At 37.5% G+C, this 72,089-nt stretch overlaps 4 protein-coding genes across 5 annotated transcripts; 3 read left to right on the top strand and 1 right to left on the bottom strand.

Moving 5' to 3' along the window:
- Positions 1 to 31,285: 31,285 nt before the first annotated feature.
- On the top strand, positions 31,286 to 34,363 carry LOC111884362 (WD repeat-containing protein 26 homolog). Of its 2 annotated transcripts, none has more exons than XM_023880668.3 (6): positions 31,286 to 31,442; positions 31,898 to 32,013; positions 32,121 to 33,017; positions 33,105 to 33,206; positions 33,284 to 33,913; positions 34,005 to 34,363. In XM_023880668.3, exons 3-6 carry the CDS (start codon positions 32,217 to 32,219, stop codon positions 34,245 to 34,247), a joined length of 1,776 nt encoding a protein of 591 aa, XP_023736436.1. In that variant the 5' UTR covers positions 31,286 to 31,442; positions 31,898 to 32,013; positions 32,121 to 32,216; the 3' UTR covers positions 34,248 to 34,363. The 2 variants fall into 2 exon arrangements, with proteins under 2 accessions (XP_023736436.1, XP_023736437.1); XM_023880669.3 differs by lacking the exon at positions 31,286 to 31,442 and adding an exon at positions 31,499 to 31,710.
- A 7,374-nt stretch (positions 34,364 to 41,737) lies between these two features.
- LOC111884454 (uncharacterized) lies at positions 41,738 to 45,398 on the top strand. Its single transcript, XM_023880779.3, has 4 exons — positions 41,738 to 41,935; positions 42,026 to 42,079; positions 42,690 to 42,741; positions 45,056 to 45,398. The coding sequence occupies exons 1-4, from the start codon at positions 41,847 to 41,849 to the stop codon at positions 45,248 to 45,250; spliced, it is 390 nt and encodes a 129-aa protein (XP_023736547.1). The 5' UTR covers positions 41,738 to 41,846; the 3' UTR covers positions 45,251 to 45,398.
- Positions 45,399 to 49,930: 4,532 nt separating this feature from the next.
- On the top strand, positions 49,931 to 52,282 carry LOC111884428 (pentatricopeptide repeat-containing protein At3g09040, mitochondrial). The gene has a single exon (XM_023880755.1). It carries the CDS (start codon positions 49,931 to 49,933, stop codon positions 52,280 to 52,282), a length of 2,352 nt encoding a protein of 783 aa, XP_023736523.1.
- A 319-nt stretch (positions 52,283 to 52,601) lies between these two features.
- Positions 52,602 to 54,579, bottom strand: LOC111884444 (agamous-like MADS-box protein AGL80). The gene has a single exon (XM_023880768.3). The coding sequence runs from the start codon at positions 53,586 to 53,588 to the stop codon at positions 52,857 to 52,859; it is 732 nt and encodes a 243-aa protein (XP_023736536.1). The 5' UTR covers positions 53,589 to 54,579; the 3' UTR covers positions 52,602 to 52,856.
- Between the last annotated feature and the right edge of the window lie 17,510 nt (positions 54,580 to 72,089).

The following is a 72,089-nucleotide window of genomic DNA, read 5'->3' on the forward strand; positions in this document are numbered from 1 at the left end:
AAGGCTTCTTGAACTTATACACCTTTGCCTTAGATAGTTCATATGTGTGTGTAAACAATTGCCAAACCTCACAATTCAAATTATGGAAAGGGATACCGTAACCATAATCAAATTCGAGAATGCAATTTTACAATCACTATCCTCTTAAAATCTTTCTTAGTGAAAGCATTTCCTCACAATCATTTTCATGAAGGAGGAAATCTTATGACACTTAGATTTAAATGGTGTATTTGATCCTATCCATGTGAATTTGTCAAAACCAAAGTTTACGACAAATTCAAACTCATATGGATCGAACTTTCTTAATCTCGATTTCTTGCCTTATGGTAGCACAGCTGCCCACCATGTCTTCCAAGTAGTTAAGCAGCTCACCCTTCCCTATCAATGTACCTTTCATTGATTAAGGTGCCTTGCCTTTTATGCGTTCAAAATGAGAACTCATAGAACTCATATGCATAATTAACTCAAGTGGAACGGCACAGAAACAAAATAATGTCAACACGATAGGTTGTAAACCTCAACTCGTGTGCTAGTGATGATTGATAAGGTTTATTTGATTTGTTCTTGAAACCTTTCAAGACCATTAAGACTCCCACTTACTCCTTGACATATAAGATTCTCTTGTCAAAACATTTCTTGACAAACAAATATTCAAGAGTTAGTGTAGATTTTATCAAAACTCTTCATAAATTGGTCCTAGTTGGTCTTTGTCTTATCCAAGACATCACAACTTTCCACATTTGATGAATGTTATAAACCTTTCTTAATACTTATCACTCAATGTCGCAATCTTAACTCTAAGACTTGTTATTGGAACGAAGTATGATTGACTTCTTGATTTAACCATTTCTCCAATCCTTGATTCCTCTTCTTAAACATACATTTGTACTAAGACTCACTTAGAGGATCAATTGAGATATAGTTCTTAATCATTAAGATCTATCATAAAGCATAAAAGGTACTCTCCCTTCTTCTTAGAATGGAGAAACTTTTATCTTTCTGCCTACTTGATTCTTCTTATTCGTTTTGCTATTGATTTAAACTTTTTTAATCAATTCATAATTACACTTAATCTTGTAAGTATTTACTAAACCTTTAGTAAATCATGACGAATATCATTGTTACTCTTATGGTGGACTTGATCAACACGCAACTTTGTGTGCTCGGTCTCCTAGTCCTTCACTTGACACTTTGTCAATGAATTAGTCTAATTTCCAAAATATGAAATTTCTCATTCATCGTGCAACCAAGTTGCATGATTCCAAGTTTCTGTCCAATTGAAACTTGGGCGATGAGAAACTCTCCCTATTTGGTAAATTTTCGACTTTCCATAAATAACATAATAAGAATCAACTCCATTATTGCTAATAGAAACATTCAAACATCAATTTTTCATATACGCCACTGCAAGGATAAATAAATAATATAAAAATCAAAATTTATTTTATTGCGGAAAAATTTTGTCCTTACAATGCAATTCATTGAAAAAAAAACTATGCTAATACATCTTTCTTAGCAATCTAATTCTAACTCTAAGTAGTAGCTCAAGAACCTAATCTTCGAGAAATGCGATCGAAATCCATTCTTTCACGGTTAGATTTTGCTCATTTCTTCCCTTAAGCTTCCTTTCTTTTCTTCGATCCTACAAAACATCAATTGTAATCTTATCACATTATGTATTAAGAATCTAGAATAGAAGCTTAAAAGAGTTAGTCAATGGATATTACCTAAAGCAAAGCCATACGTTTTGACTCTCCCATCTCTTAGATCTCTTAGGTAAATAGGGCAGCTTCGTCTCCAATGCCCTTTCTCTTGGCAATAAGAGCAAATTGACTCTTTTGGAACGTGACATGGAACTACTTCAGACATAGCCTTTCTCTTATGATCAAACTTTTCGATCATAACATGTCTTTCATTGCCATTCTCTATATCCATAGAGGTCTTGAAGGCAGATTCACCAATCAACTTTGTTTTTCTATTGCGCCAAACCATTTCTGATTCAGCAGCAATAAGCATATAGGTGAGATCTATAAGGATCACATCGCGGTTCATCATATAGTACTCTCTTACAAACTCACTATATGAGTTAGGAAGTGGCTGAAGAACCCAATCAACAGCCATCTCCTCACTGACAACGGATCCCAACATTCTTAGCCTATCAATGTGTGACTTCATCCCTAGGACATGTGCACACACCGGCTTTCCTTCTTTATGTTTACTTGCCAAAAGGGCTTGAGTGATCTTGAACTTTTCAAGCCTTTGAACTTGTGGGTTAGGGAGAACAATTGGAGGAGGAGGAGGAAGTGAAGCATGATATCTTGTTCCTCGATCGAATCGTGGAATATCATCTTCATGTGGAATGCTTGTTCCATGGGATTTGGGAAGACCATAGTTGTCAAACTTTGACTGTTGGAATAGTGTCTAAGGCTGCAACTATATTAGGCAAGTATTTGATCCGGTTGTGCATGGTCCTTTTGGGTTGCCTTCACCATAGCAACTTGATAGGATGATTTATTAAGAGAGAGTAAATATTATTAATATATTATGTGAATAATATAATGAATAATATATTGTTATTTGATTAATATAAGTCATAGAATTAATTAGAATTAATTTGGTGACTTAAAGAGATTAATTAAATAAAGGGGTATAAACTGTCAATTGATTGATAGTTAAGCTTTAGACTGTAATTCCATTTGGATATGGTATGGACGAATTCTAAGAGGTTTAGGATAGCTAAAATCGTCCATATGCTTATCTTAGGAATGGATTTGGATAGCCTTAAGAGAAGATTATCCAATTAGGGTTTAGGTTGTAACCCTTAAGGAGTCTACAAGTATAAATAGACCCTATGGCATAGGGAATTCGACACATCTCCAAAAGCAAGGAACCTCTGGTCGAATTCCTTTCCTCTCCTCTCTCCTAAATCATTCTTATTGCTATTGGTGTTTGTAAGCCATTAGAGGAGTGACACTTAAGACTCTAGAAGCTCCAAGACCTCAAGATCAACAAGGAACTCAAAGGTATGATTCTAGATCTGTTTCAATGTTGTTATTTAACCTAATTAGTCATTAGAAGACTTGGATTCAATGCATGTTTATTAGAAAGCCTAGATCCAAGCATTAGGGTTTTGCATGCGAACATAGGAAAGTTCTTATGGCTAAAACCCAACAGTGGTATCAGAGCATAGCTTGGTTTTCTTTAAATTGTTGCTTGATTAACTGAAACAAACCTGCAAAATTTGATTTTTTGGTTTCTGTGTCACTGACTCGGCGAGTCCCAAGGTGGACTCGGCGAGTAGGCCTGACTCGGCGAGTCCCCTTGTGCACTCGGCGAGTCCAGGCGTCAGGAATGACCAGATTCGGGATTTCTTTGTGTTTATCTTATGGAAACTTACCTTAATGATAATAGATCAACCTAAATCCGATTTTATGATATATATGACTATTATCTTGATCTAGAAAAGGATATTTATCAACTAATTAAATATTTAATTTCCTTATATGATAATTAATTAATTATTTAACTATTTTGGTAATTATCTTTCAAAGAAATCTTGAATAAATCAAATATAGATAATTAGGATATTAATTGTTAATTGGAATTATTTGTTATTTGATCCTCCATGTTTTAAATGTTTAAAACCTACCCTCATGTTTTGAAATTTACTTTTGTGATTAAAAGCTTTAATTTAGACAACTTAAATTTCAAACCCTAGATTTTAAAAGTTTTAAAATACAACACTATACAAATATGATATTACTAGAATAATATATATATGTATAACTAAATGCTAGTCTTACCGTTAGTAGGCCTCATTCACGAAGCCGATCTATAAGGTGGGTATAAGGTTGCGGCCTATAAAATGGCGCTTAATGGGTGTACACTCACACCCACCGCTTGCTTGATTGGTGGAGGGTCGTTAGCCGAACGGGTAGGATAGGGCAACCTCATTCTCTCATTAAAAGTATAATAAGAAATATAAAGTAACTACACATATTTTAAAATTTCCCAATCCTAGTTACTTTAGGAAAAGTGAATTGATGCAATCCCATGAAATTACACTTTGCACCTTGCTAAGATGTTAGTGGAGCGTGTGTGGTTTACCGGCACACTAATTGGTTCTAAGCGAAGGTGGCAAAGGGTGATTCATTGTTTATCATAGTTCGATGGAGCGTGTGTGGTTTACCGGCACATCGAATAGGTGATTGTTACAATGAAGGCACCATGTGAATTTGCATGGTAATTCACACCCGCTTTGTGATCCTCGGCATCCCAGTCACAAACGAGAGGGGCATATCGAGATTTAAACATGCCATTGAATAGTTTCAATGAATCTCATCCGAACCTAGGAATTCTCAAAAACACTTAGGACTAATAGTTTAAGTTTTGTGATGGAGAATTAGTGAATCGTCATTCACTTACCTTCAATTTATTTGCATGTTAGATTACGGCATCCCTTTTCTAATATGTAAATGTTATTGTTGGATCCTAGCCCTAATTTTCTTATTGGGTGATAATTAGGGATTCTTATTCTAATCTATCTTTGTCCTTTTCTAATTGTAGATGTCGAACGCAAACAACGCTGCTGCTAGTTCTTTCACGTTGATGAGCCTTTGCCAGAAGGTCACCTTCGATGGAACGAACTTTAGCGAATGGATAAGATACATTCGCACCATTGCTCGCTATGAGGATAAGGAGTATGTCCTCGATGAGAAGCTCGAGAAAATCAACCCCGAAATTGCTACTCCCGCCGAAATCACCGCCTTTGAAACTCATGAGCGAGATGCAACGAAGGTACATTGCATCATGATCGCCACCATGAACTCCGAATTCCAAAAGTCCTACGAGGACATGTACCCATACGAGATGCATCAAGACTTATTGGAGAGGTACCACCAAAACGCGAGACAAGAGAGGTACGAGATTTTCACTAACATGATTTCCGCGAAGATGGGTCATGGAGAATCTCTTACCGTGCACTTGCAAAAGATGCAAAGGTATGTTGACCGCCTCCGCAAGTTAAATGTTGACTTCGGTGAAGACTTGGCGATCGACATGGTGCTTCACTCTTTGCCTCCGATGTACAACCAATTTAGGATGACCTACCACATGAACAAAGAAGAGGTCACCCTAAGCAAGCTCCAAGGTCTCTTGAGGGTTGCTGAGAGCAACTTCAAGGACAAGTCTGTTGCAACCACTCCCAATCCGCCCGCTGCTCCTGTCTCGGCTATTGGACAAGGGAAGGGGAAGAAGAGGAAAGCTTCATCGAAGAACTATCGCAAGGTGAAAGCCCGAGATGGTCCCTCTTCTAGTGGGACCAAAGTTGATCCCGCCAAGCCCTGCTCTAACCCGAAGGAGGCAGAGTGCCACCACTGCCACAAGATAGGACATTGGAAGAGAAGCTGCCCGGATTACCTGCAAGCAATCAAAGAAGGAAAGATCAAGCCATCTTTCGCAGGTATATATACAATCAAATCTAACAATTCTAATCATGCTATTTCTTGGGTTCTTGATACCGGTTGTGGTTACCACATTTGTTCTAATGTGCAGGGACTAAGAAGAAGTAGGGATGTGGAGCAAGGAAGGATCAATCTAATCATGGGGAACAGAAGATCGTCACCTGTGACCAAGATTGGAGTGTATTCCTTAGTGCTTAGGAATAGTTTAGTTTTAGATTTGAACAATTGTTGCTATTCGCCAGAAATGGCAAGAAACATCATTTCATTTCATGGTTTATATAGACAAGGATTTAGATTTTCTTTTAATAATGAGAATGGTTCTATTTTGGCTTATCTAAATGGTGTCTTTTACTTTGAAGCTATACCATGTAATGGAATATATGAAACCGTTATGATTGTTGATAACTTAGGAAATGATGTTTTGAATATTGATTCTTCCACTAGTATGGATAAAGCATCCCTGTGGCATTGTCGTCTTGGACATGTCAACAAGAAACGCATAGCCCAACTCCAAAAGGATGGAGTGTTGAACTCATTCGACCTTAGGGAAGATGACACATGCGAGTCTTGTTTGCTTGGAAAGATGACTAAGTCGCCCTTCACGAATACATGTGAAAGGGGCGAGGGTCTATTGGACCTAATACATACCGATGTGTGTGGACCGTTTAGATCAACCACGAAGGATGGGAACCGCTTCTATGTGACTTTTACCGATGACTATAGTAGATATGGGTATATCTACTTAATCAAGCAAAAGTCAGACACCTTTGAAAAGTTCAAAGAGTTCAAGAATGAAGTGGAGAATCAATTGGGCAGGAAAATCAAGATGCTTCGATCCGATCGAGGAGGAGAGTACCTAAGTCTTGAATTCCACGATTATCTCAAGGAGTGTGGAATAGTTTCACAATTGACGCCTCCTAGGACACCGCAGTTGAATGGTGTGGCAGAAAGGCGTAATCGAACCTTATTGGATATGGTTCGCTCTATGATGAGTCGTGCTTCGCTACCAATCTCTTTTTGGGGGTATGCCTTAGAGACTGCCGCCCATATCCTTAACCGAGTCCCTACTAAGAAGGTTGCCAAAACACCTCACGAGATGTGGACAGGGAAAGCTCCCTCGTTGGCACATATCAAGGTTTGGGGTTGCGAGGCTTTCGTAAGACGAGATACTCACGACAAGCTTGAACCTCGAAGTGAGCGATGTATTTTCATCGGCTACCCGCAGACATCCTTTGGATATCTCTTCTATAGACCGAAGGACAATGTTGTCTTCGTTGCGAGGAGAGGAGTTTTCCGAGAGCGAGAACTCATAAGCCAAGGAGACAGTGGGAGGCAAATCGAGCTTGAAGAGATTCAAGAGTCGATAGATGAAGGAACCTCTACCGCTGGCACTCAACCCGAGGAGGAAACTCCGGTTGAACCGATTGACGAATCCTTACCTCTTAGACGTTCCGATAGAGTTAGAGTTCTACCCCAGTTTTATGGTTTTCATATTACTACCGAAGGGGACACGTATATTAGTGATGGTACACTAGTAAACCTTGATGAACCTAATAGCTATAAGGAAGCCATGGCAGGCCCGGAGTCTGCAAAATGGAAAGAGGCAATGGATAGCGAGATCCAATCCATGTATGATAACCAAGTTTGGAATTTGGTTGATTATGTGCCCGGACGTAAGACCGTTGGGTGCAAATGGATCTTCAAGAAGAAGACCGACGTGGATGGAAACGTACACACATATAAAGCGCGATTGGTTGCGAAGGGCTTTACTCAAACTCCTGGAGTTGACTATGATGAGACCTTCTCACCAGTTGCGAAGATTAAATCTATTAGAGTGATGCTAGCTATTGCCGCATTTCATGATTATGAGATTTGGCAAATGGATGTCAAGACCGCTTTTCTTAATGGGAAGTTGGTTGAGGATGTTTACATGGCTCAGCCCGAGGGGTTTGTGGATCCGAAGCATCCGAATAGAGTGTGTAAGCTTGAGAAGTCCATTTATGGACTTAAGCAAGCGTCTCGCAAATGGAATCTTTGCTTCGATGAGAAAGTCAAAGAGTTTGGATTTGTACGAAGCGAAGACGAGTCTTGTGTATATGTCAAAGCCAGTGGGAGTATAGTAAGCTTTCTCGTCCTATATGTCGATGACATATTGCTCATAGGAAACGACATCCCGACTCTGCAGGAAGTTAAGTCCTGGCTCGGGAAGTGCTTCGCTATGAAGGACCTCGGAGAAGCTTCTTACATTTTGGGAATAAGGATAGTGAGAGAAAGAAGTAAGAGACTAATTGGACTTAGTCAGAACACTTACTTGGAGAAGGTACTGAAACGTTTTAGTATGGAAAACTCAAAGAAGGGAGAATTACCAATACAAAGTAATGCCAAATTGAGTAAGACTCAAAGTCCGAGTACCGAAGCTGAGATAGCAGAAATGAGCCGAGTACCATACGCTTCCGCAGTTGGCTCAATCATGTACGCTATGACTTGTACTCGCCCTGATGTAGCCTTCGCTTTGAGCATGGTTAGCAGATATCAAGGGAATCCTGGCAAAGCACATTGGATTGCGGTGAAGAATATCCTTAAGTACCTTCGGAGGACAAAGGAATGGTTCTTAGTCCTCGGAGGGAGTGATGACTTGAAGGTGCGAGGGTATAGTGACGCCAGTTTTCAGACCGACAGGGACAACTACCGTTCGCAGTCGGGCTGGGTCTTTACCCTAAATGGAGGAGCAGTGACCTGGAAGAGTTCCAAGCAAGAGACCGTAGCTGATTCAACGTGCGAATCAGAGTACATTGCAGCGAGCGAAGCGTCAAAGGAGGCAATATGGCTAAAGAACTTTATCGGTGATCTTGGAGTTGTACCTGCCATAAAGGAGCCAGTAGAGATTTTCTGTGATAACGAAGGCGCGGTTGCCTTAACCAAGGAACCGAGGGATCATGGTAGATCAAGACATATCGACAGAAAGTATCACTTTATTAGACATCGTGTAGAAGAAGGACAACTCGTAGTGAAGAGGATATCATCAGAAGATAACCCAGCAGATCCGCTTACGAAGGGACTGAGTAGGGTTAAGCACTTGCAGCATGCTAGGAGTATTGGGCTGAAGGATGATATTAGCATAGATTAGATAGTATAAGAAACGTGTAATAGATAAATGTAATTGACATTTGATGATTAAATAAAGGAGTTTTATTTATGAGTAATGATACTATCTTATGTTAATTGTTTAGCTATTGTTTCACTTTGCATGTTTTGACTTCCAGAATAATTGAGTTTATTAGGAATAATCGAATTATTCAAATGGTCCACAATCGTTCATATGTTGGGAGTAGATATGAAAGAAGATTGTCATGAATTGGTGTGTAGATTGTCTAAATGGTGTTAGACATAGCAAAGGGTTGTTGCAACGTTCATGAGTGCTTATGAACTAGTTTTGAGCATTGGAATAAACCCGCGCTTGCTGGAATCACCTTATGGAATACGATATAAAAGGTGATCGCAAGACAATAATATCATATAGTCTTAAAACCTAGATATATGGTTTATTATTTGTTAATTGATTGTACATTGATAATACGAAAACGCATCAGTAACTTGGTGTTATAAAACGTATTGTTGTGTATAGTTGGTTAATGAATAAGTAAATGCATATAAGTTGAAGTTTATCTGTAACTTTTATCTAAGAAGGTAAAAGCGATATCTCGGCCGCTCGATGATTTGATTTGACTTATGTGCCGGGCCCGGTCAGAACTGAATTGATGTGTTCGATTAAGTTCTATGTCAAATAAATCAGAGATCGAGAAACCTAAATGCTTGACTAACCATTCCATAGGATTGTCAGCATGATATCTAACAGAGGACTGTACGTTCCCTTATCTAAAGGACAAGATTGATTAGATCAGAGTTGACAGCGTCTTTGAGAGCTATGATTGCAAACCGAATTGTACTTGTATAGTTACTAGACTTATCCAAGTGGGAGACTGTTGGAATAGTGTCTAAGGCTGCAACTATATTAGGCAAGTATTTGATCCAGTTGTGCATGGTCCTTTTGGGTTGCCTTCACCATAGCAACTTGATAGGATGATTTATTAAGAGAGAGTAAATATTATTAATATATTATGTGAATAATATAATGAATAATATATTGTTATTTGATTAATATAAGTCATAGAATTAATTAGAATTAATTTGGTGACTTAAAGAGATTAATTAAATAAAGGGGTATAAACTGTCAATTGATTGATAGTTAAGCTTTAGACTGTAATTCCATTTGGATATGGTATGGACGAATTCTAAGAGGTTTAGGATAGCTAAAATCGTCCATATGCTTATCTTAGGAATGGATTTGGATAGCCTTAAGAGAATATTATCCAATTAGGGTTTAGGTTGTAACCCTTAAGGAGTCTACAAGTATAAATAGACCCTATGGCATAGGGAATTCGACACATCTCCAAAAGCAAGGAACCTCTGGTCGAATTCCTTTCCTCTCCTCTCTCCTAAATCATTCTTATTGCTATTGGTGTTTGTAAGCCATTAGAGGAGTGACACTTGTGACTCTAGAAGCTCCAAGACCTCAAGATCAACAAGGAACTCAAAGGTATGATTCTAGATCTGTTTCAATGTTGTTATTTAACCTAATTAGTCATTAGAAGACTTGGATTCAATGCATGTTTATTAGAAAGCCTAGATCCAAGCATTAGGGTTTTGCATGCGCACATAGGAAAGTTCTTATGGCTAAAACCCAACATTGACATCTACAAAACGGGAGAAAACGAATTCAAGTTAGTTGATTGATTGAGTCCTTAGTAAATCACTCAAATGAGATACTAAGGCTAGGACCCAACACAATATTCTACAACTCGGGAGAGGGATGTTGTAACCTAAATTGCAGAACATTTGAAGGTAAGTGAATGACGATTCACTAATTTCCACCATGAAAAACGAAAAAGAAATTTTAAGTTTTAAATTTATGAAAACTCCTAGATCCTTTGAGATTCATTGAACTTTCAATGGCATGTTTAAATCTCGATATGCCCCTCTTGTTTGTGACTGGGATGCCGCGGATCACAAAGCGTGTGTGAATAACCATGCAAACTTACATGGTGCCCTCATGTTACAGTCACCTATTCGATGTGCCGGTAAACCACACACGCTCCACCGAACTATGACAAACATTGAGTCACCCTTTGCTACCTTTGCTTAGAACCATTTAGTGTGTCGGTAAACCACACACGCTCCACTAACGTCTTCGCAAGGGCACAAAGTGTAATTTCATGGAATTGCATCAATTCACTTTTGCCTAAGTAACTAAGATTGGGAATTTTATAAAAAAAACATTTAGTTACTTTGATAATTCATTATACTTATAATGGAAGGTTTCATCCTATCCTACCCGTTCGACTAACGACCCTCCACTAGTCAAGAGTGCGGTGGGTAAGAGTGGATACCCATTCAATTGCCATTTTATAGGCAATTTCCTTAAACACCCCTTAGAGACCAGCTTCGTGAATGAGGCCTACTAACGGTAAGACTGACTTTTACTCATACATATATATATATATAATGTTAGACTTTTAATGTTATATATAGTATAGGGTGTATTTTACACTTTTTAAAATACTAGGTGGTCTAATTTAACAATTATACTTTTAATTCAATTAAATTGTAAACCTAAAATTTTATGGATTTATTAAACCTCTTTTAATTATACACCTTAATTAATCAATAAAACCATAAGGGTGTGATTTGAACTTTTTCAAAACTATACTAGAGTTTTAGAATTTAACATTCCTAATTAAACTTTTAATCAACTTTTAAATTCCAAAACTTGAGGGCAAGTTTTGAAACATTTCAACACATTAGGGTTTAGAATTTAAATATACATCAAAATTAAACAATTTAATCAAAATTTAAATTCCAAAACTTGAGGGCAAGTTTTGAAACCTTTTTCAAAACATTAGGGTTTTAACTATTTAAATTTCAAAACAACAAAACTTTTGGGTTCAAATTTAAACTATAAAACCTACAGGGCAAAATATGAAACTTTTCATAACAACAAGGATCAAATAACAAATAATTTAAATTAACATTTAATCACATAATTATCCATATTTGATTTGTTTAATGATTTCTTGCAAAACAATTTATCAATTTAGTCAAAATAATTAATCAATTATCTTATAAGGAAACAATCATCTTATTAATTGATAAATATCTTCAATTAGATCAAAATTATAGTCAAATATATCATATAATCAGATTAATATTGATCTAACATGATAAGGTAACTATCCCAATGCAAAAACAGCAAGAAATCCCGAGATAACCTCCATCTGACGAGTTGACTTGTCGAGTCAAGCCTGGACTCGACGAGTTCAGCTATGGACTCGGCGAGTCCAGCCTCCAGAAACCCAAAAATCGAATTTTTTGAACATGTAATGCATCAATACAATTGAAACCAAGCTAGGCTCTGATACCACTGATGGGTTTTGGTCATAAGACATCCTATGTGCTCATACAAACCCTAATGCTTGGATCTAGGTTTCTCTATTGTACATGCTTTGAATCCAAGACTATAAACCCTAATTCTAGCATATGGAAATCGATATTAACATATAATTAGGTTTAAGATGTTACCTTGATTGTTATGTTGCAATAACAATCCCAATTCCTCCTTGAATTGACTTTGGAAGGCTCAGAGTCACAAGTGTCACTCATCTAATGGCTTACAAACACCAAGAGCAAATGGAGAAGGTATAAAGAGAGAGGGGAGGTATTAGAATTCGTCCCTAGGACCTCTTGGGAAGGCATAGACGAATTCATGAGCCTTGGGGTCTTTATATAGGGTTAGGATTAGGGTTTCAGTCCTTATCCTTATCTAGTTACTTGCCCATCAAGCAACCATAAGATAAGCCTTGAAAATCCCTATCTTTTGGACCTTGGACGATTTTAAGGATATCCTTATCCTTGAATTCGTCCATCCTTTAACAAGGATAACCATTGCCCTATTTTGTAACTATCACATAATTACAATTCAGCCCCTCTATTTAATTAATTACACTTGATCACAAAATTAATTCTCAATTAATTATTGACCAATATTAATTAAACAAATATGATTTCTCCTTTAATATTTTATTCTTATAACATATTAATAAATCATAATAACCTCTCTCTTTATTTATTTCTCCAATCAAGTTGCTTTGGTGAAGGCAACCCAAAAGGACCATGCACCATCGGGTCAAGTACATACCAAAATAGTTATGGACTTAGACACTAATCCAACACATGTATCCCTATTAGATGCACCAAGACTTGTTGGACTGGTACCACCAGAGCACTAGGCAAGAAAGGTATGAGATCATCACTTCGATGATCACTGCCAACATGGGTAATGGAGAGTCCCTTACCGCTCACCTGCAAAAGATGCAGAGATATGTTGATCGCCTGCTGAAGTTAAATGTTAACTTCGATGAAGAGCTGGCAATCAACATCATCCTTTACTCCTTGCCTCCCTGCTACAACCAGTTCCGCATGACCTACCATATGAATAAGGAAGAGGTCACTTTAAGCAAGCTTCAAGGCTTGCTAAGGACTACTGAGAGCAATCTCAAAGATAAGTCTGTTGCATCAACTCATGCTCCCGTTGTTGCCCTTGTCTTGGCAATAGGGCAAAGGAAGGGTAAGAAGAGGAAGGCTCCCTCAAAGAGCAACCACAAGGGAAAGTCCCAAGATGGTACCTCTTCTAGTGGAACCAAGGCTGGTTCTGCTAAACCCAACTCTAACCCCAAGGAAGTAGAGTGTCATCACTGCCACAAGATAGGGCATTGGAAAAGAAGCTGCCTAGAATATTTGCAAGTTATCAGGGATGGGAAGATCAAGCCATCCTTCGTAGGTATTTACACTATTAAATCTAATGATTCATCGCATGCTATTTCTTGGGTTCTTGATACAGGATGTTATTTTCACATATGTTCTGATTTATAGGGACTGAAAAGAAATAGGGATGTGGAGCGTGGGAAGATAAACCTAATCATGGGAAATAGAAGATCGTCTTCTATCATCAAGATTGGAGTTTATTCCTTAGTCCTTAGTAGTGGATTAGGTTTAGATTTAAATAAGTGTTTCTATTCTCCAGATATGGCAAGAAACATCATTTCTTTTCATGGTTTATATAGACAAGGATTTAGATATTCATTTGATAATGAAAAGGGTTCTATTTATGCTTATCTTAATGGTGTTTTATATTTTGAAGCATTGCCTTGTAATGGAATATATGAAACTATGATGGTTGTAGATAATTTAGGAAATGATCTGTTGTGTATTGATTCTTCCAATAGTTTGGATAAATCATGCTTGTGGCATTTTCGTCTTGGACATGTCAACAAGAAACGCATAGCCCAAGTCCAAAAGGCTGGAGTGTTGGAGTCATTCGACCTTAGGGATGATGACGTGTGCGAGTCTTGTTTACTTGGAAAGATGACTAAGTTACCCTTCACTGGCTCTTGTGAAAGGGGTGAGGGTTTATTGGATCTCATACACACCGATGTGTGTGGGCCCTTTAGATCCACCAAAAGGGATGCAAACCGATTCTATGTGACTTTCACCGATGATTATAGCAGATATTGGTATATCTACTTAATCAAGCACAAGTTAGAAACCTTTGAAAAGTTCAAAGAGTTTAAACAAGAAGTGGAGAATCAGTTGGGCAGGAAAATCAGGATGCTTCGATACGATCAAGATGGAGAGTACCTAAGTCTTGAATTCCATGACTACCTCAAGGAATGCAGAATCGTTTCGCAATTGACGCCACCTAGGACATCGCAGTTGAATGGTGTAGCTGAGAGGCGTAATCGAACCTTGTTAGACATGGTTCGTTCCATGATGAGTCGTGCTTCACTAACTATCTCATTCTGGGGGTATGCCTTAGAGACTGCCGCCCATATCCTTAACTTAGTCCCTACCAAGAAGGTTTCCAAAACACCTCACGAGATGTGGACAAGGAAAGCTCCCTCGTTGGCACATATCAAGGTTTGGGGTTGCAAGGATTTCGTAAGACGAGCGACTCACGACAATCTCGAACCTCGTAGTGAGCGGTGTATTTTCATCGGCTACCCGCATAAGTCCTTTGGATATCTCTGTTGGGTTTTTGAGCATTCTAACACTCCTAAGTGTACATGCAACCCTAAATACCTTGGATCTATGTTTTCTCTATTATACATGCAAATAAGAACTTCCAAGGTATTATCCTAATATAGCATACAAAACAATGACTATAGCAAGATAGAATACATACCTCTTTGGTGTAGAAAGTCTTCATTAAGCTTGAGTGCCTAGTGCCCCAAGTGTGACACCTCAAATGAAATCACAATCACCAAAACACTTAGAATAACTTGAGAGAATTCTACAACTCATGAAATCAGCTAGCCCTTTTACTTCACACACTAGTTGCTGATTTTGGTCAAGAATAAGATGCTTATATAGTTAGGGTTACACCATGTAAACCCTAATTGACATGGCCTTTCATTTCCATGATCCATGGGTACAAATACACCATGGAGCATCCATGGACCATCCTATGGGTTTTATCCCAACTTGATTATCCATGGAGCATTAGCCCACTATACAAGTATGGATGATTTACACAATCAACCCATATATTTAATTAGTCTTCTTTTGATCACTTAATTAATCCTAGATGAATTCTTGATCAATACTAATTAAATAATCTTATTATTCTTATTATTAATATACTAGAACTTATAATATAATAATAACCATAAGTGTCTTATTTCTCTCATTATAGTCTATCCAAGTGCATGATGGTATGCAACCCAAATGGACCATGCCGGGTCGGGTCAAGTCTTACCAATTATAGTTATGGACTTAGACATTAATCCAACAGTCTCCCACTTGGATAAGTCTAAAACTATTATTGCGTATGACTTCAGGAACCAACTGGCAATCGTAGCTCTCAAAATCTTCTGTCGAACTCTGACCTTGTAGATGAACTCTGACCTTTGTCAATGACTTGTCCATTAGATAAGGGATCATATATTCCTCCATTCTAGATATCATATGGACTGAGACATGGATTATAATCATTCTCTCTGTCCATTTGTTGTTTCCCGATTTCCGATTTATGACGACTGACTAATTGAACAAATCAAATCAGTCCTGGCCCGGCCGAGCACTTCCATTTGTCATCATCAAATCATCGAGGGGCCCACAGATATCGCTTTTATCCCGAAGGCAAAAGGAATGGATAAACTTCGACTCATATGGCTTGTTCTACTACTTGTTGAATCATACACAAAGGCAAGTTTTATAGCACCGAGTTACTAAATGCGTTTTCGTGCAATCAATGTACAACCAACTCATAGTAATAACTCATATCTCTAGGTTTGAAGAATATAAGATATTATCGTCTCATGATCACTCGTGATAAAATCCATGAAGTGACTCCAATGAGCGCGGGTTGAATCCAATACTCAGAACTTATGAGCACTCATGAGTGTTGTAGCCCTTTGTCCAACACCTTAGACCTCTACAAGCCAACTCATGACAGTCTTAATTCATATCTACTTCCAACATATGACCGACTGTGGATGGTTTGAATAACTTAGTCATTCCGGAAGAATAACCCAGTTTATTCGGGAAGTCAAAACATGCAAAATGAAACACAATAATAATTGAATCCAATATGGTATCAACACTTTGAACATAAATAAAACACCTTTTATTTATCACCATATGATTACACATTATTCATTGTATACTGTTTCAGCTATCAACTTTATTCTTGAATTTAAAACAGTAGTTGTCCCATGCTCCAAGCATGTACACTATGTTTTCTTAAACACTAGTCATGCCATACACCAAGTATGCATACTATGTTTGTCTATGATCTTTACTTTGTGAACTAGATCAATTGAACATAACTTCAATGATTCTTTTTTCACACTCCCAAATCCTTATCGCAAATGCAAGAATTCCAAATTCATGCCATTTACTGTAATCTGTTAGATTCTAAACTTATATGCATTGATCCTCTTGTAACGATTATGAACAAACTCACAAAGACTTGGCAACAATCATTATAGAGAATTCCAAAGGAGATCAACTCCTTGGAAACATCCTTCTTGCATTAAGTTTCCTTAATCTTACACAGATTGAAATTTCTAACTTTGAAACATTTCCAGATTCCATTTTGACTATCACTTCTGAACAAGAGTTGCCTCCTTACAGATTATGTCAATATGGTCCTTCCAGAATTATCACTATACTTCCAACTGTCCTTGAGCAACCAATCTTTGGTAAACCTTAGATTGTCCTCGACAATTGTTTAATCCTTTTAGTCATATCCAGTTCTAAACCTTTTCCCTTCTTAATGCCCCAGGCATTTGGAAAATTTTAGAACGGATGATTATAGCACATGTAATCGATCCTATATCCGAAGCATATGGGACGCGATTCATGATGTCTCACATAAAGACTAAACCAGTCTTTTGCTATAATATTTCCATTTCTATTTGCCAAGTTCTCATAATTCAGATTATGAAAAGGGATGCCGTAATCATAATCAAATTTTAGAACGCATATAATGGACCCATATACAGAATTTCCTTATGTTGAGCCATTCCAACATGAAATTCATATATATATCCTTGACTAAATGATTAAAACCTCACGATCTAAGCTTATAGATTTGAGATGAAGTATAATTTCATCTCCCTTAATTATAGCAAAACAACTTTTTCCCAATTGAAACTTTTGTTTTCTATAATTAACATTGCTAACTTGCAATACTTATCATAATTATCATGCTCCCACTTACATGATGATTATTAGCATAACACTTATGCTCCCACTAGCTTTGACATGTACTCAGAAATCAGCTGACTTTCTTACTAAAGTTCAGATTCCTGATACTAGATTGTTTTGATAAGACTTTATCAAAATCATACACCTTCCCTTAGATAGCACACTTGTGTGTCTAAACAATTATGAAGAGGGATGCCGTAATCATAATGGTTAGACCTTTTTGCCACTTCTCACAAGTCCAAGTTAGTGTGCCGGTAAACCACACACGCTCCACTAACGACTTTGAGAATGCAAATATCACAATTGATATCTACGTAAAATCTACTTAGTGAAAGCGTTTCCTCACCATCATTTTCATGAATCGGAGAGAAACCTTATGACACTTAGATTTACTGGTGTATGTGTTCTTATCCATGTGAATGATCAAAATCATAGTCACAAGACAAGGATAATGACAAACCCAAACTCATATGGATTGAACTCAATCTTAATTTCTTGCCACCTGGAAGCTCAAGGGCCTACCATTGCTTCCAAGTTGTTATGCAACCAATTGAGAACTCTAAGAACTCATATGCAAAGCCAACTTTAACTGGAATGGGCACAGAATATGTCAACACGATAGATTATAAACCTCAAGTCGTGTGCTAGTGAAGAACTTCAGGTTCTCTTCTTGATTAGTTCTTGAGACTTTCAAGACCTTTAAGACTCCCACTGTCCTCTTGACATATAAGACTCCCTTGTCAAACATCCAAGAGATAGTGTGGATTCTAATCAAGACAAACACTTCACACAATTGGCCTAAGTTGGTCTTTGTTTTATCCAAAACATCACAACTTATCAATTTCAAATGTACAAGAGTAGAAAACTTTTACTCTTACATTTGACAAGTGTTTTAAACCTTCTTTAAGACATGTCACTCAAGTTACAATCTTGGAGTATGACTCTAAGACTTGTATTGGAACGAAGTATGACTCATCTTCTTGATTTAACCATTTCAACAATTCAAGATCCCTCTTCTTAGTCATAAGAATGCACTAAGACTTCCTTAGAGAACTAATTGTGCTATGGTTTCTTAATCATTAAGATGATCACAAAACTGATACTAAAGTACTCTCCCATCTTTTCAGATTTGAGAAACTTTTATCCTTCTGCCTAATTTGATTCTTCTTATTCGCTCTGCCTTACATTGGAACCTTTTTTTTCAATGTCTCAGAATTACACTTAAGCTTGTAAGTATAATCATATTTACTGTGCTTTAGTAAACTATGACGAATAATCTTATCGATCTTTTGTGGTGGACTTAATCAGTGCACAAGACTGTGTACTCGATCCTTTAGTCCTTCACTTGACTCACACATCCATGTGAACAAGTAATTAGTCTTAATTTTTCCAAAACTTGAAAGTTCTCATTCATCATGCTATATAACTTGCATGATTCCAAGTCCCGGTCCAAATGAAACTTGGGTGATGAGAATCTTTCCTTATTTGGTAAATATAGACATTACCACAAATGAAAGAATCAACTTCATATTTCCACTCTTGCTCTTAATGGAATCATATAAGCAACAATTTTTCCTCAAAAGCCATTGTAAGGATATTTAAAATAAATAAAATCAAAAAATTTTTCTTTTATTTTAAAACTTTGCGGAAAAACTTATCCTTACAATCCATATGAAAACTTGTTGTTAACTATTCCTAAGCAATATCTCATAACTCCTAAGAAGTAGCTCAAGAATCCGATCTTCAAACTATGCGATAGAAATCCATCTACGCCATCAGATTCAACATATTCTTTCTTTAAGTTTCTTCACCTTTCTTTGATTCTTAAAACATCACCATGTGACCCAGTCACATCATGTATCAGGAATCTCAGAATAGAAACTTAACAGAGTTAGATAGTGGACTTTACCTGAAGTAGAGTCCAACTTGTTGACTTTAACATCCTTAGGTAAATTTGGTAGCTTCGCAACCAATGCCCCTTCCTTTGGCAATATAAACATATGGACCCTTTGATAATGGTACACGGGACTATCACAGAATTAGCTTTTCTCTTTACCATTTGGTCAACCGAGTTGACTATGGCCGATCCCTTTCCATTGGGAAGAGAATGCTTTCCGGGATTTCCTGTGTCACTATTGTCAATGTCCATCAAGTTTTAAGAAAGTTGATCTTAACAAATAGATAAGATCATTAAGGGTCCTGTCATAGTCTGTTTCATAGGTGTCCCAAAGGAACTCACTATGTGACTTAGAAAGTGATTGAACCACCGACTTTCTCAAGACTTTGACACCCAACTCTCCCGGCTTGTCAATATGTGACTACATCTCCAAGACGTGACCACACCTAGACCTTGCCTTGCCAATAGGGCCTGAGTGACCTTAAACTTTTTCAAGAACTTGTGGGTTGGGGAGAATAATTGGAGGAGGAGAAAGAAGTATGATATCCATGGGACATCATCTTCATTAGGAAACCTTGTTTCAAGAGATTTGGGAAGATCATAGGTGTCTATTACAGACATCTTTTGGGAGATATTCAAGATAGTTGATTTAAAGTCCTTAATATGACACCCAATATGAAATATTAAGGCTAGGACCCAACAAACTATTTTATAACTTAGAAGAGGTATGCCGTAATCCAAGCTATAAAATATTTGAAGGTAGGTGAATGACGATTCACCAATTTCCACCAAGATAAACGAAATGTATTATTAGGTTTTAATTGGTTTTGAAACTCCTAGATCTTTGAGATTCATTGAACTGTTCAAAGGCATGTTCCAATCTCGAGTGTGCCCTTCAGGTTTTGTGACTGGGATGCCGAGGATCACAAAACAAGGTGTGAAGTAACCATGCAAATTACTTGGTACCCTTAAGTGTTTACCCCTCAATCGATGTGCCGGTTAACCACACACGCTCCATCGATACTATGATAAACATTAAGTCACCCTTTACCTACCTTGTTAAGTCCACGTTAGTGTGCCGGTTAACCACACACGCTCCACTAACGACTTAGACAAAATGTAAAGTGTAATTTCATGGGTAAGCACCTTATTCACATTTTTCCTAAGTAACTAAGATTGGGTATTATTAAGAGTTTAGTTACTTAGTATTATCATTAATACTTTTAATGAAGGGAGAATTCTAGTCCTGTCAAACCCGTTCGGCTAACGACCCTCCACCAGTCAAGCAAGCGGTGGGTGAGAGTGGACACCCATTAAGTTGCCATTTTATAGGCAACAACCTTATACCCACCTTATAGACCGGCTTTGTGAATGAGGCGTACTAGCGGTAAGACTGACTTTACTCTTATACATATATATATATATATATATATATATATATATATATATATATATATATATATATTATTAACTTATAATATTATAAAGTATAAGGGTTGAATTTTAACTTTTAAAATTCTAAGAGCTAACTTGGAATTAAAGTATTCATAAGTGAAAACTTTTTCAAATTCCAAAACTTGAGGGCAAGTTTTGAAACTATTCAAAACTAATTAATTCCATAACTTATGTGTTTAAAGTAGTTTTAATCCAAAAACTCTTCAAGTTCCATAACTTGAGGACAAGTTATGGAAGACTTTAAACTAATAAAAGAACTAACTTTTTCTTTATTTTATAACTTATGGATTTAATTATGGTTACATATTTTTCTTTAATGAAGTGACTCTTGAACTTCCATAACTTGAGGACAAGTTATGGAGTCATAAAAAATTATTCAATGACACAAGACTCTTCATTTTGTAACCATTGCCAACTATTATAAGTTTTATGAGTCTTTAATGTGACTCTTCATGTAACTTGAGGACAAGTTACACAAACACATTTTATACTCAACTCTTAGATTAAAATGGATTGAAAACAACTATTTCAATTAACTTTTCTATTAATCTAAGCAACTCATAAGTACAAGATAATTCAAATCAAACTTTTTCATGTAATTAGTCTAAACCTTAAACTAATACAAAACATGAATCTATTGACAATTATCTTTGAAAATGGATTAGCATGAACATTACCACATCAAAAACAAGTTTATAAGTTCAAAAACAACTTAGGGTAATGTTCCTAGTCCATTTCTAGCCAAAAAACTCGAAAATATGCTGTCTGGGGGTCCAACTCGTCGAGTGCATGAACCAACTCGGCGAGTTGGATCCAATTTATCACATTTTAGGCATGGACTCGCCGAGTCTGATGATCAGACAGCACCAAATTCGTTTTTTCAGCTTCTATTGCAGGTATAACAAGAAAACAAGCCTAGGCTCTGATACCACTGTTGGGTTTTTGAGCATTCTAACACTCCTAAGTGTACATGCAACCCTAAATACCTTGGATCTATGTTTTCTCTATTATACATGCAAATAAGAACTTCCAAGGTATTATCCTAATCTAGCATACAAAACAATGACTATAGCAAGATAGAATACATACCTCTTTGGTGTAGAAAGTCTTCATGAAGCTTGAGTGCCTAGTGCCCCAAGTGTGACACCTCAAATGAAATCACAATCACCAAAACACTTAGAATAACTTGAGAGAATTCTACAACTCATGAAATCAGCTAGCCCTTTTACTTCACACACTAGTTGCCGATTTTGGTCAAGAATAAGATGCTTATATAGTTAGGGTTACACCATGTAAACCCTAATTGACATGGCCTTTCATTTCCATGATCCATGGGTACAAATACACCATGGAGCATCAATGGACCATCCTATGGGTTTTAGCCCAACTTGATTATCCATGGAGCATTAGCCCACTATACAAGTATGGATGATTTACACAATCAACCCATATATTTAATTAGTCTTCTTTTGATCACTTAATTAATCCTAGATTAATTCTTGATCAATACTAATTAAATAATCTTATTATTCTTATTATTAATATACTAGAACTTATAATATATTAATAACCATAAGTGTCTTATTTCTCTCATTATAGTCTATCCAAGTGCATGATGGTATGCAACCCAAATGGACCATGTCGGATCGGGTCAAGTCTTACCAATTATAGTTATGGACTTAGACATTAATCCAACAATCTCTTCTATAGACCGAGTGAGAATGTTGTTTTTGTTGCAAGGAGAGGGGTTTTTTGAGAATGAGAACTTATAATCCAAGGGGAAATTGGGAGGCAAATCGATATTGTAGAGCTTCAAGAGTCGAGCGATGAAGGAACCTCTAACATTGGCGCTCAACTCGAGGAGGAAACTCCGGTTGAACCGATTGACGAATCATTACCTCTTAGATGTTCTAGTAGAGTTAGTGTTCCACCCGTGTTATATGGTTTTCATATAACAAGTGAGGGTGATACGTATATTAGTGATAGTACACTAATAAATTTGGATGAACCTAACAGCTATAAGGTAGCCATGGCAGGCCCGAAGTCTGCAAAGTGGAAAGAGGCGATGAACATCGAGATTCAGTCCATATATGACAACCAAGTTTGGAATTTGGTTGACAATGTACCAGGTCGTAAGACGGTCGGGTGTAAATGGATCTTCAAGAAGAAGACCGACATGGATGGGAATGTGCACACTTATAAGGCGCGATTAGTTGCGAAGGGCTTTACTCAAACTCCCGGAGTTGACTATGATGAGACCTTCTCACCAGTTGCGAAGATAAAGTCTATTAGGGTGATGATGTCCATTGCTGCATTTCATGCTATGAAGTATCGCAAATGGATGTCAAAACCGCTTTCCTTAATGGAAATTTGGTTGAGGATGTTTACATGGCTCAGCCAGAGGGTTTTGTCAATGTGAAGCATCCCAATAGAGTGTGTAAGCTTGAGAAGTCCATTTATGGACTAAAGCAAATGTCTCGCAGATGGAATCTTTGTTTCGATGAGAAAGTCAAAGAGTTTAGTTTTCTGCAAAGCGAGGATGAATCATGCATAGATGTCAAAGCCAGTAGGAGTATATTAAGATTCCTCGTATTATATGTCGATGACTTACTACTCATAGGAAACGACATCCCAACACTGCAGGAAGTGAAGTCTTGGCTTGGGAAGTGCGTCACTATGAAGGACCTCGGAGAGGCTGCCTATATTTTGGGAATAAGGATAGTGACAAATAGGAGTAAAAGACTAATAGGACTTAGTCAGAAAACTTAATTCGACAAAGTACTAAAACGTTTTAGTATGGAGAATTCCAAGAAAGGGGAGTTACCAATCCAAAGTAATGCTAAGTTGAGTAAGACTCAAAGTCCGAGTACCGAAGTCGAGACGGCAGAGATGAGCCGAGTACCTTACACTTCCGCAGTTGGCTCGATCATGTATGCTATGACTTGTACTCGCTCTGATGTGGCCTTCGCTTTGAGCATGGTTAGCAGATATCAAGGGAACCCTGGCAAAGCACATTAGACCGCAATCAAGAATATTCTTAAGTACCTTTGGAGGACCAATGAATGGTTTCTAGTCCTCAGTGGGAGTGATGACTTGAGGGTGCGAGGGTATAGTGACTCCGGTTTTTAGACCGACAGGGACAACTACCGTTCGCAGTCGGGTTGGGTCTTTACTCTAAATGGAGGAGCAGTAACTTGGAAAAGTTCCAAGCAGGAGACCATGGTTGATTCAACATGCAAATCAGAGTATATAGCGGCGAGCGAAGCATCCAAGGAGGAAATATGGTTGAAGAACTTCATTGGAGACCTTGGAGTTGTGCCAACCATACATGAGCCTATGGACATTTTCTGTGATAATGAAGGAGCGGTTGCCTTGACCAAGGAACCAAGGGATCATGGTAGATCTCAACACATCGACATAAAATATCACTTTATTTGACATCGGGTAGAAGAAGGACTCCTCGTAGTGAAGAGGGTATCGTCGGAGGATAACCCACCAGATCCTCTTATGAAGGGACTGAGTAGGGTTAAGCACTTGCAGCACGCTAGGAGCATTGGGCTGAAGGACGATATTAGTTTAGATTAGATAGTTTAGAAACGTGTAATAGATAAATTGTAATTAACATTCGATGATTAAATAAATGGGTATTATTTATTAGTAAAGTTGTTGTCTTATGTTAATTGTTTACATATTGTTTCATTTTTCAAGTTTTGACTTCCTGAATAATAAATTTATTCGAACGGTCCATAGTCGTTCATGTGTTGGAAGTAGGTATGAATGAAGACTGTCATGAATTGTTGTGTAGATTGTCTAAAGTGTATTAGACATAGCAAAAGTTTGCTACAATGTTCATGAGTGTTTATGAATAAGATTTGAGCATTGGAATAAACCCACGCTTGCTGGAATCAGTTCATGGAATTTATCATGAGTGATCGCAAGACAATAATATCATATGGTCTTAAAACCTAGATATATGGTTTATTGTTTGCTAATTGGTTGTAGATTGATAATGCGTAAATGCATCAGTAACTTGATGTTATAAAACACATTGTTGTGTATGATTTGATTAGTGAATAGTAAATGCATATAAGTCGAAGTTTATCTGTACCTCTTATCATATGAGGGTAAAAGCGATATCAGGGCCCCTCAATGATTTGGTTTGACTTATGTGTCAGGCCCGGTCAGGACTGAATTAATGTGTTCAATTAAGTTCTATGTCGAACGAATCTGAGATCGACAAACAAATAGCTGGACAATAAGTAAGACTATGTTCCATGTAATTGTCCACACGATATTTAGAACAGAGGATTATACGATCCCTTATCTAAAGGACAGGTTATTGATAAGATCAAGAGTTTTGAGAACTGTGATTGCTAATCGGATCCAGAAGTTACATTTGCATTTTTAGTTATTAGACTTATCCAAGTGGGAGACTGTTGGATTAGTGTCTAAGTCCATAACTATATTTGGTATGTACTTGACCCGGTTGTGCATGGTCCTTTTGGGTTGCCTTCACCAAAGCAACTTGACTAGAGGTATAATAGAGAAAGAGGCTATTATGGTTTATTAATATTTTATAAGACTAATGTATTAAAATAGAAATCATATTTGTTTAATTAACATTGGTCAAGAATTAATTAAAATTTAATTTTATGATCAAAAGAAGTTAATTGAACTAGGGGGACTGAATTGTAATTATGTGATAGTTGCAGAGTTGGGTAAGGAAATGCTAAATGATAGGGTGGATGAATTCTAAGGATATGACCTCAAGAATTCGTCCATAATGGGATTCTAGAATTATCTTATGGGCTCCTTGGTGGCTAAGTAACCAGATAAGGATAATGACTGAAACCCTAATTCCTACACCTATATAGGGACCCCTTGGGCATGAGAATTCGGCTACACCCTAACCCTAGAAGTCTTAGAGCCAAATTTCTCCTTTCCCCTCTCTCTCTCTTGTTTCATCCAATTGCTTTTGGTGTTTGTGATTCATTAGAGGCACAACATTTGAGGTGCTAAAGTTCTCAAGGCTTCAAGATCTACAATCAACAATCAAGGTAATCATCTAGATCTGTTTTCTTATGTGAATTTCAAATCATGTATGCTAGATCTAGGGTTTGTAAGTCCTGGATGAATTGCATGTACAATAGAGAAATCTAGATCCAAGCTTTAAGGTTTGCATGAACATATATGATGTTATTTTGTGGAAAACCCATCAACTTGGAAGTCGAATCGCAGCTCGTAAGTGATCTCTTCACCCTTGGGGCTTTGCTGGATCAGGCCCGCTCTTGAACCTTCCTTTCTTACTGCGCCATTGGTATATAGCTTCCAGAGTTCTTTGCCAGCTTCAGACTCAAGTGAGTCGACGGATATCGTCGTTGGCACTCCCTTAATGGTATCTGGAATTTTAACCAGGAAGTCTACGATGGATTGGGCCTTGATGCTAGTCCGGGGGTGATAATGGATATCATGTTCACCTAACTCTATGGCCTACTTGGCTAGGCGCCCAGACTTTTCCGACCTTAGTAGCACTTGCTTTATTAAGTAACTAGTCAAAACATCCACCTTGTGGGCTTGAAAATACCTTCGTAGTCGCCTGATGGTGTATACCAGGGCGAGGACCAATTTTTCCAAGCCCGGGTAATTGACATCTGGTCCTTGTAGGGCTCTGCTAACAAAATGGATGGGAACATGCTTGCCTTCCCTCTCCACCGCTAACACAGAGGATATAGCTTCTTCGGAAGCTCCCAGATGCATTTGTAGTGTTTCCCCTGGCAGCAGGCAGGTGAGAGCCGGTAGTTGGTGTAGGGCGTCTTTCAGTTGTTGCAATGTTGCATCCTCTTTTTCTGTCCACTTGAACTGCTTTTTGTCTATGCACCCTTTAAGTGTTTGGTATAGGAGGAGTGCTTTTTCTGCGGATTTGGTGATGAATCTCCCCAATGTCGACAACCTGTCATTGATCTCCTGCACACCCTTGAGGTTGTGAGGAGTTTTCGATTCGAGGAACTCCTGGATTTTGGTGGGATTGGGAAGAATTCCTTCCTTGGATATTTGATACCCCAGGAACTGCCCCTCTTCCACTTCGAAAGTACACTTAGCTGGGTTTAACTTCATCTTCGCTCTGGCTATCGTTTGGAAAGTTTCTTCCACATCGTGGAGTAATGCTTCTTCATTGAGGCTCTTAAATACCATGCCGTCGACATAAACTTTGATATTCCTACCAATTTAATCGTCGAATACTTTGTCCATGAGTCTTTGATAAGTAGCATCTGCATTCTCGAGTCCAAACAACATTTTCTGGTAGCAGAAGGTCCCCTTTTCGATGTGGAAGGTAGTTTTTGCTTCGTCCTCTCATTTCATCTGTGCTTGATGGTAGCCCTTGTATGCGTCAAGGAAACATTTGACCTGAAAGCCTTCAAGCGATTGGACCTTCTGATCAATCTCTGGGAGAGGATAACAATCCTTTGGGCAAGCGTTGTTAAGGTCCGCATAATCAATGCACATTCGCCATGTCCCATTGGCTTTCTTCACCGTGAAGGGATTTACGATCCATGTTGGGAACATGACTTCCCTGAGGATGCCGACATTCGCCAGATCGACCACCTCTACATATATGGCCTTATTCTGTTCTATCGCATGGCCCTTCTTTTTTTGCTTAACTGGATTGCTTCCAGGTGCGATATTAAGGCTGTGTTCTATAACCTGTCGATCAATGCATGTCAGATTTGTTGGCTTCCAGGCAAAGACGGTGGAGTATTACTTCAGGAGTGCTACCAGTCGTGCCTTGGTTTCATCTGATAAGTTGGCACCAATTTGCATGAGCTGTTCTAGATATTCCATGTTTATAGTGTTGCTCGGTGGAACATCCCTCCTTGGACTTCTTTGGCGCGCGCACGAGTTCTGGGGAGGCTATGATTTGGTGGCAATGTTGTGCCCTAGTGTTTGTGGTGAGGACCGTCGTCGATCCTTGACGTGTGCTAAACTTAATGATGTCATGGATCGTTGATGTTACGAGTTGCAATAAGGAGATTGCCGATCGTCCGAGCAGAATATTGTGTTCTGCTGGGTACCGGATCATAGAGAATTCGATTGCTCTTGTGTTTTGGTCCCTCTCGTCGTGACTGACCAACGTTAGGGGCAACCGAATAGTGCCCAGTGGCCACAAACTATGCTCGATGAATCCTACCAATATTCCATCGGTTGGGGGCTGTAGCCCCTCCTTCCACATATTTGGTAGTTGCCGGACACAATGCTCACAGTGGTAGTTGCCGGAAACAATGCTCATAGAGTATATCAGAGCAACTACCATTGTCAATGTATATCCGGTGGGCTTTCGTGTTACGAATGAATCCATATATAAGGAGTGGGTCTCGCGGATCCCAGTCCGATGTATGGGATCGCTGCTCGAGAAACTGATATTGAGTAGGTTTCTAGAGGGTGCCTCGATATCGTCTTCCGCGTAGTGAGGTGTGTTCCTCTTACAGGAGTTAGAGATAGTGAGTACCTCAGTGCCGTCATATGGATTTGTCTGCAACAGATTGGGATGTGATATCGCCATCTGAGGTGGTGAGACATCCGACGACAGTTGTTGAAAACTGCTCTGGAGTACTGGCTCTTCTATTCCTATTGTAATCGGTGGGATTTGTGCCATTAGCACCTGGAGTGGTTCTTGTGTTCTACGCTCGCGGTGGCTGTTGTTGAACGTCACCGGTATTCTGAACAGATCTTATACTGTCATCCCAGATACTGTTAGGCTTAGATCCCATTTTTGTAGAGAACCGTCATCGTCTGTTGGCTGTATCACTCTGAGTGTACGTCCGGATGGCACCAAATTTTGTGACATGTTCCACAGGGGTTTGGATGTTAAATGATGGATCTTTCCTGGAGGCTTTCCTGAGAACACAAACACAAAAGAATTGTTAAAGGACGTCCGGGTGTTCTCCCGGGACGTCGCTCCGACGATCAAGTTAGATTTATGGGAGAGGTAATTTTAGGGTAATATTTGTGAGAGAGAAGATGGATCCCTTCTTTGAGGCAGAAAAGATCCTTTTATATCTGTTTCTAATGGATTGTGGGGACCTCGTCCAATAAGGGTGAGACGTGGCCTCCTCTAACTGGGAGGATCACACATATGTTAACTAACCGCCTGGTGACAGTTATGGGCGTCACCTAAGCCTCTTGTCACGTCCTAATTGGTCGTGAGTGAATGAGAGGATCATAGAGAATATTGTTTCCTTTGTGAAGGAAAGTGAACTATTGCCCTGATCCTGGCTTTCTTAGTCCGAGACCGGGTCTTGGCCAAGGTTATGGCGCAATAACATCTCTGTTACGTTTTCCGTTACATTTAACGTAGTCGTTTGTGGTAACATTAACAGAATCACTAATTTATCACATAAAGCACCAAACCTTTGATGCGTTGCTTTGTTAAGCTTTAAACTTTATTATCCTAAAAAAGAAAACACTCGTTGAATTGAGATGGAGATTTAGTGAGAGAAAAAGAGATATGCGTACCATATCCAGAGATAGAACTTATCAAGCTAAGTTTGATGAGTTTTGGACTATAGATAAAGAGAATGAGCAGAATAATCTTCTATCTCCTGATTAAAAGGGTAGTTTCGGGTTTTCATGTAGGGTTCTCTTTCAGAAGAAGTTGACTCCAAGTGATGTAGGTAAGCTTAATAGATTGGTTATGCCTAAGAAGTATGTTGTTCGATATTTTCCTCACGTGCCTGATAATGAGTCAGAAGTTGTTTAATAAGTGCAGACGCCCCAAGAAACTTTCCATGGACGAAAAAAACCCTCTAAGAGGCTCTCACCAACATAAATTTTCTATAAACATGACCAAGCAGGAAAAGTGTAACGAAATCAAATATTTAAACTGATAGTAAAAATGTACCTCTTTGAGGCATTTAATCGAACACCGTATATGCATTCCAACATCAGCAAGGTTTTGAACATTAGAATAACATGAAAATTCGACCAAAGCAGAGAAAAAGATAAGAGTAACACATAAATTGTGCACATAAACAATAATCAGATGATTTGTAAAAGAATTCATCATTAAATCAAAAAGCTTTGCTAACCTGGCGTAGATGGTGGCGTATTTGACTATGATGATGCCAATTATTCGAACATGATGTTGCAAACAAAATCTTTCAAGAAAATATGATAATAGATGGATAATATTATACTTATATATAATTTACAAAATGAAACCGGAAATGATATCAATCTTTGATTTGAAATCTACATATTAGTTGTGAATGGATTTCAAATGTGAAACGTACCTTCATATTAAGTGATCTAAAAAAGAAATGACAAAATCTCTCAAGAAAATATGATAACAAATGAATGATATTATACTTATACATAATTTAAAAAAAAACGAAATTGAAAGGAAATAAATCTTTAATTTGGAATTTTACATATTAGTTGTGAATGAATTTCAAATATGAAATCTACCTCCATATTACATGATTTAAAAAAAGGAAAACATAAAATTTTGTTTGACAATCGGAAGCTTTTATTGAATTAAATACATTTCATTTAAAAATGTTATTGATTGGAAGATATTAAATATTATTGGAATCAAAATGCAGTGAATGGTGATGTCAACAAAATATCTAAATGTGGAAAAAATAGAGATAAAATGTAATCAAGGTCCTTCATATTACGTGATTTAAAAAAGAATGACAAAATCTTTCAAGAAAATATGATAACAGATGAATAGTATATACATAATTTACAAAAAACGAAATTGAAAATGATATCAATCTTTAATTTGGAATTCTCCATATTAGTTGTGAATGAATTTCAAATATTAAATGTACATCCATATTAAGTGATTTAAAAAAAAAAGAATGACATAAAATTTTGTTTGACAATTGAATTTTTTTTTATTGGAATTAAATACATTTCATTTCAGCGGATGTAAGTTATATTTGATTGAAAGATATTAAAGATTTTTGTTTTTTTTATAATATGTTATTATATTTAAAAAACAAATGACAGAAAATTGAGATGTCTGGATTTAAATACATTCTATTTCAAAAAAAGATAATTGATTGAAAGATATATTAAAGATTATTGAAATTAAATGCATGGAATGGTGACGTCAACAAAATATCTAAAAAGTGAAAAAAAAATAAAGATAAAATGCAATAATAATCTGATTGTTTAGGCCAGTTTAGTGGGGAGGTTAATCTCATTAAACTTAAAGTCTCATTGTGGGAAAATGACTAGGATTCAATGGAATGAGGAGTTCAATCGTATATTCTCTCTTTTTACACACACACACACACACATATATATATATATATATAATATTTTTTATTTTAAATTTTAAATTAATGCTAATTTTAATTGTAGTTTTTAATTTTTAATTTCATGCTATTTTTTTAAAATAACAATAAATAAAAAGAAAATGATAAATGATGTTACAATCCATTAAATTTAATAGAGTTTAATGAAGTGTAAAGTTTAATGAATAGAATTATATAATGAATGAAATATATAGGTGTGAATCCATTGAACTCATATTTGAGTTCAATAATGCATTAGAGATAGTCTTAAGAGTAAGTTTTGTTTTAATATATAATAATAATAATAATAATAATAATAATAATAAATAATATTGTTCTTTGTTGATCCTCCCCAGAATGACCCAACCTCCCTTGGCTAATTACCAAAAAGTTCACCCCACCCCTCAATACCTTCCAAGATCAAATCATTTCAGTGGTATTCTTCACCATCTTTGACAGTCCACAACAGCAGCGAACACAAGGGTTTTCTTCTTCCACCGTCAGGTATCGGTCCTCCTTATCCCTCTTTACTCTCTCTCTTTCTTTCGGTATCTGTTTTCCTCTCTCTCTCTCTCTCCCGCTTTTTTCTTTATCTCTTCTTCTCTGTCTTTTTCTAATGCACCTAACTTATGATTGTAACCCTAGATCCGTCATCTATTTCCCTGGGTGTTAGACTTCGCGTAGAATCTTTTGATTGATTTATATATATTTCTTTTCCGATGAAAGTTTGTCGTTTTTATTGGGTTGGAGTGATACATCAAGTTGAATTACAGTAAGCTCGGATATAATTTCATATAAACATGATATTAAGCGTAGTATGTCCATGTGTGGGCTTTTCGATCAACCAAGAATTGGATTATTGTTCTTATCTTGAACTTGGAACTTATATGGAATTTTGAGTATCAGTTTTCTTTAATCAACTTACAATCTATCTAAATAGCTTGTTCATACTCTTTCAGCTTCTCAAACTGGTTCCTGAGGGCTCCAATAAACCCAACATTGCATCACTTGGAGAGGCAGAATCCGCTTCTGATTTATGAGTGTTGTATTGATGATCTAAAATTGCAATACGCAGGTATCCTGCCATATATACCTTATGATTTGCTTGAAATGATGATTATACTCTAATGTCAGAGTTCAAAGTACATCATTCTTTGAATTATTCTAACTTTCTTTATTCAGGGGGTTATTTGTGATTCACTAGAGGTACTTGACAAATCTCTGTCCATCATCCTTTGATTTCCTCTTGTGATTATATATGGGCTGAATGATCATTTCATGGGAGGTATAGAGGATGATGAACCACCCTCAAAACGTGTGAAAGCTTCTTCTAAAGAACAAAGAGGTCTTTCAAACGGAAAGTTTCTAGAAAAACCTGCAAATCACTCATTTGCTGCTTCAATGGCTCGCCCCCTAGCCCTAACTTCCCAAGGGGATGATGAAGTAATTGGTACAAAAGGAGTTAAAAAAGTGGAATTTGTTAGAATTATAGCCGAGGCATTATATTCTCTTGGATACAGTAAAACCGGGGCATGTCTTGAAGAGGAGTCTGGAATACCTTTTCACTCATCTACTGTCACTGTCTTCATCCAACAGATTCTTGATGGAAATTGGGATGGAAGTTTATCTTCTTTACACAAAATTGGTATAGTGGAGGAATCTGTAATTAAGTCAGCATCCTTTATGATATTACAACAGAAGTTCTTTGAACTTTTGGATCATGGAAAGTTGATGGAAGCTTTGAAAACACTGAGAACTGAGATATCACCTCTTGAAATTAACAGTAATAGAGTCCGTGAGCTTTCTTCATTCATTTTGTCACCTGCTTATAGGATCATTGATGGAGTTTCTGGTCAAGGAATGGTCAAACTGAAGCCTAGGTCACAACTACTTGAAGATTTGCAAAAATTGTTTCCTCCAACAGTGATGATACCTGATAGAAGGTTGTTACAGCTAGTAGAACAGGCTCTTGATTTACAACGGGAAGCTTGTTTGTTTCACAATTCTTCAGTTGGAGAAACATCATTGTTCACTGATCATCATTGTGGAAGAGATCAGATTCCTTCACAAACAGTACAGGTCAGGGCTTCTATTTATCCTGTTTCTTCAGTTTGTGATTAGTTTTCAAGTTATGAGCATTGATTTGTTTCAGTTATGGTGTTATAGATTTTACAAGATCACAACGATGAAGTCTGGTACTTACAGTTTTCTCAAAATGGGAAATATTTAGCATCCTCATCAAGCGATAATTCAGCAATTATTTGGGAGGTAACACTGCTCCCTCTTCTATCAACATTCAATCACTTTCACCCTTATATCAACTTCCATCTTTTGATTTCTTTAAGGTTGATCTGGATGGAAAACTCTCACTAAAACATAGATTAATCGGTCACCAAAAGTCTGTCTCTTGTGTTTCATGGAGCCCGAATGATGATCAAATCCTGACATGTGGTTTAGAAGAAGTTGTGAGGCGTTGGGATGTTTCATCTGGTGAATGCCTTCAGGTTTATGAAAAGGGCCTCATTGGTTTAATCTCCTGTAATTGGTCTCCAGATGGGAAGTGTGTGTTCTCAGGGTTAACTGATAAAAGCATAATAATGTGGGGTTTGGATGGAAAAGAGATAGAATCTTTAAAAGGCCAAAAAACCATTAGAATCTCTGATATACAATTAACAAGTGATGGAAAGTTGATTGTTACAATTTGCAAGGAAACCATGATTCTTTTAATTGATAGAGAGTCAAGAAATGAAAGATGCATCGAGGAGGATCAGATGATAGTTTCATTCACATTATCAAAAGACAATAAGTATCTTCTTGTTAGTCTCGTGAATGAAGAGTTACATCTTTGGAACATCCAGGGGCATATTCGTCTTGTTGCAAAGTATAAGGGGCATAGACGTTCTCGGTTTATTGTTAGGGCTTGCTTTGGTGGACTCGATCAGTCATTCATTGCTAGCGGGAGTGAAGATTCACAGGTATGTATATATAAACTTATAGATTGATTCATAAAGATGTTGAGAAATGAAGTAATGTATGATTTTTTTTTTTAAAAAAAAATGGATGTAGGTTTATATATGGCACAGGGGATCAGGGGAGTTGATTGAGACATTGGAAGGGCATTCAGGGGCAGTTAACTGTATCAGTTGGAATCCTGCAAATCCACATATGTTGGCATCAGCAAGTGATGATCGATCAATACGTATATGGGGGTTGAAACAGTTACATGTGAAACAGAAAGGTAAAGGGAAATTAGTATCTGGAAACGAAAATGGAAATGGTGTTCACTATTGCAATGGAGCAACAACTTGAATAACACTTGTTTTTCGTGTAAATACATGGACTTGACTTGCTTACTCACCAAACACGACCAATGGATATTTGTAATTTAATTTGAATCTGAAATGCATGTTTACTTGCTTCTATCATCTTAATAAATGTTCTCTACTGCTTTATGTGTGGCAATGACTGCTTTGAGCATATGTAGAAACATACGATGGCTAGTGTTTTTTATGCGGTAAATGTCTTGGCTTTAAATTCATGTGTGTGTTGTCCAGAAGAGTTTTTTGTTTGTCTGCCTAAGAAAGTCTGATCACGTGTCTTAGAGTGGGTGGGTGCCTGTATGAGAGGGGGCATGCATTCGAGTGTGCATGTATGAATGAAGGATAAAATGATATGATGAGAGTGATTTTATACTTGTTATGCTAGCCTATACATGGGGTCTCATATGTCCATTTTTATGTGGTTGTAGAGATATTAGACGTGATGAGTTTTGAGAAATGGTTCTAGACAAAAGGGTATGGTCTGCATTGTTGGTACCATAGAGGGTACAACCATACCAATGGCTTTCCAACTTGTATTGAGGAAACATAAGTCTTATTATACTTGATTGTTATGACTTATATGTGATCGAGGAACCCACTAGGGAGTTAAAGGAGTTCATTCACAAAACTATTAAAGTGAGTACATGGTGTTTTGAGCACATATAGCCATACGTATGACGTATTTTCATATTGTGTGCCTTGTGAGTATATATACTACATATTACTTTCTTATACATTTACTTTGTTGTACATCTTACAAGTAAAAAGAGTTTTGAGAAGGGGTCTCTCTGTAAAAAAATTTATGATTTTTAAAGACTTCTCTAGGTTACATTAATCATCATGACATGTTGCATTCATTCATGCTCAAATATGGGTGAAGAGACTAGTGTGATTAGGACACTTATAGAGACCTGTGTATCTATTTGAGATAAAATTTGTGTTGTCATTTAAGAAGGCCTTAACAACACACTAGAACTTTCAAACCCTTCATGTGGTGCTCATTTCTACCCTGCTTTTGAGAGTTTGAGCATCTGAGTATCTAAGTATGCGTTGTGCCAAGTATGATAACATGTTCTCTGTCAAACCATCTTCCTTTGGGGATATATCATGGGAGCCCTTCAACAAAAAAGGGACATAAAGATATATAAACATATATGACTAGGGAATTATGCATTTGTGTCAATATCATGTAGTGCATCGTTTAAGTACATTGTTTATTCAGTTTAAGTTATTATACAATGCTTTTTTCCAAAAATAAATAAATAAATAAGGAATTTTTTAGATATATAAGGGGTTATTTTAATGTACGAATTCGTTTTCTTCATAATTTGTTACTTTATCAATACAAATGTCGATTATAAGAAAAAACTAACAAAGGTTTTGGGTTTAACTAGGTATTTTGATTTCGATTCTCAAACAAAAAAGTGTATCTTAATTAGGGGTGACAAATCGGGTTATCGTGTCGTGTTTTTGTCTGACACGACACGACACGACAAGGTTTTATGTAACACGAACACGACATGACACGATGTCGTGTTTTTCTTAACTAACACGAAAACGAACCGATTAAAAAACGACAAACACGACACGACACGACAAAGATAACATAATAAAAAAAATATTTTTTTAATTAATATTTAATCATACATAACACGACAAACACGAAAAACACGACAAATAAATGTTAATCGTGTCAATTTCGTGTCAAATTTTAAACACGAACACGACATCGTGTTTTTTACACTTAACACGAACACGACACGAACACAAATCTGAATTTCGTTTCGTGTCGTGTATTTTTGTCGTGTCGTGTCAACAATTGTCACCCCTAATCTTAATTGGCTTACGGAAAAGGTGTGATATTTGATGCTAATAATCTTTCATCACCAACTTATTATACCTCACTTAAATGCTAAGTTAAGATATCGATAAACTCACCATAACAACCTATCTCTTATCCTAAATAGGCTAGTTAGGTCATTAGAAGAACAACGAAATTGCTTTGGGGTCAAATGAATTAGCCAAGCAAGAGTGATAAAAGTTGTTACGATTTCTTAACAAGATAATACATGGGCAGTGTGTGACAACCCGAAACTTTCACCCTATGTAATTGGTCCGCGTGTTGTCTTTAAATCTTGAATTCATCATCCTTTCTAAATCTTGTGGTTCCAAATGCGTGTTTTGGACATAATATAGTCTAACTATGGGTCTTAGGAAGAGTTGGAAAGTGTTTTGCATCATGGAATCGAATCAAACACACCAAAGGAGGTGTGTGCGACCACACTTTTGTGTGTACGACCACACACCCATGTGTGCGGCCGCACACCCAACCGCACACCCTCTAGCCTCACACCCAAACCTATATATAGTTGGATACCTTTTTCATTTCTTCCATTTGGATACTCCTTACTCTCTCTCTCTCTCTCTACTTCTTCTCTCTAAAATCGTCAACCAAGAACACCTTGAAGGCTTCATATTGTGAACTAGATCATCTTCAAGCTTATTAGGGGTAAACACTTGAGTCTCAAGCCTTAAAACTCATCATGTTCATCATATTCATAGTCCCTTGAAGGTGTATGGTCGCATACCTTCATGAAGAGGGCAGCACACATTCAAATCTCCTTAGTATGAAGAGCAAACACTTCATATGGACTCACAAGAGGAGTGTACGGCCACACACTCCTGTGTACGGCCGCACACACACACTAAACAGCCGCACACACACACTAAACAGCCGCACACACCCTTCTGGCCGCACACCTCAGCCGCACACTCAATTTCAAGGCCATGCACTCACTTAAATGCCCACTTTTGGCCCTAAACTTGCATGAATCATTGATTATGGACCATGAGACACTTGTATTCAGTAATGCCGAGCCCTAAGAATGTTTATCCATCATGTTTAAGCATGAAAACATCCTAGTTCTAACCCAATTGTGCGTCATCACATGATTTATAGGAACCATTGGCATTCAGGGCATCCGTTGACATTCGAACCCTGCGACAAACTGTGAGTTCATACCCCTTTAATGAACCTTTCAAATGCTTTTATATGTTTTAAGGGGGGGGGGGGGGATACAAGTCAAATATACGTGTTTATAGAAATTAATCACATGTGATTCACTATCCGTAACTCAAATCACATGTGATTTATCACTATGCCTTATAAAAAGAACTTTATGTTTTAAAAACTATTTTGGATAAATAAACTATTTCTAAAATGTTCCCTTTTGACAAGATTTTCATTAAATATATTTTCTTATAAAATGTAACCACACTAATATATTTATATAAGTAAGAGTTGAAGGACTTAGGACCGATAGCTCGCCTTATTTCCTGTTCTTGTTTGATTGTGGGCTTAGGGTAGTTGTTATCCGTCCGACTGTCGTTGAACTCTTAATTATATATCATGTATATTGGTGTTGGATACGGGCCTTTTCATCTCAATCAATGTCTACACTACTTAATTGCCAAGAATTATACACACTAAGTTAACTATAATGGGTATAGTTAAGGCCACTGCTACTCGTTACTGCTACTATCTTACACACTATAATACACACTAATACGAGACGAATCACTAGTAAGAGAAACTCACTATGAACTATACAAAAGACTACTTCACTATAATACAAGAGAAAGCACTAATCAGGGGATAACTCACTAACTCACTACGAGATACGCTACTCGCTACATACTATGCCCAGAGTTTTCCGACAGGAAGACGACGCTACATGTATAGATCTATACGGGGCAGACACTATTACATCCCGACTGTTAATCTCAGTCCGAGCCTTGCAGGCCCAGGGATGCCGCTACTTCTCTACACTATGCATGACCGGGAAGGTCATGGGGTACTCTATTACTCACACTATCAGAAGCATACAAGAAATACACTACATTCACACTAAAATGCTAATACTAAAGAATAAGTTAAAATCCCGAAGTAAATAAGTATATAATACTAATGAGAGTTTGCACCACTATTACTGATATCAGGCATAACTTTCTTATTACACTACTTATTGGGGGTTCACTAATATACTTTTATTACAAACGATCTCTTTAAAATAATGAGACTTACATGCAAGTTACAGGTTTTTCAGTTATAATGTATTTCTGGAAAATATAAGATTTTCTAGAGTTTCCTATTACTTACGAATGTAAACTACAACCCTCACACTATCTATACTAATGCATTTTATACTAAAACTCACACTAAACTCTTATGAACTCACCAGCTTTATGCTGATACTCGTTTTCAAAATAACTTGTATCCTCAGGTCAAAGATAAACAGGTACAGGTGCTACATTTTGGTGAAAGTGGAGCATACGAGATCCATCTCTTATTTTTGCATACTTTTGGTGTTTGTTGAACTTTACAGAAGACACTTGTAATTACACTCACTATGTAAATGAAATGGTTGCATGTTTCTTGTTTTTACTATTATACAATTGTGATGATACTATACATGACGTCCTCCACCCCGAAACGTATTCCGCCGTTATTGGTTTTGGGGTGTGACACAGTGTAAAACTTTCCTTGAAAGGTACATGGGCCGTGTACAGCCCAACAATGCCCATTTCACCATTATCACTCATTTCGGTATTATACTTTAGCTTATATGCTTCCAAACCTTTCAAAATCCTTCTAAATGATAAAAATAGATGTAATAAGTCGTAGGAACTTATTTTGATACTCAATTACATAGTATTTGTATCTATGAATCAACCTTTCATTTCAAGCTGTAAGTCTACAATGACTTCTTAGATTCGACTATATTGGTTCCAAATAACTAAGTAATCATGTAAGAACATTTCTAAATGTAACATCCCAAGTTCGGAACAAGAAGTGAAGGGTGCTAAGTGTAAATAAAGGAAGGGGCTCGACGAGTAGGTATGCTTACTCGTCGAGTCGGAGCGGGTTTGGATCGCGAATTAAGTGACCAACTCGCCGAGTCGGAAGCTGGACTCGACAAGTTGGTGCTGGAATGAGAAAAACCTAATCTTAGGGTTTGCACCCTATTTAAAGGACTTTATGTCCCTCTCACAACCTCCTAATCCCCCAGAGAGTTCCAGAAAACCCTAAATTCGTGTGAGGCTTCATTATTGAGGAGATTGGGGCTTGGAAGAGGAAATTGGTGGAAGGAGCTCGAGAAATTGGAAGCTAGCATCAAGGGGCTTGTATAGATCTGGGATCTACATCAGTTTTAGGCACATCTCTAAGGTAAGGAGCCCTTATCTTGAGTTATTTCCTTTTTGGTTCATCCTTGGTGGTTGTTTTGGGAGTTCTTTAACTTGTCTGAGGTTCATTTCGGGTTTGGAGTTCAGATCTAGGCTTGTGATGGTCCATAATGTCATAAAGTTTCTGTTGAAGAGTTTGTTGGTGAAGCCCCTTAGTCCTTAACCCTAGCCATAGTATGTTTTAGGCCTATATCTCTTTGGTTTCACGTAAAGTTTGCAACTTTATGTGAGGGTTAGATTGTAGAGGGGTGGATCTATGGTTTGGAGCCCCTGCATGGCTCGAAAAGCCTCTTAATGAATTGAGAACTGGAGAGACTCGGCGAGTCACATGGGTGTACTCGACGAGTTGTATGAACATGTGCATGAACTCGACGAGTTGGAAGAACAACTCGACGAGTCTGTTGATGATTGTCTTGGACTCGACAAGTCTGGTCGCAGACCCCGACCTCTTTTGGTTAAAGCCTTGGATTAAGTGAGTCGGTCCGCGACTCAGTGAGTCGGACAGGATGGGACTCAGAGATCGTTGGACTCAGCAAGTCTTGGGGCGACTCGGCGAGTCGACGGGTTGACTCGACGAGTAGAATCAACCAGGAAGGTTGACTTTGACTTTGACCAAGATTTGACCAGTTTGATTTCCAAGGGTATTTTGGTAATTCTGGTATTTATGGAATTGGTTCTTTGGTAGTGTTCTGTGGTGGAGTTCGTGTCGGTGGACGGAGCAGTTCGGTCTTATCTCGTCAGTCGACAATTGCAGGTGAGCTATCCTCACTATACTAAGGGGTCTAAGGCACCAAGGCGGACCCATTGGATTTGATATCCTAGTAGTTATTGATATGTTGAGTTTGAGTTAGTGATGTATGCAGTTGATATGCTAGTCGGGTAGACTTGTAGGACTACCTGTGATACTGTATGATTATCTGTATGTGCATTAGTTATGATACAAGTCGACATGTTATGTGGGATGGGTTGAGGTTGTACTGCTCCGGGCGGTAGCCAACAAACCCTAGAGTATTCCAGATATAAGCTGAGGGCCCGGTAGGCATTCCAGACTCATACTGAGGACTCGAGAGTATTCCAGATATAAGCTGAGGGTCCGGTAGGCATTCCAGACTCATACTGAGGACTCGGGAGCATTCCAGATACGAGCTGAGGGCCCGGTAGGCATTCCAGACTCGTACTGTGGGCTCGGGAGCATTCCAGTTACGGGCTAAGGGAGACTCGTACTGTGGGCTCGTGGGTATTACAGTCTGTAGGGCTATGGACCCGTTATGTGATGTTCTGTTCAGTTCGTTATGATATGTTATTGTTGACATGGTTATATGGACTATTTGTGTATCGGTATTTTGTTTCAAGTACTTCAGGAGATCGTGGCAAGGTGAAGGCGTGATCGTACCGCTCCTCATGTTTTATGATTTATGAGATAAGGTTCTGGAAAAACACTCTGATGTTTAAACTATTTTGAAAACGAATGTATGAACTTAATGGTTTTTGAACGAATCAAATGTTTTAATTTGGCTCGAATTTTATGGTCGTTGCACTAAACATGATTTAAACATTAAAATATCTCTATTTCTAACATTCAATCTATGATTTCCAAGTTCAAAAATGGATTTGTGAGATTTAACTTCACGTATTTCATTATGAGTTCGAATGATCCATTAACATTTTGAAAACTCCCAAGTATAGCTAGATTTGAAAACAGTGCTTTCATTTGTAAATTTCAAAAGGGTTCTGTCATAGTAATTTGATATTGAAGTTATTTCATTCCATTTCAAAGGAGAATTACCTTTGGGATCAACAATTGAACTCACAAATTCCATGTAAAATATCACAAACACCATTTCAATATTACAAACGCCAAGTAAACATTAGAAACATACCAAGGATCAAAATATAGACATCTGACACCATTTGACCTAATCACTTGATCAAACTCTTAAATTGGTAAGTAAACGTCAATTCTAAAATATTTTGTCAAAACAAGACAAAACTAGTTTGGGCTAAATTACACTTTTAGTCCATAAACACTAAAATATTAACTTAATCATTAATTAAACCTTCTAACAACTTGAAACTTTTAGTTTAATAACTTTGATATTTTAAATGTTTAATTTAATTTATTATTTGTAAACTTTTTGAAAATGTGTTCCAAGGTCCATTGTGTGATTGTGACCCGACCGACTCGCACCAAAAATACAAAACGGTTTTTGTTTGACAAACGCTCTTTTTACCCGATATCAAACACCCCCAGGCCCCAAAAACACCAAGTCAGAAACTGCGTAAGCTAGGGTCGTCCCTCTAATTTCATATCCAAATTCATGTTGTAAAGGAAATATAGATATCCATGGAAGTTCAGACGAGTTCTAAGATCTCTACTCCAAGCTCCAAACTTTCATCAAAACGGTTTTTGTTTGACAAACGCTACGGCTATGTGTAATTATTTGTCTCTCTATCATATATTTACTTTTTCGATTCTTCATTTATACCAATGCAAGTAGCTATAATTTACTTATTTTATTGCAGATATGATGAATGGAGAGAACCTTCGGAAGTTGCACTTGCGTATGGCCGCGGAATGTAATTTCTTTTTTCTCGTTCTTGTTATGCAATTCGTTTCTTACTAATTGAGTAATTGTTTACGCTGACGTTTATAAAACGTAGCCTACATTTTGACAAAAAAAATCGAACAAACTGCCTTTTACGCTTGATAATTGATTAGGTTTTTCTAGAACGTTCAGGGTTTTGATAACTAGGTTTCGATGTATAGTGAGTTCTCAACAACGTAGTATTGGGTTGCTTAAAAGTGGAAATTCATACCAGTTGGATAAGGTTTTGCTACCTTGCTTCCTAACCACGATCACAGGGTTCGATTTGCAGAAGCCAGACAGGTTACATGTGGAATTTAGAATCAATTAGAATTATTTGTTTTTGGAGAAGAAATGGATTACTTATATGACATCTATAGAATTACTAAAACTAAAAGAAAATTGGTGCATACCAAGTACCAAGTAACAGAGTTTGTGTAAATTTGTATTTTAGGGTACTAAATTTGGCATTCATAAGCGAGTTTGAGTTCTTTGATTCATTTACATGTAGGGATTGTCAAGAAAATCATCTTTTGTTGCTTATAAAATGGAAGTATGGCATGATAATATGCTGATATTAAATTTTCTTTTCCTGTCTGAAGGTTTTGCATTGTGCCTCTTGGGAAGGCTTTGCTTACAATGGTTTCTGAATCGGTATGATTGTCTTTCCTTATATATGCTTAGTGCATGTATATTCCTTGCTTTTGTTTAATCAAATTCAAATTAACTTCTAGTTGGATCTTCCTAATTATATATTTTTTAGTCATTTTATCCAAAACCAAATGAATTACATGTGATATTGTGTATAACTTGTATGAATTTTAAGGCAAAGGTTCATTTTGGATTTTCGTAATTGGGTTATCTAGTATATATTATTAGCTTCATTCGCATTCAAATAATTGGATGTGTATGCTTTCGATTTAAACAAATAGATGTAAAACATATTCAATCTGATGATCTATAAGCAATGGATGAATCTACATAAGTAAACAATCTTTTCATTTATGAAGGTCCCTATTTGATCTTTGAAAGGCAATATATATATATATATATATATATATATATATATATATATATATATATATATATATATATATGATTCATTTTTGTTGTATCAAGGTATAAAACTCAATGCATTCATCAATGTCCTTTCTCTTTATCTCATTGCACTAACTGTTGGTAAATGCATAAAAATTCTTCAATATAGTAGTGTGTGTGTGTATATATATATATATATATATATATATATATATATATATATATATATATATATATATATATATATATATAGGGAGTGGTTCAAATGAGAACCAAAAAAGGTTAAGAGCTGTAAGAACCCTAAACCCTTTATAAACATCTAAAATTAGAGGTTCTTATGGTTCTTAACCTTTTTTGGTTCTCATTTGAACCTTTACCTATATATATATATATATATATATATATATATATATATATATATATATATATATATATATATATATATATCATGCTTTCATTTCTTCCTATTAAAGCTATCTACTTTAAAAAATCTATCCAGTTATAGCAATATCATCCGGATGCAAAGCTAGTTTAACTGCAATAATTTAATAGATTTTTCAAAGTATAATGTCATACGAAAACAGCTATAAATTGGATACATTTATCAAAGTACAATGCCTTAATAAGAAAAAAAACTTGAAATGCAACAGAAAGTAGAATGCTGTAGTAGAAAGAGATGAAAGTAGAATGCTATAATAGACAAGTGAATGAAAATACGTTGCTATTTCTTGCATTTAGTGCACTATTGACTGGCAAATAAAATGTTTTGTATATGAATCTTTTTTTTTTTTTTTTTTTTAAATTTAGTTTTTATGAATTTTTAGTCACATTTTTGAAGTTCGTGAAAGTTTTAACTATATATGTTATTTTGACAAACACGATATTAAAGTTGAAAGACTCAGAGATTTTGAGTAATAGAACTTCCAGTTGCATGTTTTTATATTTTCAAAGTATGAGTCTATACTTTGTGCTACACATCCAGTAAGTCGAGTATCCTTGAAGGGGCCGGGGGTAAAAAGGGAATTCAACAAATAAGGAGCATCTTTGAGTGGAAGGGCTTTTTATGCATTTTACATTATCTGGTCAGTAGTTTGTTATGGCTTATGAGTATGACTTATGACAGAATATTATAACTTTATGAGAGGGTAGTGGGAAAGAGAGTAGACTCTGGTAAAGCATTAGGGTTTTTCTTTGTTGTTTTGAATATGATTAATCAATTCAATGAAGCTTTATTTATTTGTGAAAAATCTGGCAAAAGTAAGGATTTTGTTTGTGTGGGATTGACTTAATGATATGAGTATGACCAACCATATTTACATTTTTCCTTGCAACTTGATGATTGATTCGGTCCCCTCCATATCCATTCACCCTTTTTATTAAGACAACAAAAAAAAAAAAAAAAAATCCACCCTATTCAGCCCCAAACAATTCCCATATATCTCTAATACCCTTCCATTGTTTTTTATTATCATTTTGTATTTGTATTCAAAGTTTTTCTTTCATTACCATCACTATTTTAGCATAATAAGTTGTTATTATTATTTAAATGTTTATCCATAAACCAAATACAAAATTACAAATAGTTTGTCATCATAATTGTTATATTTCTTTTATAAATAATTTTTTTTATCGTATCAGTAAGCATCTTATGCTAAACGTTTCACACTAACAAAAGTATCATTTCATTTGATGATAAATATAGTTGGATTTCAAAATACGTTGATGGTTAAGTTGCTCATGTATGATATGTATAATTATTTTGTTTTTGAAAAAGAAAAGCAATTGATTTTTGATAAATGTGTGGTAGCAGATTGTTTATATAACACGTTATGTTATGTTGTAGTTTTATGAGTGCACATCAAATGCAGTAAATTTCAACGTATGCCTCTCTACCTATCAATAAGTTTTTTGCTGTTTTCTGTATGTATAGGTGAACCTTGCAGCAAGCCGAACAATCCAAGTTGTTGAAAGACCAGATCAGCTTTCTCCTCAATCATTGCAAGCTAAGCTCAACAACAATATCATGTTTCCTATAAAGAATATATTTCGGCCCAAACACATTTCAATTTCACCCTTGCATGTAACAAGTGCCTCTTCACATTCCCATGCCAATAGCCACGAATAATGTGCTCGCCCACATAAAATCCATGAATTGTTTTGGTGTAACAAATTGAGAACATGTTGATTGTTTTTTTGTATTAGCCAAAAACCTTTTGACATATATCTATTTAAATGTCTTTACATTTATGGAAATCTTAGATGTTTCGATGCAAGCAATAGGAATGCGCGCTTTCATTGGTTTGCAACATATATTTAAAATATGGATACATTTAGAAATATAGAATCCCACTATCCTTTCTTTCTAGTACTATATTAAAATTTTGAGAATTTTACATGATTATAGCAAGGTTATCTAAATTTTAAACAAATTATCTAGTTTTATTTTTCAATGTATAATTTTCTTAGGTGTTGTTTGTTTTTCTGAAGCCAAAACGTCTGCAGTCTGCGGACCACATCTACAAGCCTCTGCAGCAGAAGAGGTGGACCAAACATCTGCAGTCTGCAATAAAAAGACTGTTTGTTTTTTAACGTCTGCAGGCTGCTGAAATAAACTGAATTTTAAATAAAATGAGTTTACAAACTTAAAAAGATTTCTCAACACCAAAATTTTAATAAAAAAAGTCATATAACATTGGAAATAAAATTCATGCAATACTAATTTCATTTAAAACAATAACAATTTCAATTTATATTGTGCATCAACTGATCAGCAATTTCATCTCGTAACCGTGTCATATATTCACGGTCTGCTGCAGTACCATTTGTTGGAATCTCATCTTCATCATCATTAAAGGTCCCTTTGTTATTTCGAAGCGAGACATTGGGTTCATCGTATCATGCGAAATACTCATCACTCAGTCATTCTCTCCTTATAAAATTATGAAGCGCGAAACATGCCATGACAATGTTTCTTTGTGTCACAAACGAGAATGGTGCCATCCTCTTCAATATAGGGAAACGTGCTTTCAAAACATCAAAAGCACGCTCAATGACATTCCTAAGTTTTGCATGTCCATGGTTAAATTTTTCTTTATTGGTCAATGCACGTCTTATACGAAAATCTCCAAGCCAATGCCTCACATTACGATAAGGGGCTATAAATTCTCGAGTGTGTGCATACGCAACATCACAAAGATAATATTTGTCTGTAAAAAATGCAAAACACTAATCAATTTTGAAACTAAGATAAAAACAATTTATAAAAAAACAAAAAATTACCTGGTGGTGGAAATGGGAATGAAGCTTGTGGATCAGCTACTACTTCTGATAAAATTCTAGAGTCACACGCTACCCCTTCCCACCCGGCCACAACAAATGTAAAAATCATATTGAAATCACAAATTGCCAATACATTTTGGTAGCAATCTCCCTTTCCTCTACTTCTATATAAGTCTTGTTTCTTGGCAGGGACAATAGCATGTATTAAAGTGCCATCAAGTGCACCAACCGCTCCTTTGAAAATTCGTCGTAGCCTCCTATTATGCCCTGGAATGTTTGGATTCGGATTAAAAGAAGTTGTACTATAACATCTTGTGCGAAAAGCATCATTCTTTCCAACACTTCATAAAAAAATTTATGAATTGTTTGCTTCGAGTGTTGAAATCTCCGCTTGATAATCACGTAACGTTGATTATGGCCGATCATCATCAAAAACATAATCATCTTTTTCTCAACCGATACATGTTTGATGTCCTTTAATGAGTAATGTGCTCTAAAATGAGCACATAGTCGTACAAATGAGTCGTGAGACATGCGTAACACTTCAACACATTGTAAACGATTACGATGTAATAACTCCAATGTGTATTCATGTCCCGTCATTTCTGAATCATTATCCCCCAATCGTTTCACACCCCTATTCCAAAAATAACGGATGTACAGGTACATAAGAATTACGAGAAGTAACTTTTGATCGTAATATCTCTCATGTTCATAGTCCCTCCAAAAATATGATATGCAATAAAGCGTAAAGGATCTGTAGGGCCTAACTGAAGCACCTCTAATTTCTCTAAACATTGAGGAATTGTATACCCTTTAGTCAAACTTTGTAGACCTTTTTTCATTTCAAATGCTAAATCGTCAGCAGTAACAGAAGTTCCATCAGGTGAAGAAGCAGACGGTGAGGTACTAGGAGTTTTAGGAGTTGAGGGTTTAGCCCTTTTGTTGGGGTAACCGGATGGTGAAGCATCAGAAGGTGAAGCAGCAGAAGGTGGTGGCTCATGAAAAGTCTCACTAGCATGATGAGAAGTGTCATCACCATAATCATCTAATGCAAGAAAAGGGGTGGCGGTAATCTGAAGTGGTGGAAGACGACAAGAGAATGCTCCAGCTACTGAAGATGATTGGGTTGAGTAACTCCTAAAATTACTGGTGGCACTATTTCCGTCAAAAAGACGAGCACAAAGATCTGGAAAAGGCAGTGGCATTGTTTTCAACGAAGCAGCCTTCGGATGCCCCTAAACCCAAATATAACAAAAAATAATGTAAGAATATTTGGCAACTTCAAACATAAATGTTTAAAAGTGTTTGTTTGAGATTGTACCTTCTTAAAATCATCCCACTCCTCGACTGTTAAGTTAAAAGTGTTTGTTTGGGAATTATATATATTACCAGTTTTGTTTTTTAAATATACCCATCCTGTGTATTTGGCTTTCAGATTGTCATATGCATTTTTCATTTGTTTTTGACTCAAGTCAACGCCAAATTTTTCCTTAAGAACTCTTCCAAGCCTTATCCATGAATCTTTCTGCAAACTCAATCCTTTTCTACCAACACTTTCTACTTCTTCAATACAAGTATCCACTAAGCATTTTAATTGTTCATTGGTCCATTGATGTTTATCTCCCATTTCTAATAACCAATATAGCATTCACAATAAACAGTCAACAACTAACGATTTTCAACAACAATTTTTAGCACATTCAACAACAATTTGAAACAATAATAAGTATTTTCAGCCTCCTATTTCAACAAAAAAAAATAATTTAGCCTCTTATTTCAACAATTTGAAACAATTTTTAGCATATTCAGCACAATCTAACAACAATTTTAGCAAAAAAAAAAAAACAATCAAACAACAATTTCAACAAATAAGAATTTTGATCAAGAAAAAACTTGATTTCAACAACTAACATCATTATTTCAAGAAAAAAACTTGATTTCAACACATTCTAGGCAAATTATATCATCCACAAATCAACAATCATATACATATACACTATCATATTCAGCAAATAATAATTTTCATCAAGACAAAACTTGATTTCAACAACTAACATCATTATTTCAAGAAAAAACTTGATTTCAAAACATTCTAGGCAAATTATATCATCCACAAATCAACAATCATAAACATATACACTATCATATTCAGCAAATAAGAATTTTCATCAAGAAAAAGCTTGATTTCAACAACTAACATCATTATTTCAAGAAAAAACTTTGATTTTAACACATTCTAGGCAAATTATATCATCCACAAATCAACAATCTTATTCATATACACTATCATATATACATACACAATCAACAATCATATACACATTCACAATCAACAAAAGAATATGTTATCTTTTGCTTGGTAGTTCTGTTTATTGGCTTCCAATAAAAAAAATTATAGATCCCAGGCGTGAAAAAACAGGAAGACAGCTTGCAGGTAAGCTTTAACAAGAATGACAGCTTGTTGGGAATTGTTTACATGTAGTATTTTCAATTTTAGCAAGAATATATGATAAATTATACACCTCCAAGATTTGAATATGAAGGAATACCCAACAAAATTAATATTTTCGGAGAAACAATGATGCAAATCAAACAAGAAGTTGAATTGAAATTGAATTGAAAGAGAGAGGAGGGACGACGACGACATACCTGTTCGTTGCAATCGAGAAGTGGCGCTTGCTGTTCGGAGGCGACGACCGGAGATGCGACCGAAGAGGAGGGTGGCGACAGGCGGTGCGGCGACAAATCGGAGGTGACGGTCGGTCGGCGAAACTTGCTGGAGTGAAGATGGAGTTGTCGAGCTATCTATGTACAAAGACGGGAGGCTTGGACGAATGGAGGCGGAAAAATAAAACGCATGTTTTTTTTTAGGTCAAATGAACTTGACAGACTTTAGAAGAGGTTGGCCCATATCTGTGTGGTGAAGACCTCGCGCAGACGTTTTTATGTCTACGCACTTCAGAAAAACAAACGCACTTCAAACCTATAAGTCTGTGCGTGGTCTGCGCCGCGCAGACAGAAAACCTCCCGTAAATCTGCACAGAAAAACAAACACCCTCTTAATCTTACATGTTTAAATGCAAGAGATAGCGAGCAACCTATTTTCATTGATTTGCTTATTCTAGCATCTTATTTCCATTATTCAATTAAATTATTATACTTGGAAATTGTATCCGGCTACGTTAATATAATGCTCATATCAAAACACGAAATTTTCTAAAATTAGGTTTTCGGATTCGAGCGTCAACCGATTTTTACCGGTTGGGTTTTCAAATATGCATCACTGAACATGGTTTAAGAATCCTCTGCACTTGTTCCAAACAATATTTCCGCCTAAATAAACAGGGTGTTGTTAAAAGAGAGGTCACCTCCATGGTTACAAGAAAAGTTTGATCTTTCTCACTGACCTCGAGTTGGAGCATTTACTGCGTTTTCTTGAATACAAAACTCTTAAACCTGCCAAGAACCGTCATTGGCATTTGTGTAGAAGCAAATAGCTCGGGTTGAACTTCGTATGAGCTAAATGCGCGGATTGTTATCCATTAAGAGGCATTTCTCCATCTCTGCAATCCAAGCTTCCTGTAACCCACAAAGGCTCTACAACTCGCGCTTTTGTTTAAAGAATGTAAGCACTGTAACTTATGCTCTCAGTTTGGCGGAGAGTTTAAGATCAAATACTCTTAGAACCGAGATTCATGGCTGTAAAATTAAGCACGGTTTTTCAAATGACATTTACTCTCAAAACAATTTAGTGAAAACGTACATGAAATGTGGAATGTTCAGTGATGCATGCAAGCTATTCGATGAAATGCCTGAGAGAAATCTGGTTTCTTGGAGTCTGATTATATCCGGAGCAAATAAAATCGGTGAGTATGGGATGGCTATGGGATTGTTTATTGAAATGATGCGAACTGAGTATTTCATGCCTAATGAGTTTGCTTTAAGTAGCATCATGAAATCAGGTATTAGTATGGGAGCTGTAGAATTTTGTCTGTGCATCCACTGTATTTCTGTCAAGATCGGACTGGAAAATAATGTTTTTGTGGGTAGTTCAATTCTACACATGTACTCCAAATATGGAGCCATTGAAGCAGCTGAACGATTGTTTGAGAGTCTGAATGATTCAGATCTTGGTTCTTGGAACACCATGGTTGGAGGTTATGCACAATGTGGACATAGCTTCGAAGCTATCAATCTTGTATCTTCCATGCACTCGAAAGGAGTCCCAACGGATGAATTCACCTTCATACATGCTCTTAATGCATGCTCAATTACATCTAATCTGGACTTTGGAAGCCAGATTCATGGACAGATTGTTCGAAAGGGTTTTGAAGCAATGGTTACACTGATGAACTCATTGATAGATATGTATTATAAAACCAATGCAAAGGACCATGCTTGGAAGCTTTTTGAAACAATGGAGAACAAGGATATAGCAACATGGAACACAATTTTAGCTCTTTCTTCTGTAGAACAAGTTGTACCCTTGTTCACTGATCTTATGATCATGGGCTTACAACCTAATCGTATAACATTTTCAATCTTGTTCCGAATGTGTGGGGATGCTCATGTGGTCAACCTCGGTCTACAGTTCTTTGGTCTTGCATTCCGTATTGGTTTACATGATGATCCAAATGTCTCAAATTGTCTTATTGGCATGTTCTGTAGATGTGGTGCCAAAGAAACTGCACGTTTGATTTTCAATTCCTTGCCTTCTAAAGACTTGCAGAACTGGAACGAGATGATCCATGGGTATAACTTGAGTTGTGATCTTGAAGCCATTAAGCTTTTCATGAACTTATGGGGTTCAAGTTCAACCATTGAACCAAATGAGTATACCTTCTCATGTGCCCTTGAAGCATGTTTCAAGACTGAAAACATTCAAACAGGTAGACAAGTTCACGGGATTATAATCAAATCTGGTTTTGCTTCCAATGGACACGTGTGCAGCTCATTAGTCCATGGTTATGCTAAATCCGGATTCCTAACCGATTCATATGCGTTTTTTGATGATAAAATGGACATAGTGACTTGGGGAAGTTTGATTTCAGCATTAGTGGATCAAGGCTACACGAAGGAAGCCATTGAGGTTTTCAATCGTCTAAAAGCCGACTCAAAAAATCCCGATAAATTCATATTCGTTAGTGTTTTAAACACGTGTGCTACAATCGCATCTCTAAACCTAACAAAATCGGTTCACAATCAAGTGTTCAGAATTGGGCTCGATAAAGACGAATATGTCGCGAGTGCACTCATTGATGCATACGGAAAAAGCGGTGATATCACAAGTGCAACCATCGGGTTTCATGAATCATGGAGATTCGCTGACGTGGCGCTTTTCAATACGATGATAATGGCGTATGCTAATCATGGTCTTGTAACGGAAGCAATCGAAGTTTATGAGAGGATGAAATCGATGAATCTAAAGCCAAGTCAATCGACATTTGTGTCGGTTTTATCGGCATGTAGTCATGTAGGTCTTGTTGATGTTGGGCGTATGTTATTTAGATCGATTGTGTTGGATTACAAAATGGATCCTTCCCCTGATAACTACGGTTGCTTTGTTGATTTGTTGTCAAGAAATGGGTATCTGGAAGAAGCCAAAAGGGTGATTGAGGGGATGCCTTATCAATCTTGGCCGGGTATATGGAGATCATTTGTTAATGGGTGTAGGATACATGGAGAGAAAGAGTTAGGGAAAATGGGTGTGAAGAAATTATTAGAGTTGTTTCCAGAGAAAAATGCTGAGGGGTATGTAATGTTGTCAAATATTTATTGTGAAGAAGGTAAGTGGGAAGATAGTTGGAAGGTGAGGAAGGAGATGATTGATAAAGACATTAGAAAAGACGTGGGTTCTAGTTGGGTTAGCATATAGAAGAGGGACAGATAGAAGTCACATAGCAGAAGAAAAAAGTAAATTATAGCAAATAGCAATGTACTTTATTTTATTATTCATAGTGGAAAATATCTTTACATTTCCTTAGTTGTAATATCAACTAATTGCAACAGTTGCAGTGTCATCCATTGATACAACAGATGTCAGATTTGATAAAATCATATTATCTAAATCTTGTTTGATGATTTTCACAAAATCAGAAGAAATCACACATTAATTATAAATATTAAGATTTAATATATTTACTCGATAGTGTCTGTCTGTCATAGTAATGAATGTCTAGGGATGCAATAAAGGAATGTTGTTACTATTCTATTATAATTCTCACCTGTTAATGTTGATTATTTTTTAGTGAAAGTATATTTGTTTACATTGCAGATAATATGGTCTCCAATTTATGAATACTGATTTCTTTCGGTTACCTGGTGTTATACTTTTAGAACTGTAGGATTGATTAAATTTAAGCTAACAAAACAAAACAGGGGACATAAACAGAGTAACTGTTACAAAAGGAACAAAGTCAGTTTTGAGTTTTTCATTGAATCTATCCGGATCAAATTGAACCTTGTACACTCTCTTGATCAGATGAATTTGGACATAAAGGATTAGGGTTATCAGCCAATTGAGTGAAGGAATATGCAGAAGCAAAACCCAAATTATGTTCAGATGGATTGTTGATCCAATCTGTAAACCATTGTGTTTGGGTCCCCCTTTGCATCCCATCCACATAACCACTCACATTATCCACTGTCATATATCGTTTCTCAAGTGCAAGCATCTCAGTTGGTGATGGTGCTTTACCGGAAACGGGTTTTTTAAGGGACTCAATCCTTCTGGAAATGTGTTTAAGGGTTTGATCCACCAATCCACCTAGATCATTCAAATCAGGGAGGCTCAAATTTGTAATCGAACCTTTTCCAGTCAAACATTGATACATGACCTCAGTCATCTCCTTCTCCCGATTCTCCTTCATCTGCTTCTTCAGCTGCTCATTAGATTTTGTCACCTGTTTCCTGATGAAGCTCTCCTGATTCAGCATGTTCTTGCTTCTCTCCATCTCTGGTATCCTCTTAAATCGAGCAATCACATGCTGGACACCGATGTTGTTGGGCCATATCTCGGGTTGAGCTTCATATGGGCTATATATGATGGCACATGCATCGATGCCACATAAGGTACTCAACTCATTCACCTTCTTCATCAAACCTTTCTTCCTTTTCTTGTATGTTGCTTTCCTTGCTGAGTCGTTGGTTATGAAAGCAAGCTTCACTTTCTGCCTAGTCATCGCCAAACAAGCAAAGAATCGGTAGAAATATGGTATTTTTGTGTGGGAGTTGGAAATTGGAAATGAGCATGCTATATAAATACCACAGGTGACAGATTTGACATAATCGTAATATTAAAATCTGCTTGTTTAGGGGAAATTATTATCAATTCAAAGATTTCTACAAATTCTCAAGTAATGACTAATATTCACGCATTAATTGTGAATATTAAGATTGAAGATACAAATAGGGGGATATCCTCTAGTATCTGTAACAATGTGTAAATTTGTGCTTGTGTCAACAAACTCAAAGAATATAAATATTCAAGTTTCATACTGTATTAAGTTAGATGAAAATGTACAAGTATTTATGTCAGGGTACATAGAATGTTATATAAAATGGGAACTTACATTTCATTTCCAATATGGGCAATGTATTTTTATTTTTTTTTTGCATACTACTATTAATGGTAGAAAATTATAAGTTGCTATTATTAGTAAAGAATCTGTTGACCAGATCCTCCACTGTCCACAGTTTGGGTTCTGTTTTTGTCAGTTTTTTCACTGTTTTTATTTGCTACAGGATAATCAAAGTCCAAGAAAACAGATTTTTCTTAGACATTTCATCAAACATGTTGCGTGCATCATGATTCATATACAATCTTGAATTGTTTTAAGAGAAAATGCCATTTGAAAATGTGTCTTCCAAGAGTAGACGATATCAAGCTCTCCGCCAAATTGAGAACATCAGTTAAAGTGGTTAATTGAAAGAAATCAGTAATAATAACTTGAAAAACATATTTCAGTTAAAGTGGTTAATTGAAAGAAACCCTTTTTGAGCGATTTTGAAGCCGGAGATCACCATTCGAGCTAGTTTTTAAAGATCTTGGAGTGAAATCATTAGTAACATCAATCAGTTTACTTTTTCTTAAGATGTTTAGAAACTTCATTTTTTTTCCCGGTGGTTGCTAATCCCATATACTTTTGATTAGATGTAAACAGTGTTATAAAAATCTCAACTAGATACCGATTAATCTCCTATTAGCCCCTAGGTTCTACTTGACGACTAGAAGATGCCTACCAATTAATCCCTTTTTACACAATGAGTGAAGTAGTAGCAAACAATGAAATTTTAATACTTTGACAAAGTTATATTTCAATAGAAACTATTTGCGGAATGATTAGTGTTGTATTAAACATATTAACCCATTTTGTTATGATATTAGTGGATTTATGAACTTTGTTATGATATTAGTCATATTTAATTTTTAAATTTCAAGAAATTAGCAATTTAAGGTCCTCGATTAATCTCCCTAGCCGATTAATCCATTAACCCCAGTCCACCGACTAGCTCAAACTTTTTTACAACCTTAGATGCAAGGGAACCCCTTAGTTTACGGTTTGATTATTAGTTTCAGATTTATTAGTTGTTTAGTTTATTATATTTGCTTGTTTGTTGATTGTGACAACCCAAAAATTTCCGTCAGTTTTAACGTCGAAATTTATTTACGTCAAAAATTAGTCAAATTTATCCCAAAAATAATTTTGACCGGAATTAAACCCGTTGGAATATTTTAAATAATATTCGTCAAGCGAACCAAAATTAAAGTGATATAATTTTAAAATGTTGTTTTGTTTAACGGTAGTCGTTAAAAAAAACCTCGTTCGCGGTTGGTGTCAGGTGAACCCCAACCAGGCCATAAGCTCCACCCTATATAAGGGTTGAGTGGGTTTCACTCCCACCTTTTTTCCCCACCTTAGACACACACACACACACACACACACACTCTCTCTCTCTCTCTCTCTACTTTCTCTCTCTACAAAACGAGTTTTGGTCAAAAATCGTCCCTTCGAGCTTCAAATCGGTAAGATAACCTTCCTAGCTTGTTGTTTAACTCATCTAGCTTGCAAATTCGTGTTTAAATTACCCAAAACCCTCAAGAACATGAGTTTACGGTCCAAGAACACCTTCATGGACCGTAAACACTCATAAATGGGGTTTAATGCTCAAAAACCCTTCCAAACCACTTATGGAGCTTAGCAATGACTTAGAGACTTACACGAAAGGACTTTGAACACCAAAATCGGGACAAATGGGGAGTAAACATGAGTTTACGGTCTAAGAACATCCTTAGACTGTAAACCCATCTTCATGGACCATAAACACTTATTTAAGTGTTAAACTACCCCTCAAACACCTTTAAAAGCTTCCATGAGTGCCTAGAGCCTTGTAAACCTTCATTTGATGCACCAAAAACATGATTCATGGACTAACATGAGTTAATTGCCGTAAACTCATGTGTTTAAGGTAGTAAACTCCCCAAGAACATCTCATAGACCGTAAACACCTTTCCAAGGTGTTTAAGTGCCTTTAACACCTTCCTATGCTCATATAAGTGACTAGAACCTTGCATGCATGAGTTAGAACCACCAAACAACAAAAGAAATGGACCAACATGAGATTACTACAGTAAAATCATGTGTTTACGGTCATAAACTCCTCAAGGAGTGGTCATGGACCGTAAACTCCCTGAAATGGCCCATTTGGAGCCTAAACCACTTCCTATGCCCTAGAATTGAACCTAGCCTAATTCCAAAAGTGTTATAAGACCTTAATGCATCAAAGAACACACCACCCATGAGTTTACGGCCGTAAACTCATGAGGATATAGTCATAGGGCCGTAAACTCTATAAAGAGTTTACTCTTGAAGAGCAAACTCCCTAATTGGGCCATACACTCCCTTAGATGTTACCCGGGACACTCCTAGCACTTGACCAAAGTGTTTTCCACATTTTAGGATGCGTATACGTGTTTAATTAGTATTATAATTACTAATTGTATATAAACATATGTCATCATATGTTAATAGGTCACTAAGCATGTTCAAGTCTTTACTTGACACCGAGCCACCCAACCGGCACTTTCGTTCGATCCGCTTACAACAGGTGAGTTTATACCCCTGAATTAACCTTTTAAATGTTTTTACATGCTTTTATTGGGGGGGGGGGGAATACAAGTTAAAACATGCTAGTTATCATATCAAGCATATGTGATTGATAACCCGCATGCACAAGGATTATTACACTGTCAGCTGTTTGTACCAAGTATGGTACTATAAATGATTTTCCAAAACGTCTTTACTTGTTTAAATATTTTCTTAAATTGACTCTCGCGCTGTATGTTTTACTTCAAAACCAGTTACAGCAGTATTTGAAACAAAGGTTTTTCTTTACTTATATTGTTCTATCAAAGTTATATTCAAAACTTGTTTATGAAAGATTTTCAAGGATTTCTAAAGGTCTTCAAACTTATTTTACAAAAGGATACCAAGTCATGATTTTCTTAAGTGTAAAGGTTTTTCTAAATTTTTTATCAAAGTTTTCTTCCATGCTTCTACGCTTCTACTTCGTTAAATGCTACTACTTCGTTAAACGCTTCTACTTCGTTAAACACTTCTACTTCGTTAAATGCTACTACTTCGTTAAATGCTACTACTTCGTTAAATGCTACTACTTCGTTAAACAAATGCTTCTACTTCGTTAAATGCTACTACTTCTTTAAATGCTACTACTTTGTTAAATGCTACTACTTCGTTAAATGCTACTACTTCATTAAATGCTACTACTTCGTTAAACGCTTCTACTTCGTTAAATGCTACTACTTCGTTAACCGCTTCTACTTCGTTAAACACTTCTACTTCGTTAAATGCATGCCTGTACTTGTATAGTTATATAAATAATGTTTAAAGGACTTAGGAAGGCTAGTTCGCCTTATTTCCTTTTCCTCGTTTGGATGTGGTCTGGTGGGATCGGATATCCGTCCGAAGGTCGTTTAATCATTAATTATATATCATGTATACATGTATAGACATGAAGGTTTACATCGATCAGTTCATTTCCCTTGGGTAGCAAGGGCATCCTCCCACTCGTCACTCAGAGATCAGAGACACTAGTAACTATTATAGGAATAGTAAGGAAGCTCTATTCACTCTTCCTAGTACGCAAATTCCAAAGGAGTCAGTTCAGTTGTGAGTCTCTATCGTTAGCCAACACTTACATCAGAATTCACTATACGAGATGCATCTTCAAGACGCGGATCTCCCCATTGTCGAGTTGGTAACCAGAGTCTCCTGTAGGGAGAGCGGACATTGTGTGTATAGATCTATACGGGATTAACACCCCCGCACCCTGACTGCTAGCTACAGTCCACGGCCTACCAAGCCAAGGGGTGACAAATGTCATGTTTATTCCGACGTTTGCACGGCGTCAAGTACTCTAGTGTTAATCAGTATGGTTACGAGTATCTCCATGTTTACCTTATAATTCATGGCCTTATGGTAACGAGAATTAACACTGTATTTCTGAAACAACACTCTTAGGATCAATCTTTGTTTTAGACCTTGCTAGCTGTATCTTTCATTTGATACTGTTTGGGGTCTGTGTCTCTTTGTTTTAGACCTTGCTAGTCGTATCGTACATTTGATACCGTCTGGGATCTGTGTTTCCTTTTGTTAGACTGAGCCAAGCGTATCATTCAGGCGATACTTTCCTGGAGTCTATGATTTCTTTGCCTTAGTCAGAAGTATTTTCTGCTGAGGCATATGTCATTTTCCCTTAGTAATTTTACTAGTGATATTCTCCTACTTTCTGTAAAGTCAAATACCATATTTTGGTAATGATAACCTTTCAGGGAAAATTTCTCTCTAAAACATCACACTGTCGAGTCTTGGTAGAAGACTGTAACAGCCCGGATTTCCAGGTATCTTTTATTCATATATTTTTGGTGTTTTGTGAGGGGACTCGGCGAGTTGGAGCTTAAACTCGCCGAGTAGGATCGCGGTTCTGGACGCAGGTTCGCGCTTGGACTCGGCGAGTCCAAGGAATGGACTCGGTGAGTCCGCGCTGTTTAATGAAACCCTAATTTCCCGGTCCTAAGCCCTATTTAAAGGACCTTATGGCCCTTCATTGCGGCTACCTTGACCTTGAGAGCACCAAAGCAGCTGAGGGTTCTTGTGAGTGAGATAAGAGGCCATTATTCACCAAACTTGTGTGTATTTGCAAGAAAAGAAGGGGAAAGTCAAGCTAGAAGAGTTGGGGAGCTTGGATCTACTTCCATTTCGTCAGGGGAAGCTTCTTGAGGTATCATTCAGAGCTTATTTTCCGTGTTTTTGTTGATATGGTCAAATCTAGGGTTTCTTCATGCCTTGTTTGCTTTGTAATTGAAGTGTGAGAGGTCCCATGGGGATATGGTACCTAGATCTGGACCTTAGCAGGTCGAGAGAGTCCCAAATGCCATGCTTTATGTCCTTCCTTTTGGGTTGGAGACTAGGGTTGCCATCTTAGAGGTCATTTCTTCAAAAAAGAGCCTTGCAGGTGTTGCATGGTAGCCAAGACTGTGACTTTACGTGATGAATGAGCTTAGGAGGGCCAGATCTATGAGTTGATGGAGCGGATCTGACCTCAGAAGCGAGATTGAGTTGATGCATGGCATGGACTCGCCGAGTCCGAAGAACAAACTCGACGAGTAGCATGAAGATTGTCCTTAACCACTCAGCGAGTGGTCCTGCCGAGTTATGGGTTGACTCAGTGAGTCAGGGAGAGTTAAAGAGGGTTAACAGGTGGACTGAGTCGAGCTGGAACTCGCCGAGTTGTTCTTGAGACTCGGCGAGTTGAGTCGTGGTGGCCCCGCGATTCATGCCAGGTGGAACTCGTCGAGTCAGGGGAGTACTCGACGTGTCAAGAGAGGATCCTAGGGAGTCAGTGAACACGTATAGACTCGCCGAGTCGCCCTAGTGCACTCGCCGAGTCCGGTCAAAGTTGACCGTTGACTGTTGACCAGAGTTGACCAGTGTTGACTTGATAGGGGTAGTCAACCTTAGTGGTAAAAGTGTTAATTAGAGATATATGATGTTATATGTGTTGGATTAATGTCTAAGTCCATAACTATTTTGGTATGTACTTGACCCGATGGTGCATGGTCCTTTTGGGTTGCCTTCATCAAAGCAACTTGATAGGATGAATTATGGAGAGAAAGGATTAAATATGATTTATTAATATATTATGGGAATGATATATTAAAGGAGAAATAATATTGTTTAATTAATATTAGTCAATAATTAATTGGTAATTAGTTTTGTGACTAAAAGAGATTAATTAAACTTAAGGGACTGGAATTGTAATTATAAGATAATTGCAATTTGGGCCATGGATTGTCTTAAATCAAGAGGTGGACGAATTCTTATGGGAAGCCCATAAGGAAATCGTCCAAGGGCTTGATTAAAGGAGTCTATGGGTTACTTAGGGCTTAAGCAACCAAATTTGGGTTTCCTTGTTAGATAACCCTAATAGCCTCACTATATATAGAACCCTTAAGGCTCAAAAACGTGGGGAACTTCTTTTCTAGGGTTAGAACACGTTTTGGGCAGCCTCCATCCTCTCTCCTCTTCATCCTCTTGCTTATGGTGTTTGTGAGCCATTAGAGGAGTGACACTTGTGACTCTAAGCCTTCCAAAGTCAATTCAAGGAGGAATTGGGATTGTTATTGCTACATAACAATTAAGGTAATATCATAAACCTAATTATATGTTAATATTGATTTCCATATGCTAGAATTAGGGTTTATAGTCTTGGATTCATAGCATGTACAATAGAGAAACCTAGATCCAAGCATTATGGTTTGTATGAGCACATAGGATGTCTTATGACCAAAACCCATCAGTGGTATCAGAGACTAGCTTGGTTTCAATTGTATTGATGCTTGATATGGCTGGAAAATTCGATTTTTTGGATTCTGGAGGCTGGACTCGCCGAGTCCATGCTTGACTCACCGAGTCAGCTCGTCAGATGGAGGGTACTTCGAGATTTCTTGCTGTTTTTGCTTATGGATAGTTACCTTATCATGTTAGATCAATATTAATCCGATTATATGATATATTTGACTATATTTTTGATCTAATTGAAGATATTTATCAATTAATAAGATAATTGTTTCCTTATAAGATAATTGATTAATTATTTTGACTAAATTGATAAATTGTTTTGCAAGAAATCATTAAATAAATCAAATATGGATAATTGTGTGATTAAATGTTAATTTGAATTATTTGTTATTTGATCCTTGTTGTTATGAAAAGTTTCATATTTTGCCCTTTAGGTTTTATAGTTTAAATTTGAACCCAAAAGTTTTGTTGTTTTGAAATTTAAATAGTTAAAACCCTAATGTTTTGAAAAAAGGTTTCAAAACTTGCCCTCAAGTTTTGGAATTTAAATTTTGATTAAATGGTTTAATTTTGATGTATATTTAAATTCTAAATCCTAATGTGTTGAAATGTTTCAAAACTTGCCCTCAAGTTTTGGAATTTAAAAGTTGATTAAAAGTTTAATTAGGAATGTTAAATTCTAAAACTAGTATAGTTTTGAAAAAGTTCAAATCAAACCCTTATGGTTTTATTAATTAATTAAGGTGTATAATTAATAGAGATTTAATAAATCCATAAAAGTTTAGGTTTACAATTTAATTGAATTGAAAGTATAATTGTTAAATTAGACCACCTAGTATTTTAAAAGTATAAAATACACCCTGTACTATATATATAACATTAAAAGTCTAACATTATATATATATATATATATATATATATATATATATATATATATATATATATGTATGAGTAAAAGTCAGTCTTACCGTTAGTAGGCCTCATTCACGAAGCTGGTCTATAAGGGGTGTTTAAGGAAATTGCCTATAAAATGGCGATTGAATGGGTATCCACTCTTACCCACCGCACTCTTGACTAGTGGAGGGTCGTTAGCCGAACGGGTAGGATAGGACGAAACCTTCCATTATAAGTATAATGAATTATTAAAGTAACTACATGTTTTCATAAAATTCCCAATCTTAGTTACTTAGGCAAAAGTGAATTGATGCAATTCCATGAAATTACACTTTGTGCCCTTGCGAAGACATTAGTGGAGCGTGTGTGGTTTACCGGCACACTAAATGGTTCTAAGCAAAGGTAGCAAAGGGTGACTCAATGTTTGTCATAGTTCGGTGGAGCGTGTGTGGTTTACCGGCACATCGAATAGGTGATTGTAACATGTGAGGGCACCATGTAAGTTTGCATGGTTATTCACACCCGCTTTGTGATCCTCGGCATCCCAGTCACAAACAAAAGGGGCATATCGAGATATAAACATGCCATTGAAAGTTCAATGTATCTCAAAGGATCTAGGAGTTTTCATAGATTTAAAACTTAAATTTCTTTTTCGTTTTTCATGGTGGAAATTAGTGAATCGTCATTCACTTACCTTCAAATATTCTGCAATTAGGGTTACGGCATCCCTCTCCCGAGTTGTAGAATATTGTGTTGGGTCCTAGCCGTAGTATCTCATTTGGGTGATTTGCTAAGGACTCATTCAATCAACTAACTTGAATTCGTTTTCTCCCGTTTTATAGATGTCAAAGTTCGACAACTATGGTCTTCCCAAATCTCGTGGAACAAGCTTTCCACATGAAGATGATATTCCACGATTCGATCGAGGAACAAGAAATCATGCTTCACTTCCTCCACCTCCTCCAATTATTCTCCCTAACCCACAAGTTCAAAGGCTTTAAAAGTTCAAAATCACTCAAGCCCTTTTGGCAAGTAAACATAAAGAAGGAAAGCCGGTGTGTGCACACGTCCTAGGGATGAAGTCACACATTGATAGGTTAAGAATGTTGGGATCCGTTGTCTGTGAGGAGATAGCTGTTGATTGGGTTCTTCAGTCACTTCCTAATTCATATAGTGAGTTCGTAAGAGAGTATTATATGATGAACCGCGACGTGACCCTTATAGATCTCACCTATATGCTTATTGTTGCTGAATCAGCAATGGTTTTGCGCAATAGAAAAGCAAAGTTGATTGGTGAATCTGCCTTCAAGACCTCTATGGATATAGACCATGGCAACGAAAGACATGCTATGATCGAAATGTTTGATCATAAGAGAAAGGCAATGTCTGAAGTAGTTCCATGTTCTGTTCCAAAAGAGTCAATTTGCTTTTATTGCCAAGAGAAAGGGCATTGGAGACGAAGCTGCCCCATTTACCTAAGAGATCTAAGAGATGGGAGAGTCGAAACGTATGGCTCTAATATAGGTAAAATCCATTGACTAACTCTTTTAAGCTCCTATTCTAGATTCTTAATACATAATGTGATAATATTACAAATGATGTTTTGAAGGATCCAAGAAAAGAAAGAAAGCTTAAGGGAAAAAGTGAGCAGAATCTAACCATGAAGGAATGGATTTCGATCGCATTTCTCGAATATTATATTCTTTAGCTACTACTTAGAGTTAGAGTTAGATTGCTAAGAAAGATGTATTAGCATAAGTTTTTCAATGAATTGCATTGTAAGGACAAATTTTTCCGCAATAAAATAAATTTTGATTTTAAATTTTATTTATTTATCCTTGCAATGGCTTGTATGAAAAATTGATGTTAAAATGTTTCTATTATTAACAATAATGGATTTGGTTCTTATTATGTTATTTATGGAAAGTCGAGAATTTACCAAATAGGGAGAGTTTCTCATCGCCCAAAGTTTCAATTGGACAGAAATTTGGAATCACGCAACTTGGTCGCACGATGAATGAGAAATTTCATATTTGGAAATTAGACTAATTCATTGACAAAGTGTCAAGTGAAGGAGTAGGAGATCGAGTACACAAAGTTGTGTGTTGATCAAAGTCCACCATAAGAGTAACAAAGATATTCGTCATGATTTACTAAAGGTTTAGTAAATATGATTATACGTATAAGATTAAGTGTAATTCTGAATTGATTGAAAAAGTTTAAATCAATAGCAGAACGAATAAGAAGAATCAAGTAGGCAGAAAGATAAAAGTTTCTCCATTCTAAGAAGAAGGGAGAGTACCTTTTATGCTTTATGATAGGTCTTAATGATTAAGAACCATATCTCAATTGATCCTCTAAGTGAGTCTTAGTACAATTGTATGTTTAAGAAGAGGAATCGAGGATTGAAGAAATGGTTAAATCAAGAAGTCAATCATACTTCGTTCCAAAACAAGTCTTAGAGTTAAGATTGTGACAATGAGTGACAAGTATTAAAAGGTTTATAACATTCATCAAATGTGTAAAGTTGTGATGTCTTGGATAAGACAAAGACCAACTAGGACCAATTTATGAAGTGTTTGATAAAAACTACACTAACTCTTGAATATTTGTTTGTCAAGAAATGTTTATTGACAAGAGAATCTTATATGACAAGGAGTAAGTGGGAGTCCTAATGGTCTTGAAAGGTTTCAAGAACAAATCAAATAAACCTTAATCGATCATCATTAGCACACGAGTTGAGGTTTACAACCTATCGTGTTGACATTATTTTGTTTCTATGCCGTTCCAATTGAGTTAATTATGCATATGAGTTATATGAGTTCTCATTTGAATGCATAAAAGGCAAGGACCTTGATCAATGGAAAGTATATTGATAAGAAAAAGGTGAGCTGCTTAACTACTTGGAAGACGTGGTGGGCAGTTGTGCTACCATAAGCCAAGAAATCGAGATTAAGAAAGTTCGATCCATATGAGGTTGAATTTGTCGTGAACTTTGGTTTTGACAAATTCACATGGATAGGAACAAATACACCGTTAAATCTAAGTGTCATAAGATTTCCTCCTTCATGAAAATGATTGTGAGGAAATGCTTTCACTAAGAAAGATTTTAAGAAGATAGTGATCGTAAAATTGCATTCTCGAATTCGATTATGGTTACGGTATCCCTTTCCATAATTTGAATTGTGAGGTTTGGCAATTGTTTACACACACATATGAACTATCTAAGGCAAAGGTGTATAAGTTCTAGAAGCCTTGATAAAAGATTATCAAAGCACTAAGTATTAGAAACATGAACTTAAGAAATTCAATAAGCATTGTTTTTCTGGAAGTTAAGACGTTTATGAATACATGTCGAAGCTAGTGGGAGCATAAGTGTTATGTTTTATAATAATCATCAAGATAGTGGGAGCATAAAAGTTATAATTGTATGATTATTAAGGAAAGTATTTCAAGGTTAGCAATATTAATTATAGAAAACAAGAGTCATACTTTGCAAAGTCGCAATAGTTGAAGAGTTGTTTTGCTATAATTAAGGGAGAGAATATTATGCTTCATTTCAAATCTAAAGGATTAGGTTGAGAAATGTTAATAAATTTAGTCAAGGGTACATAGTGTGTTCTTAAAATTTCGATTATGATTACGGCATTCCTCTTCACAATTCGAATTTTGAGAACATAGCAAATAAAACATTATGCGTCGTGTCCCATACGCTTCAGGTATAGGATCGATTGCAAATGCTTTAATGTTTGACCGTTCTAAAATTTTCCAAATGTCAAGCGCATTTAGAGGGAAAAGGGACTAGAATTGGTTTTGACTAAAATAATCAAACAACTATCAAAGGACAATCCAAAGTTGGACAAGGATTGGTCGCTTGTGAGTAGTTGGAAGTATAGTATTGGAAAATATGGAAATGTTTCCGTATTGGATGGACCATATCGACATTATTATGAATAGACAAGATTCTATTAAGAATAAGTTTTCATATGGAAAATATGGGAGCGTGTCCATATTGGGAATTGAATATTGAAAATCTATGACTAGATTAGGAACTTTTATGCAAAAGGATGTTCAAAGGAATGTACTTTGAGTGAGAGACATCATATCTAAGGAATTGTCTTGTAACAATCTCCGATAGAGGACTTTGTAACATCATTGGCAAAAGTCTTTGTGACTTTGGTGCAGTGACATTACGAAAGGATAGTTGCATAGAATGTTAGAATCTAGCATATTCTATAAGTAGCAAGAATTTGATATTCTTTAACTTATGAAAAACGGATTTGGAGTTGTGAAATGAGAATGATTGGAAATGTGCTCAATTTGGTCTATTTCAAAAAGTAAGAACCATAGGTAAACATTGTGTGCATGCTAAGAGCATGGGATAAGTGTAATAATTCAAGTAAGAAGTTGATTACCCGAAACGACAAATAATGAATAATCAATATGGTGATAAATAAAAGGAATTTTATTTATACTCAAAGGTTTGAGGCCATATGGGATTAGTATTATTCTTGTGTTTCACTTTGCATGTTTTGACTTCCAGAATAATTGAGTTTATTAAGAATAATCGAATTATTCAAATGGGCCACAGTCGTTCATATGTTGGAAGTAGATATGAATGAAGACTGTCATGAATTGGTGTGTGGATTGTCTATAAGGTATTAGACATTAGCAAATGTTTGCTGCAACGTTCATGAGTGCTTATGAATGAGAATTTGAGCATTGGATTAAACCCATGCTCACTTGGATCACTCCATGAATTGTATCACGAGTGATTAGTGAGACGATAACATCTTATATTCTTGAAACCGAGATGTGTGAGTTGTATCTTGCAAATCGGTTGGACATTGATAATATGTAAACGCACTAGTAACTTGGTGTTATAAAACATATTGTTGTGTGTGATTCGGTGAGTGAGTGCAAGCAAGCATTGTATCAAATTTTATCCGTTCCTTTTATCCAAGGTAGGATAAAAGCGATATCTTTGGGCCCCTCGATGATTTAGTGATGACAAACGTAAATGCTCGGCCGGGCTGGGGCTAATTTGATTTGTTCAATTAGTCAGTCGTCATAAATCGGAAATCGAGATATAGTGCAGAGAGAATGATTTGAATCATATCTCATATGATATCTAGAATGGAGGAATATATGATCCCTTATCTAAGGACACGCGTATCTAATAGGATCAGAGTTGACAACGGCTTTGGAAAGCTATGATTGCAGATCAGGATCCGAAGTCATACGCAGAATAGTTATTAGACTTATCCAAGTGGGAGACTGTTGGATTAGTGTCTAAGTCCATAAATATTTTGGTATGTACTTGACCCGATGGTGCATGGTCCTTTTGGGTTGCCTTCACCAAAGCAACTTGATAGGATGAATTATGGAGAGAAAGGATTAAATATGATTTATTAATATATTATGGGAATGATATATTAAAGGAGAAATAATATTGTTTAATTAATATTAGTCAATAATTAATTGGTAATTAGTTTTGTGACTAAAAGAGATTAATTAAACTTAAGGGACTGGAATTGTAATTATAAGATAATTGCAATTTGGGCCATGGATTGTCTTAAATCAAGAGGTGGACAAATTCTTATGGGAAGCCCATAAGGAAATCGTCCAAGGGCTTGATTAAAGGAGTCTATGGGTTGCTTAGGGCTTAAGCAACCAAATTAGGGTTTCCTTGTTAGATAACCCTAATAGCCTCACTATATATAGAACCCTTAAGGCTCAAAAACGTGGGGAACTTCTTTTCTAGGGTTAGAACACGTTTTGGGCAGCCTCCATCCTCTCTCCTCTTCATCCTCTTGCTTATGGTGTTTGTGAGCCTTTAGAGGAGTGACACTTGTGACTCTAAGCCTTCCAAAGTCAATTCAAGGAGGAATAGGGATTGTTATTGCTACATAACAATCAAGGTAATATCATAAACCTAATTATATGTTAATATTGATTTCCATATGCTAGAATTAGGGTTTATAGTCTTGGATTCATAGCATGTACAATAGAGAAACCTAGATCCAAGCATTAGGGTTTGTATGAGCACATAGGATGTCTTATGACCAAAACCCATCAATAGGAGGATTATAGCTCGGAGGATCGAGCACGAGTGATTTCCAGGATTCGCGAGTTATCGAGATATACGAGGTGAGTCTTCTCACTATACTTTACCTTGAGTAAGTAATCAGAGTTATGTGACAGAGTATGTGTATGTTATATGTATGTTATGTGTTGTACTGCATGATGTCTATGTGATTTATGCTGTGCATGCTTATAGAGTTGGAACCGGAAGGTTCCCAGAGTTAGAACCAGTGGGTTCACAGAGTAGGGTCTACGGACCCACAGGGTTATAGCCTCGAGTGACTAATATGTGTTATGTGTGGTAATTTAGGGAACTCACTAAGCTTCGTGTTTACAGTGTTAGTGTTGTTTGTTTCAGGTACTAGTGACGACCGTGGGAAGGCGCCGGCTTGATCTGTACACACGCATGGGATTTTTATGATATGTGATCTTGGGATTTTGTATGATGTGAATTGGAGTTTTAAACTTGATGTTTTATGAAAATTAAATGAAAAATGTTTTTATATTTTGCGAAAAATTGTTTTGAAATTTTCGGTGTTACAAGTTGGTATCAGATCCTTGGTTTGAGGGATTCGAGTACACCTTCGGGCGTATTTGAACTCAAACTGAGGATTTGAGAAGTATTTTCAAAAAGAGTAAAAGATTTTTGAAAAACGCAGAGCAGAGTTGTGTGTACGATCAGTCCGCGCCCGAACGGTGATTTCCCAAAATACCCTCATGTTATGTGATATTGATATTGATATGATGTATTCACATGCTAGAATAGGCTAGGTATTCCTATTAGGACTAGAGTGGCCTGATTTGTGATGCCTTAGCCTAGGAAGAGGTGAGCTGCTATGAGATGCTTGAGAGTGAGTAGGTAGCAGTGAGGGGCTTATGAGAGATCTATTAGAGAGTGGCCTATGCATGATAGAGTACTTGGAATTTGGGATTCAAAGAGGAGGACTTGGGGTGTATTCTGATACGGTGCGGACAGTAGTATTGGGCCCGTACTACTGAAAGCACCGGAGCAGTGTACGGCCCAAGTAAGAATCTTTGGAATACCAAGGATCAAGGAGGAATGAGTTGTCGAGTGTGAGTATGCTCGAATGGGTTCTAATTTATCGTATGTTGTATTTCAGAGGTAGATCATGGTGAGGACACGTTTGATGCCTGAGAGCAGTGATACCAGTGATGAGGAGATCCGTCGGATCATCCACGAGGAGGTGGCTGCGGCCATCAGGGCAGAGATACCAGAGATGTTCGGGTCTATTAAGACCACGCTGATTGAGACCTTTGACGAGCGTTATGCCACTCTTTCTGAGGCTGTTGTTGCAGCGGCCACCGCAGCTATTGCTGCCGCGAGGCCGCAAGGTGGTGATGCGTTGCTGTTTCGGGAGTTCAGCAACACAAAACCACCAGAGTTTGATGGGACCCAGGACCTGGTGGCAGCTATGAGGTGGATTTCTGACATAGAGGGGTGTTTCTTCACTTGCTCATCTCCTGAGCATTTGAAGGTTCGGTTTGCGCTGAACCAGCTTCGCTTGGGAGCGAAGGAATGGTGGAAGTTTGTGACGACACATTTTACGCCTGCTGAGCTTGCGGCAGTGACCTGGGAGAGGTTCACTGCCATGTTCCGAGATGAGTACGTTCCCCAGGTGGAGAGGGAGCGTTTGTCCTAAGAGTTTCTGACCCTCAAGCAGGGTACTGAGTCAGTTACACCGATTACCAGGATGTTCCATGAGAGGGCGATGTTCTGCCCTGAGCACGTGTCCACTGAGCAGGCACGTATGAGCCAATATTTGAGTATTTTGAGGCGAGACATTCGGGAGTTCACGGCGAACTCCTCGTACCGGACGTTTGCTGAGCTTCAAGCAAATGCCCGGAAGAGGGAGATTGAGCTAGAGACTCAGGCTAGGGAGGAGGCGGAGTCTCAGGGGAGGGATCGGCGACCGGCACAGTCTCAGCCGGCAGCCAAGCGGGCCAAGCCCGCTGATCCCAAACCAGGGAGCCAGAAGGGTCGCACTTGTGGGAACTGTGGCAAGGGTCATGATGGAGTCTGCAGAGCGGGATCTTGCTACAAGTGTGGCAAGGAGGGGCATATTGCCAAGGACTGCCCCAAGGGGTTTGCGGTGTGTTTTCACTGCAATCAGACCGGACACCGGAAGGCAGAGTGTCCGCAGTTGCGAGGATCATCTCAGGGATCTGCCTCTGCCGCCATCAGAGCTACAGAGAGTCGGCCAGTGAAGGCCGAGGCGTCGAGGGCACGAGGGAGAGCCTTTCAGCTGACCGCGGAGGAGGTCCGTGCAGCGCCCGATGTTGTGGCTGGTATGTATTCTTTCATGTATTTATTTTGATGTTAAGATATTATGCTTATGTTATGTTATGCGTAGGTACTTTTCTTGTGAATTCTGTACCTGCCTTGGTGTTATTTGACTCGGGTGCGAGTCGGTCTTTTGTATCTTTGGCTTTTAGTCAGCATATCAGTGTTAATCGTGAGGCGTTGAGTCGGCCTCTGAGAGTTTCCATAGCTGATGAGAGGGTGATATATGCCACGGAGGTTCTCCGAGGTTGCGTATTCGAGATTTTCCGTGTTGAGTTCCTGATTGATCTGGTTCCTATTGCGATGGGAGATGTCTGTGTCATTGTGGGCATGGACTGGTTGAGCAGATTCGGTGCGGTTATCGACTGCGAGCGTCAGCTGGTGACCATACGAGACCCTAGTGGGGGAGTTCTTTCGGTGTACGGTGAGGGTACACGTTCAGGATCAGCGTTTTGTTCGGCCGCTAGGGCAAGGCAGTGTCTACAACAGGGCTGTAAGGGTTTTGTGGCGTATGTGATGGATACGCGGGTGGATTCCGAGAGGCCGAGTTCAGTAGAGGAGGTTCCGGTGGTGCGTGAGTTCCCGGATGTATTTCTCGAGGAGTTGTCGGGTATGCCTCCTGTGAGGCAAGTGGAGTTCAGTATCGATTTGGTTCCGGGGGCCGCGCCTATCGCTAAGGTGCCCTATCGCCTTGCACCTCCAGAGATGCAAGAGTTATCCTCGCAGCTTCAGGAGCTGCTGGGGAAGGGATTTATTCGGCCGAGCAGCTCGCCGTGGGGAGCGCCTATCCTGTTCGTCAAGAAGAAGGATGGTTCACACCGGATGTGTATTGATTACCGGGAGTTGAACAAGCTGACGGTCAAGAACCGTTACCCGTTGCCGAGGATCGACGATTTGTTCGATCAGTTGCAGGGAACATCTTGATTCTCCAAGATCGATTTGAGGTCTGGAAATCATCAGGTGAGGGTGCGGGATGAGGACGTCCAGAAGACAGCGTTCAGGACGTGTTATGGGCATTATGAGTTTGTGGTGATGCCTTTTGGGCTCACCAATGCCCCGACGGTGTTCATGGATCTCATGAACCGAGTGTGTAGGCCGATGCTGGATCGGTCGGTAATTGTATTTATCGACGACATTCTGGTATATTCGAGATCTAGAGAGCAGCATGAGGAGCATTTGAGAGAGGTTCTCGGAGTTCTAAGGTCGGAGAGGCTTTATGCCAAATTCTCCAAGTGTGATTTCTGGTTGCGGGAGGTCCAGTTCTTAGGACATCTCGTTAACCAGGAAGGGATATTGGTTGATCCGGCCAAGGTTGAGGCGGTGATGAGTTGGGAAGTGCCGAGATCACCCTTCGAGATCAGGAGTTTCCTAGGGTTGGCAGGGTATTATCGGAGGTTCATTAAGGATTTCTCCAAGATCGGAGTGCCACTCACCAGATTGACCCGGAAGGGTGTTGCTTTTTCATGGGGCCCCGAGCAGCAGGCCTCCTTTGAGACACTTCGCCAAAGGTTGTGCGAAGCCCCGGTGTTAGCTCTCCCGGAAGGGATGGAGGACTTTGTGGTATACTGTGATGCATCGATTTCGGGGTTGGGAGCGGTGCTGATGCAGAGAGGGCATGTGATAGCATATGCATCGAGGCAGTTGATGCCTCATGAGACGAGATATCCCACCCATGATCTAGAGTTGGGGGCAGTGGTGTTCGCCCTCAAGATTTGGCGTCACTACTTGTATGGGGTTCGGTGTACGATATACACGGACCATAAGAGTTTGAAGTATTTGATGGATCAGCCCAACCTAAATATGCGTCAGAGAAGGTGGTTGGATGTGGTCAAGGATTATGATTTTGAGATCCTGTACCACCCAGGCAAGGCTAATGTGGTAGCCGATGCATTGAGCCGCAGGGCGGAGAGCACCCCGATGCAGGAGGTATGTTTGAGATTGACCGTGATAGCTCCAGTGTTGGACGCCATTCGTGGGGCACAGGCCGAGGCTGTGCAACCTGAGATGCAGAAGAGGGAACGGGTTGTTGGTTTGGTTTCAGAGTTTGTTACCGATGGTCGGGGGCTTATGACATTTCAGGGGCGTATCTGGGTGCCGTTTGTGGGAGGAACGCGTACCATTTTGATGGAAGAGGCTCATCGGTCGAAATTTTCGATCCATCCGGGGCCACTAAGATGTATTTGGATCTACGAAAGGAGTATTGGTGGCCCTGTATGAAGAGGGATGTCGCGTGGTTTGTTGAGAGGTGCTTGACCTGCCGTAGGGTTAAGGCCGAGCACCAGAGGCCGCATGGTAAGTTGAAGCCATTGGAGGTTCCCGAATGGAAGTGGGAACAGATCACTATGGATTTCATCACCAAATTGCCAAGGACTGCCAGGGGAGTAGATGCAATTTGGGTGATTATGGACAGGTTGACGAAGAGCGCTCATTTCCTTGCTATCAGCGAGAGTTCTTCAGCAGAGAAATTGGCGGAGGTGTATGTGAGGGAAGTGATATCTCGGCATGGGGTGCCGATCTCGATT

Source organism: Lactuca sativa, chromosome 3, assembly GCF_002870075.4.
Source record: "Lactuca sativa cultivar Salinas chromosome 3, Lsat_Salinas_v11, whole genome shotgun sequence".
In the NCBI taxonomy this organism is placed as follows: Eukaryota; Viridiplantae; Streptophyta; class Magnoliopsida; order Asterales; family Asteraceae; genus Lactuca; species Lactuca sativa.

Bases quoted from the DNA above. Each gene is read 5' to 3' on its own strand.
- LOC111884362 (XM_023880668.3), top strand. From the start codon at position 32,217: ATGGGAGGTATAGAGGATGATGAACCACCCTCAAAACGTGTGAAAGCT. The intron at 33,018-33,104 runs GTCAGGGCTTCT...ATGGTGTTATAG, and splicing joins TTCCTTCACAAACAGTACAG to ATTTTACAAGATCACAACGA. The intron at 33,914-34,004 runs GTATGTATATAT...AAATGGATGTAG, and splicing joins GCGGGAGTGAAGATTCACAG to GTTTATATATGGCACAGGGG.
- LOC111884454 (XM_023880779.3), top strand. From the start codon at position 41,847: ATGGAAGTTCAGACGAGTTCTAAGATCTCTACTCCAAGCTCCAAACTT. The intron at 41,936-42,025 runs GTAATTATTTGT...ATTTTATTGCAG, and splicing joins GACAAACGCTACGGCTATGT to ATATGATGAATGGAGAGAAC. The intron at 42,080-42,689 runs GTAATTTCTTTT...TCCTGTCTGAAG, and splicing joins CTTGCGTATGGCCGCGGAAT to GTTTTGCATTGTGCCTCTTG.
- LOC111884428 (XM_023880755.1), top strand. From the start codon at position 49,931: ATGCGCGGATTGTTATCCATTAAGAGGCATTTCTCCATCTCTGCAATC.
- LOC111884444 (XM_023880768.3), bottom strand. From the start codon at position 53,588: ATGACTAGGCAGAAAGTGAAGCTTGCTTTCATAACCAACGACTCAGCA.